The 72,089-nt window shown below is 46.8% G+C and overlaps 1 protein-coding gene across 1 annotated transcript; it reads right to left on the reverse strand.

Annotated features, from left to right (window-relative positions):
• Window positions 1–15,327: 15,327 nt before the first annotated feature.
• Window positions 15,328–40,290, reverse strand: IRS2 (insulin receptor substrate 2). Its single transcript, XM_078658258.1, has 2 exons — window positions 37,061–40,290; window positions 15,328–17,631 (listed from the first exon to the last, which is right to left on the reverse strand). The coding sequence occupies exons 1-2, from the start codon at window positions 40,069–40,071 to the stop codon at window positions 17,580–17,582; spliced, it is 3,063 nt and encodes a 1,020-aa protein (XP_078514384.1). The 5' UTR covers window positions 40,072–40,290; the 3' UTR covers window positions 15,328–17,579.
• Window positions 40,291–72,089: the final 31,799 nt, after the last annotated feature.

Below are 72,089 nucleotides of genomic sequence, written 5' to 3' on the forward strand. Positions count from 1 at the left end.
AAAAATGTGTGAGAAGGTATGGAGTGCCTCACGGAAGTAACACCATGGGAGTCTACTGGTAGGTTCTCACCAGTGGGCTCAGGTTCTCACCATTAGCACAGCCATATCAGAACAAAACAAACAAAGAAAGGTAATGTGCAGGTATAGTGAAAAGGTAGTGTACTCAGTGGTGAATATACTGGTAATGTGAGTGCTAGGATGTGTCTCCCTAGTGCTTGTAAAACCTGACCCCAAAAAAGGTGGAACCTGAGACTTTGAGACCACGTTATTTAAAATTAAAAACGAGCTAAACCTACACTAACTATTCCCCTTTTATTCTGTGCCGTGGGTTTGCTCACATTAAAAGGCACTCTGTTGCCTTCCATCTTCGTGGATGGACAACATGTTTCAGGTTTAGCTAGTTTTTAATTTTAAATAACGTGATCCCAAAGTCTCAGGTTCCACCTTATTTGGGGTCAGATTTTACAAGCACTAGGTAGACACATCCTAGCGCTCACATCACCAGTATCTTCACCACTGGTTTCACTACCTTTTCACTATGCCTTCCCTTACACAGAGGACAAGTACTATCTGTCGGCCCCTGAACAGATACATCAGGCACAGGGCCAAAGAGGTGGTCGTCACCAAGGGAGAAGGGCCCCACAACTGGACCTTCGAAAATACAAGCAGTGAAGAGGACGATTATAACAAACAGCCTTCCACTTCTTACCAGAGTAGGGTGAGATTTAACCCACAAGAAAGATCTAACGAAGACCTGGGAGCTCCGTTTCGTTCTTTTTTAGGGCAGCAACAAACGGACCAGAGAAGAGGTGTGGCGCCGCGGCCAGGGCGACTGACGCTGGAATCTGGGGATCAGGGTTCGATCCCCAGCTCTGGCGGCAGGTTAGCCCAGCACCATGCGACTCTGGGCAATAGCTTGCTTAATCTTCCCGACGGCCCCCAGCGCCTAGAGACCCTAACGGGTGATTGTGCGCTATAAAAATGTGGATTATTAGAGAGGGGGTGGGCGCAGAGGAAGGAACGGGCACATCACAACGCAAATCCAACATGGCAAGCTTTTTCCCCCAGAATTACTTGCAGTCGGGGCAGAATCCCATTATAACCACGAACAACATAGTGGTCAACCTGTCAGACCATCAATTGACAGAGGAGGAACTAGGGGTCTTAAACAAGGGTTTGGGCTTTGTTCCCACTCCCAGACATGACAGCTTCAAGTGCCGCAATGAGCTTAATGGACTCATGCGTAAAATCAAGCTTAAAACTTTTTTTGAGGGGAAAGAACAAGATGCCCCATCTATTTTTCCACCAACCTTCATCGCCCTTCCCAATTTTGCCCAACCAATAATATGGTGTGCCCCGAAGTCCAGGTATTTGAACAAAAAGTCTTGGAGGACATCATGAACCTGGAACATTCACACATGGGTCATATACATACCAACATGAGTAAGAGAGACTGGGAGGCTATTAAAAGTTTCCAAAACAATGTGCCAATAACCATCAAACCCGCTGATAAGGGTGGAGCTGTGGTGGTTATGAACACTGTGGATTACGAAGCAGAAATATCCAAACTCTTGGGGGTCCGTCAGAATTATCACCCTTTGGCACGTGACCCCACAGGTGAATTAAAAAAGCTTATCAACAAAATGGTGGCCGAAGCAAAAGAGAAGAAATGGTTGACCAGTAATCAAGCTGAGTTCCTAGTGAACACCACAACATGGGTACCAGCGTTTTATGTGGTGCCCAAAATCCATAAACAACGGCCTCCCCTGGGACGCACGATAGTTTCGGGCATCCAAATCGCTTTTAGAGCCGTTATCAGATTTTTTTCCTGAGGGAATGTGTTATTTCACAACCCTCTTACATACAAGATACCACCGATGTCTTAAACATCTTGGACACCATGGACTTTGACCCGGAACAGCAATTTCTGGTCACCATTGATGTCGAGTCCCTGTACACCAGCATTCCCCAGGAAGCCACATTGGGGGAAGCAGAGCGGGCCCTGGGGAATTGCGATGGTTCTAGGATGACCCTCAATTGTTTGTCCTACAATGTATGGAAATAGCCCTCACAAGGAACTTTTTTGCATTAAAGGGCCAACTGTACCTACAGGTGTCGGGCACTTCGATGGGGGCAACTTTTGCCCCCAGTCTGGCCTGCATCTATGTGGGCCAGTTTGAGACTAATTATGTCTATCATTCTATGAAACCCTTCCAGACCAACATTGGTCTCTGGAAGAGGTTCATAGATGATATTCTATGTATTTGGAATGGCATAAGACCTTATAAAGTTCCTGAATTGGTTGAATCATTTGGACCCCAGTCTTATATTTACTTGGACCTACAGCAAGAAATCAGCGGTCTATCTGGATCTGGACATCTATACAGAGAAAAAAAAAACTCATGATGAATGTTCATCAGAAACCCACGGACAAGAAATCTTTATTACATTACAGGTCATATCATCCTCGCGCACTCCGCGACAATTTGCTGGTGGGTCAATTCCTGCGGTATCGCAGGAACTGCTCTCAGGTAGAGATATTTGCAGAACAATCAGAAGAACTGGCAACTAAATTGGAACAGAGGGCGTATCCTTCCAAGGTGATCAGACAGGCCAAGAAAAGGGCGATTAAGACCCCAAGAGCAGCCCTCCTAGAAAGGAACAGGCCAGACAAAGGTGAATGTATACCGGTGGTCACAACTTTCGACCGACTTTCAACCAAAATTCGTGGGATCATAAGGAAACACTGGCATATACAGAACACAGCCAATATGAAAATGCCACCCCGAGGTTCTCTTTTTAAGCGCTCCTCTAATTTACGAGACAAGTTGGTCCATACCCGCACCATTACAAACACCAGGGAAACGGGAATACCTACAATCAATCAATCAATCAATCATGGACATTTATATAGCGCACTACTTACCCGGAGGGTCTCAAGGCGCTTTGGGGGGGGGGGTGCTGCTACTGCTCGAACAGCCAGGTCTTGAGCTTCTTCCTGAAGGAAAGGTGGTCTTGGGTCAGGCGCAGGTCGGTTGGGAGGGAGTTCCAGGTCTTGGCGGCCAGGTGGGAGAAGGACCTTCCTCCTGTTGTCGATCTTCGGATGCGGGGTACGGCGGCGAGGGCGTGACTGGCTGATCGGAGGTGGCGTTTGGGAGCGTAGAAGTTGATGCGGTTGTTGAGGTAGCTCGGGCCTTGGTCGTGTAGGGCTTTGTGTGCGTGGGTGAGGAGACGGAAGGTGATTCTTTTGTTGACGGGGAGCCAGTGCAGGTCTCTCAGATGTCCGGAGATGTGGCTGCGTCGGGGGATGTCGAGGATGAGTCTGGCTGAGGCGTTCTGGATCCGCTGGAGTCTCTTCTGGAGCTTGGCGGTGGTTCCGGCGTAGAGGGCGTTGCCGTAGTCCAGTCGGCTGGTGACGAGGGCCTGGGTGACCGTCTTCCTGGTCTCGGTGGGGATCCACCGGAAGATCTTTCGTAGCATGCGCAGGATGTGGAAGCATGACGAGGAGACGGCGTTGACTTGCCTGGTCATGGAGAGGGAGGAGTCCAGGATGAAGCCCAGGTTGCGTGCGTGGTCTGTCGGTGTGGGTGCGGAGCCCAGGGCGGGGGGCCACCAGGAGTCGTCCCAGGCGGAGGGCGAGGAGCCCAGGATGAGGACTTCCGTCTTGTCTGAGTTCAGTTTCAGGCGGCTGGTCGTCATCCATTCGGCTACAGCTTTCATCCCTTCGTGAAGGTTGGCTCTGGAAGCGGCGGGGTCGTTGGTCAGTGAGAGGATCAGCTGGGTGTCGTCGGCGTAGGAGATGATGTTCAGGTTGTGTTGGCGATGGGCGCGAGGGGGCTCATGTAGACGTTGAAGAGGGTGGGGCTCAGCGAGGATCCTTGAGGGACGCCGCAGATGACTTCGGTGGCCTCTGACTTGTACGGTGGTAGACAGACTCTCTGTGTTCTTCCGTCGAGGAAGGAGACGATCCATTCCAGTGCCTTCTCTTGAATTCCGACGTTGCTGAGGCGTTGCACTAGGGTGCGGTGGCAGACCGTGTCGAATGCGGCGGAGAGGTCTAGGAGGATGAGGGCCGCTGTTTCTCCGTTGTCCATCAGGGCTCGGATGTCATCGGTGGCAGCGATGAGGGCGGTCTCGGTGCTGTGGTTGGCTCGGAAGCCAGACTGTGAAGGGTCGAGGGATCCGTTCGTCTCGAGGAAGGCGGCCAGCTGTTTGTTGACGGTCTTCTCGATGACTTTGGCTGGAAACGGGAGGAGCGAGATGGGGCGGTAGTTCTTGAGTTCGGTGGGGTCCGCTGTTGGTTTCTTTAGTAGAGCGCTGAGTTCGGCGTGCTTCCAGCTCTCCGGGAAGGTGGCGGTGTCGAAGGAGGTGTTGATGATGTCCCGCAGGTGGGGTGCGATGACAGTGTCGGCCTTGTTGAAGACGTGGTGAGGGCAGGGGTCGGTCGGAGATCCGGAGTGGATGGAGTTCATCATGCGGACGATGTCATCGGTGCTGATCGGAGTCCAGGCGCGGAGGTTGGTGGTGGGTGGCGTTGCTGCGGTCGTTGTGTGCGATGGTTGACTGCTGAAGCTGTTGTGTATGTCCGCGATCTTGTTGTGGAAGTAGGAGGCGAGGGAGTTGCAGAGGTCTTGCGATGGGGTGATGTCGTTGTTTCATGCGTTGGGGTTGGAGAGCTCTTTCACGATGTTGAAGAGTTCCTTGCAGTTGTGTGCGTTGTTGTCCAGTCGGTCCTTGAATGCAGTTTTCTTGGTGGCGCGGATCAGTTGGTGGTGCTTCCGGGTGGCCAGCTTGAGGGTGGTCATGTTGTCCGGTGTTGGTTCCCTTCTCCAGGCCTTTTCGAGGGCTCGGCAGTTCTTCTTGGAGCTCTTGAGTTCGTCGGTGAACCATGGGGCTCTCTTGCTGCCGGGTCTGCTGGGCGGGGTCCTCAGAGGGGCGAGTTCGTCCGCGCAGTTGCTGATGTATTGCGACTTATATAGCGCACGTATCACCCGAAGGTATCAAGGCGCTTGCTTAGGGAACCCGTCCTGGTATTCCCCTGTGAGATACCCCGGCAGGGTATCCACAAGGTGAAAGCCAGGCATCCCGCCGCGAGGGGCCGTAGTGGAGATTAAGCAAGCTATTGCCCAGAGTCGCAGAGTGTGACCCCGTGAGTCGAGTAGGCACCGGAGCGAGAATTGTGGAGTCCGTGGAATTTTTAGCCCGAGACCCGCCGAGGCGGGGAATCGAACCCTGGTCCACGGCCGATCTCAGCTTCCGGGTCTGCCGCCTCTAACCACTGAGCCACCCTTCTCCAATCCACTTCGTGAGGTTGTCGGCGGCCTGGCTGGGGTTCGCTGAGCTGGCGGGAGGGTGCTGACTCAGGGAAGCGGCGAGCTGGTCGGCTGTAATCTTGTTCCAGCTTCTTCGGGCAACCTGTTGCTGGTGGTGGTGGGTCGTCGTTCTTCTGAAGGTGAAGTGGACGCAGCTGTGGTCCGTCCAGTGGAGTCCTGTGGCGTGGCTGAAGGCGATGTCTTTGCTTGATGAGAAGACGGCGTCGAGTGTGTGTCCGGCGAGGTGGGTGGGGGTGGTCACCAGTTGCTTGAGTCCCAGGTTTGCGAGGTTTTCCAGCACGGTGGTGGTGTTGCGGTCGTCGTTGTTCTCCAGGTGGAAGTTGAGGTCCCCGAGGAGGACGTAGTCGGCTGAGTGGAGGGCGAGCGGGCTGATGAAGTCGGCGATGTCCTCGCTGAATTGTGTGCGTGGTCCCGGGGGTCTGTAGATGAGGGTGCCTCTGAGGGTGGTCTTGGGGTTGACGTGGATCTGGAAGTGCAGGTGTTCAGCGGGTGCGATGGTGTCGTCGGTGTTGGTCGTGATGCGGATGGTGTTCCTGTGGATGATGGCGATGCCTCCTCCTGTGTTGTTGACGCGGTCTCTCCGGATGATCTTGTAGCCGTCCGGGATGGCGATGGCGATGTCGGGTGCTGAGGAGGCGTTCATCCAGGTTTCCGTGAGGAAGGCGACGTCTGGGTCTGTGGTGTCGAGCAGGTTCCAGAGCTCGACGGCGTGTCTGTGGACGGAGCGGGTGTTGAGCAGGATGCACTTCAGGTGGCTGCTGCTGGAGTTCGGCTTGGTGGGTGCTGGTGCAGTGCAGGTCCGGGTGCAGGAGAACTTGCAGGACTGGCAGATGAAGGGTCCGTGGGTGCGTCTCGGGGTGGCTCGGTAGCATCCAGGGGTTCGGCCGGCGTTGAGGGTGGCGGCGTCGTATGTCCGTCGGGTCGTCTTCTGTCGGTGGGGGCCAGGGGTCCTGGCACTGGGCGCGGTCCAGGCGCGGACGGGCGCAGACGGGCTTACCTTTGGCGCGCCTTCGGCGCTCAATCGGTGCTCCCGCTGCGCGCGTCCGCTGCGCGGTCGCTGAGGGGGCGTCATAAGAGGGGAGCAGGGAGGGCGGGTCCGCCGGGAGGCGGGAAGGGGTTAACCAATCGTGTGGCGGGGGGGCGGGGGCCGCAGGCAGGAGGCGCGGGAACGGGTCCGGCAGAGCGGGCGGCCCAGCGGCGGCTGGGGCGCTGCTGGCGGCGTCGGCGAAGGCTCTCGGCAGGTAAGCAGGGCAGCAGTGGCAGGCGTAGAGGAGCAGGGGGGCGACCAGGCCAGAGGCGCAGTGGTCGCTCCCTAGAGGCAGGCGAGGTCCCCTTAAGAGGGGAGCAGGGAGGGCGGGTCCGCCGGGAGGCGGGAAGGGGTTAACCAATCGTGTGGCGGGGGGGCGGGGGCCGCAGGCAGGAGGCGCGGGAACGGGTCCGGCAGAGCGGGCGGCCCAGCGGCGGCTGGGGCGCTGCTGGCGGCGTCGGTGAAGGCTCTCGGCAGGTAAGCAGGGCAGCAGTGGCAGGCGTAGAGGAGCAGGGGGGCGACCAGGCCAGAGGCGCAGTGGTCGCTCCCTAGAGGCAGGCGAGGTCCCCTTAAGAGGGGAGCAGGGAGGGCGGGTCCGCCGGGAGGCGGGAAGGGGTTACCCAATCGTGTGGCGGGGGGGGCGGGGGCCGCAGGCAGGAGGCGCGGGAACGGGTCCGGCAGAGCGGGCGGCCCAGCGGCGGCTGGGGCGCTGCTGGCGGCGTCGGCGAAGGCTCTCGGCAGGTAAGCAGGGCAGCAGTGGCAGGCGTAGAGGAGCAGGGGGGCGACCAGGCCAGAGGCGCAGTGGACATTACATTACAGGACATTACCCATGCGGGGGATGCTTAGTATGCGAGCTAACAGAACCCTCCAAGAATGTGACACTGACTAACGGGAAGATCTGGCATTTAAACAGATTTAGTAAGTGCAACACAGTCAATGTCATATATAGGCTGACATGTCCATGTGGACTTCAATATATCGGTCTCACCACACGGAAGGTGAAAGTAAGAATACAGGAACATTTGAGCACCCTGAAAGCAGGGAAATTGTCAACCAAGTTAGTGCAACACTTCTCTGAACAGAAACACCATTACAAGAGCATTGAGTGGGTGGTCCTGGAAAAAGTGGTAGGAGACAGATACAATATGGAGTTAAGACTAGCCACCAAAGAGGCACGTTGTATCTGTCAAGAGGGGGTGGACCATCGAGGCCTGAACGATGTTATTGAGTGGAACCGCATTGGTACATAAATCTATACATCCCCATAGTTGAGAAGTAATAGCAATGACATAGTCAGAATGAATACACCCCTTGACATGATGTTATGTGAGCTGTTTGACAGGATCTTTGGTGTCTCTGATGGTGATCATGCTTAAATACATATAGGACAGATTACACATAGTAGACATCTGTCAATATGAACATTCTTGTCCACACTCATAAGGTACACTTTGATAGCCTTTTCATCCTCCACTACATGTGTAATGGTGATTAACATTTTAACTGCAGTTTTCAGCCGGGGGGGGGGGGGGGGGGGGGACTACACTGTGCCCACAATAAACCAATATGGTTGAAATGGATAGTATACACTAGTCCGTATTAGGCATCATTATACACAGCGGTTACATACATTCAGGCGCTGTTAGGATGTCTATGAGAAAACTAATTAAGATGGCAGTGTATACATAGCTCGAAAAAGTTCTAACCAGAATAACATTAGTAGGTAATACACATTAATGAAAACTGTGCATAGTAGATCAATGAAAACTATGCAAAGAACGAGACACAATAACGACAACGCCAGCACGTCTCTCATTTTCCGAATGTCTCTCTCTGAACTGGCAACGGAAACTGCGTAAATCTCGACATTATGGGTTGAAAACCTCAAAATAATGGGGACTAATCCACCAGGTGGATATTATTACCATGTGGACAAGGAATAGGGCATATCTTGGCAATGCTTTTACTTCCTCTGCAGGCTGACAGAAAGCAGTACTGGGATTGGACCGCTAGAGTGATAAAGAAGGGAGTCACCAGTATGCCAAAGTGGGGCATTAAAGCGGTAAACATGCAAAGGCTGTTCGTGTGGCCAATGGGCAAGGGAATAGGTTTCAATATCCCAATATGTTGTACTGACGATGTGTTGTCTGTGTTTTTAAACATGTTCCCTGGGTAACTACTCACATATGAAATGAATGCAGTGTGGTGAAAACTGACCCTCACCCTGAAGAAATTGCCTAAATAAAACCCATGGCAATGAAACATGTTGGCCCTCTACGGAGATAGATGGCAACAGTGTCTTTTAATGCGAGCAAACCCAAGGCACAGAATAAAAGGGGAATAGCTAGTGTAGGCTTAGCTAGTTTTTAATTTCAAATAACGTACCAAAGTCTCAGGTTCCACCTTATTTGGGGTCAGATTTTACAAGCACTAGGAAGACACATCCTTGCGCTCACATTACCAGTATCTTCACCACTGGTTTCACTACCTTTTCACTATACCTGCACATTATCTTTGTTTTGTTCTGGTATGGCTGTGCTAATGATGAGAACCTGAGCCCACTGGTGAGATCCTACCAGTTGACTCCCATGGTGTTATTTCCGTGAGGCACTCCATACCTTCTCACGCATTTTTTCATTATTTTTTATCTATTAACATTTGTGTTGCACTACACTTTGGGTGGCACATGGAGGGAACAGAACAATAAACTGAACAGGGATTCATGGTGGTAGACAGTATATGAATAACTGCCAACATAGCAAACAAAATTGTGGGAGCTAAAGAAACGTAGAAATCCAAGTGAATCTGTTCTTGAAGTAGGGTCAGGTCATATTGTGTTCTGAATAGGGCTGTGCCTGCCTTCCACAATGCTGGTTCAACCGCCTGTGGTGTATCTGATGACCCTGGCCCACCCTGCCAAAGGAAAGCAGGGGTCATTTAAAGAAAGTGCTCCAGGACTGCACAGAACTGGTTTGGACTGGGTACAGGACCATCTGCAGTCAGAGGACAAAGGATATGGTAGTATAAATATGGGGACCCAGATCCCAAGACTTTAGATCACTTCTTGAATAATAAGGTGAACCTCTGCCAAGAAGAAGAACCAAGGAAGCTGTAGGAGTGGTACAGCCCCCCTACCAGTATGCTGTGTTGCTGGGTTGGCCTACAGTGGTGTCTTCAGTGCCAAGGAGAGGAGAAGTAACTTTTAAAGAACTTTCATCATCTTGCATAATATTAGTCCAAGGGCTTGAACTTGTGCTTGCCTCCTGCTGAAGTCTCAGGGACAAAAGACTTCACCACCAGCTCCCCTCTGAATTTGGGATTTCTGTCTGCAGAAGCCTGCGTATCGCTGGGAGCTGGAAGCGCGACTCAACGAGAAGAAACGTGTTGCAGCTGTTGCCATAGTATCGCCGGAGAAGTGTGTCGCCACCATAGTGGTCGCCGCCGCATCACCAGAGAAGCATGCCTTCCTCAAAGCTGTTACCCGACGCATCACCGGAGAAGCGTGTCGCAGCCCCAGAGGTCGCCGTCGCATCACCGGAGAAGCGTGTCGCAGGGCCTGTCGCAGCTCCAAAGTTACAGAGTTCACTGCAAGGCCGCCTGGCATGCACGCATCATCTTCAAGTCATCGCATCAAGGGTGCCATCTTAACGCATCGCACCGGATTGTCACATTGCATCGAGGTGCCATATTGCTGCATCGTAACCGGGCCACAGTACCAGAATCTACGCATCACCTCCTCTCCGGTAAGGACCAAGACGCATCCCCTACTCTGCAAAAGCATTGAGGCACAACGTATCGTCTCCCCCGAAGAAAGGAACCGACGCATCTCCAACTCTGCAAGCCTTTTTGTTTGTTTTGCGTTAAGCATCCAGGTACTTTTGTGACAACTGTCTCGCATTTATCATCAACTTGAACTAAGTGACTTCTACCATCTTTAAGTCTATTTTAAGTACAGTATTATGGATTTTTGTCGTTTGTGGTCTTGTGTAAAGTCTAAATAAAGACTATTTTTATAAAACCTGTGTTGTGTCCATCTGTAGTGTTTTCACTGTATTACTGTGTGTGTTCACAAATGCCTAACACACTGCCTCCGAGATAAGCCTGTCTGCTCGTGCCAAGCTACCAAGGGGGTGAGCAGGGGTTATCCAGTAGTGTAATCCCCTTTCCCTGACTTAGAAGCAAGGGTCCCTATTTGATCAAATGAGTATACCAATGCCAACTAGTAACCCCCAGTTTTAACAGTAAGTTACAGGTTGAACTGATAATTTAAAATCAGCTTGAGCTCCAATAGTCACAGGTCCAAGCAAGGGGTGGCATCAATCCAGAAAAGCAATTATAATAGTTTATTTCTGATCACCGACAGAGTCAATAAAAATAAGTTTCAATGTAGTGTAATTAGATGCTGCAGATGATTTGATTTTAATTAATAAAGCAAGACGTATGCCCGAAGGAGTCTTGGTGCTGTATATCTGTCATGGATCCTCTACACCAGGCCTAGTCAGAAATTAAAATGACAGTAAAACGCCTGGCTTTCAACTGTTTCTGAAATGTCTGCAGATTGGATCATAATCTCAGGTTTGAATTCCAGAGCTTCGAGGTATGATACACAAAACCTCTGCTGCCCCAAGAGGCTCTATAAATCCTTGGTACCACTACTTTCTTTGACCCGCAGATTGCACAGATAAGATTTATGGGCTGTGAGCTTTACAGTCTACCCTTTTCTTAAAAGGGAGCCAGTGAAGTTCAGCCACAGTGTGCTGAGACGGAATCAAACTTCTTAATACTATAGAGCAACCAAGCTGCTGCATTCTGAATCCTTTGCAGTTTTGTAACAGTCCTTGCTGCATGCCCAAATAAAAGACATTAAAGTAGTCCAGTCTTGAAAAAAACTAGAGTAAGAACAGTCTTCCTGAGAATGCATAGTATGAAGGGAATAACCTTCTTTAAGATTTTTAACCCAAAGAAGCATGACATAAGCTGGTTGGTCTGCTCTACAAAGGTAAGTTTGGAATCAAACATAATTCCCATATTTCATACTGATGGAACAAGAGTGGGCAAAACACCCAGGTCTTGAGGCCACCAGGTGTTGTCCCAAAAGGAGATCTTTACCAAAGATTAGCACGTCTGTCATATTGGAATTAAACTTAGGACAGTAGGTGATCATCCAATTCATTACAGCTCTCATGTAGCAGTGAAATCATGTCATTGGTGATAGATACCACTATTTGGGTATCATCAGCATGGGATATAGTAGAGAAGCCAAAAGTTCTTATCGATTTAGCTAAAGGAATCTTGCACTTTATACAAATGTTTTCTAGTGTCAGATTGCCGTCTGTCTTTTATGGCCAAAAATTGGCCGAATAAATATTAATTGATGAGGATGATGATGATGATGATGAGCTTGGGAAAATCAAGCATGTGTCCTGCAGTATGTGGCCGAGTGGTATTCAGTAGTTTCAGGTCAAAACCCTTCATGTAATCAATGAGTGTTTTTGCATCTTTATTGAATGTGTCTTCCAAATGAAGACTGAAATCCCTTATTATTGAAAAATTAGAATAATGTGTAATAGTATCAAGAAAATCACTAATCGCTTTCGGTTTAGAACCTGGAGGTCTATAAATCAATAGACTATAAAACCTTGAATGATTATCAAACTTACAATTGAAAATATAGTGCTTCACAATCAGCTAAATTAACCTGTTCACATGGTTTCATAACAATCGGTATAAATTATAGCTAACCCCTCCTCCATGATGATGTGCTTTCAGCTGCCTGACTCTCGAAGGCCTGGCACAGAGAAAGCTAGAAGCTGTACCCCCTTCTTCTTCTATGTCCGTGGTATTTCCAGCATTTTGCACAAATATTAGGCATGATGACAACTAAACGAGTGGTTTGGTAGCAGTAGCAATGGAGGATAGAAGGCCATGAGATATGGCATTGGCTTGGAGGGCCAGGCATAGAAAAATCCCTTGGCTGCAGCCATGAGAATGTACTCTCATGGGTTTGGCACAAATGCAGGGTGTGCAAAAAATAAATAAATAAATAAATAAATAAATAAAAAAAGTTAAACGACACTAGTCAGTAAAATAAAAACACATCAGCTTACCAGTGTTCACACTGAAGAAGACTTTTTTTTAGGTGGATGTGCACAAGCAATAATGTCATCACTCACAGTAAAGAGCAAACGGCTGAAGTAGGTCGACCCTTAGCACCAGATTGCATTTTGACCTCGTTGGGAGCAAAATGTGAATGACAGTTGAACAGATAAAGAGGGATGGCCAGAAACTCTATGTATGTACATAGGTACTTTTTTTTATTACGAGTGTTTCAGAAAACAGGAGGCTGGCAAGATAGCTAAAGGGATCTTCAGGTCTTACCTGAAAAGGCATCGAGACTTTAGGAAAACAAGCATTTGCAATGCAATCGGTCTCGCCTTTGGGACCTTATATGTATTTAGCTATGCAGCACATTAGCCTGGGTACTGAAACATCCACTGTTCTTTAACATGGAGGGAAAGTAAGCACCAAACTGCGTGGTACGCCAGGTATGGGAACACATGGAGAGAAATGTTGCCTTTCAGTGGTAAATGGTACAGTCCAACGCTCTGTTTTTAATATAAAATCAGGGCCTTCGGTGGTACCAGCCGGGAGCGCCACCACCGAGAGGCGCAGCAGGACAGAGCGCCGCTCGGTACAGGCCTAGGAGCCCAACCCACGGCTTGGAGAGCATCACTGCAAGGCATCAGGAAGCATGGACACTCTGGCTCTCGCCACCATAGAGTTTTCCTGCCGCTCTAGCCCAACAACACAGACTGTGTGACTCGCACCGAGACCGAAATGAAGCCCTCCCACCCCCGCTCAGTGTGATGAAGTGGTCTTGACTGAATGGGGCCCTCTGGAGCGTTATATCCCCCCCCCCCTCCTATGCGCAGCTTGAGCTGTTAAATTCCTGGTGCCTTGTTGCACATACCAACAATTACTATGCACTTTTTCACGAAGAACAAGATTTATACGTTTTCATGCAACCATACTAACTTTGACTGTACATATTGTGTTCGTATATATTATTTACATGCTGTATCTTTTTAATCTTATCTTTTAAAATCTCGTATTATTAACTCTAAATAAAGTGAGTTTCAATTGCAGTCTTGTGCTCAGAATGTGATTCCGACAGTCGCATACTTCCTGGATCTCGGTCTATCCGGACAACATTTTAAAATATCCTACCTAAAGCCAGGGACTGCAGAGGCCTTGGAATAGATTAAGGAGAACCAGTTAGGGGTGGGTGTGAACTCATTCAGCAATGTTTAAAAAAAAAAAAAAGTTTTATATAGCGCTAGCATAACCCGTAGGTATCAACGCGCTTTACATACACACCGTTTTACCTCATCAGTAGCTGCAATACTCGGATAGTACCAGCTTTACATGCTAAATTTACTCAGTGAAAAAGTGCGGCATTACACACGTCGTAATCCATATTCAGAGCGCAAACTCTCGTTTGCTCAGGGTTCCAAATTGGTTGTAACGAGGCAGATGTCGGACTGTATTCAAAACCCACTGAGATTAAACCCACAAGCAACAAAAAAACGAGCGAGTGCCTTCCTCGCGGCATATTTAAATTAGGGAGGGAGCCCACCCCTCGTGTGCCTTTAATTCACCACCGCAGCCCAGGAGTTTGTTCAAGTCCCCGCCGGGCTGCCTGCGACGACCCGGAAGCGGTTGGGCAGCCGGCCAATCCCATCGCGGCCCCAACCGGAAGTCCTGCCCCATCGCGGCGAGAGAGGGAGAGAGAAACTACTGCCCGAGGAGCCACGAAGGCTCCTGATTGAGTCCCGGTCCAGAGATGGGGGACCGGGTGAAGAGCGGCCGGGCGAATGGGGAAGGCGGAGATGGGGGACCGAAGGAAGAGCGGCCGGGCGCATGGGGAAGGCGGGGCTCTCATGTGGTGAGAGAGCCCCGCAAAGCGCTACCGCCGCCCGAGAGGCAGAACCGCCACCGAGCACCGCCAGAACCAGTGAGTGTGTTGAGGGAGAGGAGAGGTGTGTGTCTGTTTGAGTGTGTGTGTGTGCGCGTGTGTCTGTTTAAGGGGGGGTGCGTGTGTGTATGCAGTGTGTGTACGGCTGTGTATGTGCGCATGCGTGAGTGAGCCTTTGTTTGCGAATGGGAATATGAGGCACGGCGACGTGCGCGCTCCCGAGGTTAAATCTCGGCCAGGAGAAGCGCGTGGAACTCTGCTGTCCACATTCCCCCAAAAGTAACTACATAAGTTGTCTCGCCATAGACAGCAAAGCTTCGCTTTGCTTTCGTCTAGGCGAGACCTAAAAATGTGTGCTATTAACCAAAGGGCATATTAAAGTAGGAAACTACTGTGCGCTGGAAGGAGGAGGGGGGAGCGGGACCTCAGGGGGGTCAAACATCAGTTGTCGAGGGGCACCCCATAACGAGGGAGAAAAAGATCAACTAATTTGTTCTGTGGTAGAAGACCTACAGAGTTAATTGGGGGATGAGGAGAATAAACAGAGGTGGGCCAAAGTGCCACAATATGCAGCAGTTAAGCAAAATGTTTACTGTCTGGAAGCAAGCATGATGGGCTTCTTTTAACTTATTTTGTGTGGGAGAGATGGATTGTTCTCCACTGTGGGCTGGCATGAACATTCATAGAGGAAAATGGAAGAGAGACAGGATGAACTAGGCATACTATGCAAAGAAATTAGCCAATCACTCCAAAAAATGGAAACTACAAAATCCAAAAGGTAGAACGTTTGTGTATGTCACCAGTAAAGGGAGATTGAAGTCCAAACCATGGGATGAGCAATATCACTCCTTTGAGGTTTTTCGAATGTTGGCGAAAAAAAATGTGGAGTAATTTGTAAAATAAGCATTTGTGAAAAGGGCAAGATTTTCGTTGTTAAAAATCACAAGCAACCCCATCCCACTTATCTATCACAATAATAAGCAATCAAGACATTTTCTTTCATAAATAATTTAGTTTATTGTATTGCATATGGCTATTAAGAGAGCATCCATGATCAATAAAGACTAAATACAATGCACTGCTCTAATTTCATTTATTTTTGTCAGCAGCATCACATGTCTCTATATACAACATGTACATTGGAAGACACAGCAAGATAAGTTAAGTCTCTTGTCATCACAATAGCCAGAAATATATTTAACTTCTTGATACCCAGAAACAATATATACCTAAAAAAGTATTTTACATTTTTTTAAGTTAAGTCAGGCAAAAATGTATAAAGTCCAAATATACATGAAGAATTTTAGCAAACATAATTTATACATTTTGGTTCCATTCTGTAAACTAGATTATGTAAATATTGCATATGCCTTTTAATGAAATGTAGAGGAGAGTATATAATTTAGCAAGGTGTCAAGTTATTTTCAAAGAATGCAGGAACAATATAAATCTACTTTGTTATAGTGGCATGATCAAGTTGGTAGTAATTTCAAAATACAAACCAATAGGTGGTAATTGGAAGGGATCAGCATTCATTTTTGTTGATGTCGCAGATCATAGCGCTAACCAACATACGAAGAAATGTACATACAAAGTTGCACAACTTTCAGGTATTTACAGAACGCTATACATTGATATTGACCTCAGAGCAAATATTCCATGATACATGCATTGGGTTGGTATGTCAAAATATCGAAGTCAATAATATCGACCGATCTGTATTTAAACGTAGAATACCGACTATCAACCCATCAGCAACATAAACACAGATAAGAATAGTAAATCTACTACCATGAGCGATATGAAGTAGATTTCGTGGAGTTGATGTAAGTGCATGTTGATATGAAAATCTAGATATTCTGGTGGTACACTCATGCATTTCTGCACAATGAGGCACACCTAGTTCAAGGGATATGGTGGGGTGAGAGAGGACAGAAAAGTGTAGAAAAGCGCAGTCACACTATACATTCATCTGTGTCTTATTATACAATCCCCGGTTCTAAAAGATCAGTTTGTCAGAAGGAAGACTGCAAGGACATTAAATAACTACATTTCTAAGACCTTGAAACTCCCGTCCTCCAAAAAAATAAGATACTCTCCATAAAATTAACAGTATTTGTACAAACTTGACAGAAAACTCATATGGTGCGTATAACATTAATTTGCCAGAACAGGCACGGGTGAGGTACCAATACAAAATATATACGATTATTAAAATCAAATATATAAGCAGTCGAAAAACATTCTGCTGTTCCGGTGCAATGCTTTCCTCACTGTGAGGTCAGTCAGGGCACAAGTGTTTTGCTTTAGTGTTTTTTTTAAATACTGAAAAATATCTACTTGTCCTGACTATAAATAAATAAGAGGCTGACTGCAAAGCCTTTTTAAAATAATGCCTTCTATACAGTGTGCCAGAATTGGTCAGTTTCACTATGTACAACAGTGTACCTCTTGTTTGCCAACAGCTTTGAATTTCCTTTGCCTGCTTATTCAATGCCTCCAAGGGGAACTGGCAGAAGAAACTCTTACTTGGAACAAGAGGCCTTCCCGCAAATAAGATTAAAAAATACATACAAAATGTAAGACATTCAAGTTCTTTTTTGGAACTCTTGCTTTTTCAGCAATATTGTGTAAGCATTGTGGATCCTTCATTAATGCCCAGCCAACAATACTTCATGCAGATTTCAGTGTCCTGAATTGGCTCCAGTCCGATAAGTAAACACTGTTCTTAGATCCACGCAGCAGCTGATTACAGTAAGGCTGACACCGGTCCTTGAGGAACATTCAGCATAAAAATAAAGGCAGTCTCCTTTCGTATGAACAATACAAACATCTGGGTTACTCTGAACCGAGGTAGGGCGGTGGTAGTCTTAAAAAGGGGTATGTCAGCAAATACCAGATTTTACTGCGTTCCAACGGGTTAGAAAAATCTCCCAGCCTGCTGAAGAATAAATAGGGTTCATCTTTGCAAAAGGGAATCAAAGGCATTGATAAAAGGCTAGTCAGAAAGGAAATGTGATTGTCTATGTAAAAAGAAATCTTCAACTGGGCTATTTTCATGACAGCAGCTCAGCGGTAAGACAGAAGTCTGTCACAGAAAACCAAACGAGGCAGGTTGCCCATCTTCTTGTTGATCTACTGCACTGTAGCAGATAAAAACTGCCGAAAACACAGAAATTGCACAGAACAGAAAGGTAAACTTGGAGCAGCTTCAGTTGCACACAGATGGCAGGTAACCGTGGCTTCATGTTGTACTCTGTGGGGCAAGGTCATGAGATAAAATCAGGTCCTTCCCTCTGAAAAACAAACAAAAGGAGAATTACTAAATAGTGTCAGGTAAAAATTCGTCAATAAATACGTATACACACGCTTTTTACCATGTTACCAGGTTTAGACTACGTGATCTTATGTTGGATTTCTTGCTACTTTTTGTTTCAGCAGAATGGGAGAAAAACTAAATACAAAACTGACAACTATAAACTACCCCATTGACATTTATGTATTTGGAGAGCTACACCCCTCATTAACATCATGTGCAAACATGCCTATTTGTTACTTCAAAGAAAAAAACCTGCATTAAAGACATTTTCAAAAAGAACATTTCGTAATCCAAGTTTGTTGAAAATGACAACAACCATTCAGTACCACAAAGAACTTGAAAGTCTGCACACCGTAAAGATGCAGGTCTTGTGTGTGTGAACCAAAGGACAAGACAAGGGCGAATCTACAGGCTTAGTACTCCCCTGGTCAACAAAGACCCAAGGAAAAGAGCCGTTTCTGTGAGCCCCCACACCTCTTTATGGTCTTTTCCTTTTTATAATCGACTCGAGCGAGCTGTTGTAGGCAAGTCCTGCTGCTACCAATTATTTAAAATAAACAATCTGGGATTTGACTCCGCCCCCGCCAATATCACTCTCACCTTATGCTATTCCACCTCCTACCTATGAAGTGCTTGCTTGCAATGCATGAGGCACTATCTTTATTTACTATATGTACCACACATGTAGAGTTAATAGAAACCAATCGTTTGGCGTTTCGTTTTTTCACTGCACTAGTCTTTTTAAAAAAAAAAAAAAAAAAACAATAAAAGACTAAAAATGCATACTAGACCTACTGACTGCCAATAATTGTTTAAAGGGTTTCAAATATATTAGCAAAGACTTTTCTCTGTATTACTTTTTCTAATAAGTAGATAAAAAACCAATTCAACAACCATAATTTACCCGATCTACACGGACACATACCCCCCCCCCCCCTATGCATTTGCACAATAAGAGGCTGAAGACTACAGTGCTCCATCCACAAGCATTCTCGGCTGGCTGCTTGGGTGGACGTCCCAAGACTTCAAAAGCAAGTATCCTCGACACTCCACAACGAGGTAAAACACACTTGTGGGTCACTTCAGAAGTGGGCAGCACAAAGCCTACATGATTTTAAAAGGCACGATTTCAAATTACCCCTGGAGTGTGACCCTAGGAGTGGGTAAGGCTGACTCACCCTACCAACTTTTTAACCTGGTTAAAAGGAGTACACAGACTTTGGTAATAAAAAGCCTATTAGCTAAGAATGACTGAACAACTGTTTAGGGTGTGCACTGTCAACTTTTCCATGATTGAACTGGGTGGTGCATTAGGCACTCCAGAAGACGTAGATTGTAACTGGTATTTACCTGCACATGAAAACAAGGTAAGGCACGCTAGAAAACGTCCAATAAAGACACCATTAAAAGTTTCTGGATTGTAATTTCTAAAATTTAAAGTATCATGTCTCCACTTTCAAAGAGAACCAAAGCTACTGAAATATTTCAAAGAATCCCAGGAAACAGATGGTTAACTTTAAGTGCATGAACAATACTCAATTCCAAGTAACAACGTGGTCAGTACCCAAGTACAAACTGGCTAGTGTTATCTAAGAAAATTTGACAAATGTACACAGATGAATGGTATAGATCCATATCACCAACATAAATGGACTACTCCAGAAAGCAATTTAAAGAAAATACTAGGAATTTTAAAACAACCCAGACAGGTTGTCAACAGGCCAAGAACCCACGAAGCTTCTCTAAATCGAAAAAAACACAAGCTCCTGCTCATAATCAAATGAAAGTCAAAGTCTCATCACGTGAACTACATCACCCACTGTGAAGTTTACATCCAAAGTTCTTGATAGTGAAGGGGGAGTCTGTAGTTATAATACGTGAGATTCCGGATATAAATAAATATAACAAACGCTGCTTAAAAATATTAGTTTCAGATAATGAAACTATATGCAAATGACTACTCCCCTTTGTCACCCTAGTAAGCAAGGTGCCATTCTGGTGTCATTGTCTGCAAAAAAACGTACAGGCTGCATCTTGACCTGAGCTGTTCTGCTCGTTTTATTGCTGCTGGGTTCTCCTCTTGCTTGAAAGGTTTATCAAGTAATGGGAGGCTAAAATGGCATCACTATCAAGCTGGAGTGACAAAGCCTCATTTCCCATCAAATACACCATCGTGCGGAAGTCGCTGTGCCCACTGGGGCAGGCTTTAATTGACAGCCAGAGCCTGGCATTTATTTTCAACTGCAGATAAGTGGAAACTATTGAGGGTGACTAATGGGACCCTATACACACATTTCTACCGTTGTGGTTATGAACTGGAGTGCCGCCTCCTCGGTGGTCTCTACCAGAACGGCTACATAGTAATCTTCAACAAATACAATAACTGTCCATTCTGGTAGAAATTGGTATTCTGAGGAAGGGCGAAATGTGCTTGCTTGGAGAGTACCTTAAAACAGAGTGGCATTTACAATAAGGCATGGCCAGTGGCTTCATAAGGAGGAACTTCACACAACCAAGCCAGTAACTGAGGGATGCAAGTGTGTTTGTAGGGGCTGTATAAATGGATGTTGGAAAGCAGAAGGTCAAATACTGGTGAACACAGGAGGTTATGCCTATTTAATGACTTCCCGTCGAATGAGAGCCAGAGATAGTGCCAAGGAGTGTTTTGTGCACTAATATCTAGGCCACGTGGGGAGGAGAGAGTGCCATGTTTATGTGTGTGTGGGGGGGGGGAGGGGAATGTGTGTCCAGAAGATACCAAAGCAGTACTTTACAATCGTCCCAAATAAAAATAATAAAAACGACGGGACTGGATTTTCCTTCACACAGAATAATTCACTTCAAATTGAAAGGGAGACATGCCAGAGAAGGGGTGTGTTGGAATAACCGTGTCCCTAAACGAGATGGACTCTCGAGTGCCTTGGCTACAAATCGCTTGGTTCAGATTCTTCCGTGCGGATCCCTTGATGTCACTGGTTCTTATAGAAGGCATCTTTGGAACTGGAGTCCCTTTGTGAAAATAGTAGGAACCCCAGTTCTCTCAGAAACAATGTCACAAGAATAATCAAAGCCAATAGGTCTGGATTGCATTTGGATTTAAGTATTAAAAAAATTAAAAGCCAGCAACACAAAAAAAAAAAAAAACCAATACATGATTGTTCTCTGTATAGACTGCATCTATGAGATAAAGAAATGAATGTGGGATGAAAATGGACAGAACTCCTTCGGCGATGATTCCCAAAACTACCAACAGCAAGAAGTGAGAGAAAGAATGTAGGTGGAGACAAAGCCCATTCACAACATTAATATTTAAGAACATTAGTAATAGGTCCGCAACCATCTGTGCTGTCACGCCAGACCTCGAAAACTCTGAGCACAACACTGCATCAGTCCATCATCATGTGATGCAAGGGCACACAACCATGTTGGACAGGCACTGTGATCAGTCAATGTACAGTGAAGTGTACTTGCAGTAGAAAGCACAAGCCCGCTAGCGCTGCACACGAGACTTAAGCCGGATATTAAAACAGGACTAAGTAGATTTCTTGTGGTACCATAAAATGTATGTATTGTAATGACAAAAATTACTGTAGAGGGGAGTTAAACTGCAGAACACACCCCATCCCCCAACGGCACTGAACTCTTTTTCATGCTTTCCGTGCTACAGAACAGTGCTGCCAACAGGAATATCCAGACAGATGGCAATACTACAAGACCGATTCGTAACGAGAAAGGGGAAAAAAAAAAAAAAAAAAAAAAAAAAAAAATCTGTGAGGCTTCTAAAATGATGCCTGGTGAAAGAAGAAAGAGGGCCGATTCCACTAGAACAAAGACAACGGGATTACCAACTGTACGATACACAACTAGCAATGTGTACATTTAGGCAAGTTTACAATAAGCTCATTTCAAATTAAATCATCCCCATAACTGAGCCATGGGCTCAACTTTTAGCTTCATTTTCACAGGAAAGTGTGAGGGAAATTCGATCATCATTACTGTTGCCACTTAAATAGCCTTTCGCTAGCCATCAAAAGGCAAAGGCTGGGTTAGCTGTAAAGGCTGCCAAATCCTACATGGCTCTTTAACCAACAGAGGGCATCTTATAAAACCAAGTGATCCAAGTAAACAACCAACACACACACTACATGGAAACACCCTTCCTGCGACTAGGAAACTAAGTGGAGCATTCTGAATAAATCAGAACTATAATCTATTCCTCTACTACCGGATATTTAACTGGGTGCATAAAGCGGGGTGGAGGGTCAAAGGACGTATATAGAAACTAAGGCAGGCAGTAACCATTCATAGTCACCAACTAGACACAGCCCACTTTCTTTAACAAATTACATCAGCATTTGTACAAATGTTTACACACTTAAATACATCCACATAGTTGCTTAAAGATGTAAAGCACTGGGTACCACAGCGAGCCAGGGGCACAAAAAAAAAAACAAAAAAAAAAACAAAAAGGACTTCTGGGCGATTGCGGCCTTAATACATTAACATTGTTCAAGGAGATCAACTGAATAGTAACATAGGTCAGGGATGGGAACAGAGAGGAAAGCTAGAAATGTAAACAAGATATGCATCCCACTCCATTTAGTTGTCAGTCTGGTATAACATCCCATGATTGATGGCTTCAACTGATGGAAACATCACTGGGTGGTCATGCTAGAGTCCTACTTAACTTCAACCCAGAGAACAAGCTCCTGGTACATTCGATGGTACTCTTCAAAGCTTGAGGTGCCGTTGACCTGTGTATCACCAATGCATAGCTGTCATTGAATTGTTTAGAGGTTGCAGAACGCTTGGTTAGATCTGCCCTTCTCACACTGCTCACGCGCAAACCACACTAAAGGAAGGGAGCATGAAGACACCCCTTATCTGAAATTCAAAACTAATACAAATGCAAAAATTGATTCGTGTGTTCGTGTAGTCCTCTAAATCAACCATAAGATGATACAATGGGAAAAAGTACCGAAAGGGGTGAGGAGAGAGAGGAAAGTAGAAAACTCGTCGTCTGGGCAGCCCAAACATTGCTTTCGCACACTTTATTTTTAAGAAATTAACTAAACCAGAAAGTTAAGAGTGAAGATATTTTTTTTAAAACTCAAGTGCAAACTTCCAGTGTGAGGGAGTAATAAGTTCTGTGGTCATCTATGCTATTTTAGTCAATGATTACCTGAGATTTTAATTGAGCTTTTAATTGCAGAAGGCATATTTAATAAGTAAGCACTTCATTTGAAGTCACATGCCTGAAAAACAGAAACGTGCACATCTGCTTAGGTTTAAGTGTGTCAGATCTTCCACTCGCAAATAAAAACAAAACAAGTGCTCAAATTTCCAAAAATGGTTGAGCACAATTAAAGGCATAAACATCATAGGGGATGTGCAAAGGTGTTCTAATTAATATTTATGAAACCTTTGCTAAGTTATAGGGAAACGTTTGCAACTGTGTGGAAGTTGCAGAGTTTTTTTCACTTTCCATGTATGTGTGAAAGTATTGACTTCGGCATCAATTTAGGTTGCGCAAATCCTTAACACTAAGAAGAAATAGTGGTGCATAACATATACTTTGCAGAAATCGTTTTTTTTACCCGTGTAAAGCCCCCGTGTATAACAATTGTGCAAAATGTAAATATTCTGCATACATTCGCCAGCTTGGCTCGATTTGAGTTAAAGTTCTCTTTACAGTGAAAAGTGCTTTTGCAATGTGGAAATAAAATACCGAGAAGGTAAACTGAGAACATTCCAGCATTCAAGAAAGGACGAAAAGGCAACACTTTATAAACCACTTTGAAGATTTCTCTTCAAATCAATGCATTTACAAGAGGTAAAGTGTTCAGGCACGACAATCTTATCAACTGAAGAACTCAAAAGATCATCGAAGAACCTTGACAGAAGCCATTTTAGACATTAACTAGAGAGGGAAGCCATTCAAATGAAGAAATTAAGACAAAAATCTTCCAGCAAAAACCTATAACTAGGTCTCAAAGTTTAACATCTGGGGAAGGACATGAGAAAATATTTGCTTAATGAGCTATAAAGCTAGTGAGTAAAACTTGGATAATTACAATTTTTATAAAGCTTCACCTTAGTCTCCCGTAAAAGTGTACAATGCATGGCATTGATAAATTTCAAGATCAGGAGTTCTAAATCTCAAAACGTATGTACTATTTCATTTGTATCAAAACAAAGCAAGTCTACTTGGCAGACCATTAAGGAAGCATGCAGCTTGTTTAGTACACATGATGATATTACAGTTTGAGTAATTGGTGACCCGATAAGCATCTCTGAGTAGCTGTGCGGACCACAGAAAGAGAGTGTACAAAACAGTGAACGAGAACAATTTATATATTGCAAAAGAAATCTATGCACCATCACCCCTTAAATCAATTATTGAAATGGAAAACTACAAATGAGCGCAGATGGTTAATTGCAACCAGATCACAGCAAAAAAGAAATCCCTATGAATGGTTTATTGAAGTAGTAAGAAACTGATTGAAAGCGGAGACCGGCAACCCTAATGCAGCTCTATTGGCATTCAGGGAGTTCATGGCAGAGCCAAAGTTCATGGGTATTTATTTAGTTAGCACTCTCACGTCCTGATGAAGGCCTACTAAATTCACCAATGCTCAAAAATTGTTCTCCCCGGTTCGGTTAAGTGCAGGTTGAAAACAGTGAATTCCTTTAGGCTTGCGCTTTAGAGCACAGTGGGCTGAAGACTACAGAATAAGCAAGCAGGTTGGCTGGGTAACTAGACATTCTTAATGTAGAAATGACACCCAAAGTTTTTAAGTGGTTTAGGTAATATTAATAAAAACAAGCATTAGCAAAGCCAGCGAGTCTGGCTCGCATTTAGAGTCTTGAATAAAACATTTGAAAGAAGACTACTGCTGCGAAAAACAAAAATATGATTTTCTTACACAATGCATTTATGAGATAAAGAGTTTAATATGTGACGATCTAAAGTGCTTTTGACATGTTTGTCACCATAGAGGCAAATAATTGTGTCGGTTGTTAAACAGCATTATGAACCGGTCTCAACTGTCGCCTACAGATTCATTACAAACTTCCTCGACTATGTAGAAGATTGACTTAGCTGATCATTAAACCCTGCTCGAACACATCAACAAATTCTATGGGGTTTAGTCACAGTCTTTTGGGTGGTGCACATCATTACCAACGAAGAGAGAGTCAAACAAGACACGCTGGTATGAGGAGCCAAAATAGTCATCTGAAGAGCAAATTAGGATTCCCAAACATCTTGTCATTCTTAGTCCCCCCTCATGACAATAACATCCCCTTTAGCTTCAATCATCTCTCACAGTTCCACAAAACCAAACCAAAAAACAATAACCGTGGGGGTGGACTACATGTAGACTGGTATTCAATGCTCACACACTGGTGAGGCCAGGTACAAAAGTGCATCCAAGGTTGAATGGACAGAAGAACTGTCAGACATCAGCACAGCTTCCTCAACCTCCTCTCTTTTAGCCATGGCAAACAAGCCTATAAATAAAAAAAGCTATCTTCCACAGTATTGACAATGGTGTCTCATAAGATTTGTTTTAAACACTTCATCTGTAGCTAACAATTTGTATGTACTCCTAGTCTTTATACCCGTGCTCCACACCCGATGTTAACCCGTTAACTGCACTGAACATTCCGCGCTAGTGCGGAACGTTCTATTGCGTGGGCGGGGCCACGATGTCCAACGGACGTGCGCAGCACTACCAAGGTAGTGCACGCGGCGTCCGTTGGATGTCGCCAGCAGCAATGGGGTTAAAGAAAGCAATGGCTCCCAGTGAGAGCCATGATCAGGTGCAAAGCCTTTACCATAGATGGACAAGTCTCGTGTGCACCACCATCACGGGTCTGCAGTAAACGTTTGACTGCATCCTCCGAGTGGACCCGAGCTCTACCCACAGTGTGCCACACTTCAGCGCCACTAGGACTAGAGCAGGAAGAAAGACTGCCCTGCCGCCTACCATTTCCAACGGCCCACTGCAACAACAAGGGTATCTGCACAACATTTGTAAACAAAAAATCTCCTGGAAGGGAGCAGGTCCAAAGGATTTGCGAGATGGTCACCATTGACTGCTTGGAATAACCAAACACGTCTATTGAAATAATCACAGTACATCGAAGACTACCTGGCTTTTAATTTCGGTATTGGTTGGAGCAAATCTCTGCATGCATCAGACAGCTTTATACATTTCAATAAAAAGAAAAACATTCTACGGGGGGGGGGCAGCGTAAATGGCGACAGAGGAAAAAGGACTCTAGAGGGAAGGGGAGATGGGAAACAATGGTTCAGTTTGAGGAAGAGTTTGAACAGATGTACAATAGGGCCCAGGGAAAAGTCGACAAAATCCGATCAGTCATAGCCTGCCCCCCAGTCTGCGCTCATAGAACAGACGTCATAAAATGTGATTAAGATTTTTAGCTGTAGTATCATCATGCCACAGCTTCCAAGTTACCACAGACACTTTAGCAATTTTTACCCATATGAGCTATGCATTATGAGTGTTTTTAAATGAAATTCAAGTGCAGCACGCTCACAGATGTTGGAGGTACTACACATGCAGCCACTTGGGAGTGTGCTGTAACTCTTGTTTGCAGGCAACAAGAGTTGGAGAAAGCATAAACACCATCTGTACGCGGCATATTTAAAACCAATACATTGAATGTACAATCTCACTCACACATACAACAAAACAACCTCCTTTCACAAACACAGAAATAAGCAAGATGCCAGACAGAAAACAAACCACTAGTTTAGGGCTGACACTGGAAAATGAGGCATTCAAGAGCAGACCATCCGAATCCACACACACCCTACCCTATCAGCTGCCTGCCTCAGTACTGACAAACTCTACCGTGATGTTGTACAAAAGGAACAGAGCTATGTATGACCTTGTAAAAGTTTCACAAGCACAGATACAATGGTGGGGATAGCCAGTTCAAGGCAAACACTATTGATTGTTAGTCGTTCATTTATGTCACGTCCACCTAGGAGGGAGTGCCACTTCTACAAAAACAGCGCATAGTTTTCAGTGCTGTTAGACCTTCAGTGGTAAGGCTGCCCAAGGAAGTAACCTGTAGGGTACATAACTTCCTGAATTAAGTGTGCTCCTTCACCTTTACTCACTTGGTTTTGATCTCATTTACCTTCGAATCAAAAGGAGGAAAAAAGTTTCTTCTTTTTTTTTTTAGGGCATTTTGTTCCCATACAGCTAATTATGCAGAAATGTCCGAGAGGGTTTTAAGTGCCCCTTAAGAAAAGCGGGAGCGCCCAAGGCAAAGCCATTTAACTTGTCAAAGTATTGATAAACAGGAAACTCAAACAAAAAGGTTACATTCCAGGCAAGAGGTCATTCTTGCTAGTATGGAATGTTAAGATTGCTCAAACTGGATATGGCTTTCATGTCATCTGGGCAATGTTCTATTCTGTGGTTGATCACACGATGCTTCCTACAATTCAATGAACTCTACAGAGTTTTTTTTTTTTTTTTTAAAGATTTGATGTATGCTTCAGCTATATTTCTAACAAGGAAACCTTACTAGAATTGCATGAACCTCCTGAAAAAAGAAGTACTCTGAATAACGAAAAAGTATCATTTCCAGGCACTACATATAGGTGACTCTGCAATAGCGTTTAGCGCCAATTGAGTTCCTACATTGCCACATGAAAAAAGTGCACATTTAGAGCAGCCACCTTGGTGATGTAATGCAGATTATTAAAGAATCCAGCAAATTGATAACGATTATCCAAACAAGCATGGGACAAGTCACTAAACTGTCCCGTAACTAACTAAGTCGCATAACAAGGCCACTCCCAGAACGGGGGCTACTGTTGGATTCACCAGGCAATGCAGCTTGCATGGGGGACAGGCACAGATGCCATAAAACACAAGAAAGGCTATAGTCACTCACTGTGGGCCACAAGGAATGGATCCTTGGAAAAGCAAAAACTGGACACTACCTTGGAGCACCATTGACCAAGGCAACTGAATAGAATTCGAACATTTCTCAAAGGATTAACCGACTTAACTTCCTGCAGTGGGTCTTGTTCCATGGCTTGAGTTAGCAAAAAAGCAGGACTGGCTCAAAGTGCTTATGTCGCAGATGATGCACCCAAAAGGAGTTGGCTGGTATGTAAATCCCAAGTGTGCCATTTCTTACCACAACTCTTTGCAGTGGAGAAACTGTATTTGGGGTATATAATGGGGTAAAAGCAGGATGCACTCTGCACTGTTCTGCTTGTGCAAATTCCTTCCAGTAATACTTGGGAGCGAACTGCTATACAAAACCCCCAAATATAGAGACACTCATTTTGAAAGATACCATGGCACTCATAATGAGGCAGAGTAATGCTATGTGTGTTGCACACAGCGTTATGCAAGTATTAAACTAAAAAATACGTTTGAAAATAAAATGTATCAAAAAAAGTCTATTCAAACTAAATGATAGAAAAATAAAAGTGTTAAGTGAATTGCTTTAATTAATCCCAGCCACAGGAAATTACTGGGGCTCCTAAGGCAACCTGCAATACGCAAACCAGGCTTGATTCTGCTCCAATAAGAAGAATCCAACCAGAACTGTTAGCCAGAAGCCCGCACTTTACACGTGACTATTACAACTGAGCAAGTTTTAAATTATATATGTGGCACCCAAAAAAATCCAGTTTCTCTTTATATAGCGCTCTAACACACCGACACATTTATAGTTTAAATGAAAAAAAAGACATAATTTGCAGAAACCTATAAATGAGCGCCATTCATAAACTACTGTTGCTTTCCAGCAGTAAATACTTATCAAACTTGCTTTCACATACTGTTAGAGTGCTAAAGAAATGAGTCACTTTGAACATCAAAGCCGCACACCAAACAGTACAACAAAACCGGTCTTGCAGGCTGCACTGCAATTTTAAGTCTGTACCAACTAAAAAATGTCGGGTTGTGTGGTCTAGTTCCATCTCACATTTTCTGGTGGGAACAAGTTCCAAAGTACTGTAAAGCTAACCTACCGGCGGCCCATCTTTGTCCACTAGAAACAAACGAGGTAAAAAGGTCGAAGCTTTGTAAGTCACACCCGCTTACAGCGGCGCCAGACGAGTGACGTAAAAAGGAGCTTCCTTGCTCAATCCTGGAAGGGAGGGGTTCAAATAAATGCAGGGGGGGCGAACTCTGGCCAGCCAAATATATTTCCCAATGAGCTTTAGCGCAGAACGTGTCACTGGCATCAGGCATGTATTTTATGATAACGGGTACCCATGGGAAATTACATAAACACACCCACACCAGGATACCAGTTGCGGTTGGTAATGTTTACATTACTGCATATTTGCTTTACGTGTAAGGTGTACACCGGTTTCTTACGTAGACCGCAGCACCCAGCTTCTGTGACGGCACAGGCACAGACCGTTCCTGTTTCAAAAGAAGTGCTGCAATTGTGAAGCACAAACACTGCAACACTACTCTTCACGGGTTGGTAGCACCTTAAAATAGATATTTTAAAAGTTTTTTTTTTATTACAATAATATTTTACTGCACACACATTTTCACCAAATGGTATAAGGAAATTGCATACTGCTCAGAATTAAAAAAACAATATATAGCCTTAAGTTAGAGAAGAAAATCTATAAATGACGTCACATGCAGCGTCAAAACATCTACATATCTTGAGAGTTGTGGAGCATACAGGGCGGAGTAAAGAAGGGAATTTTTTTCAGCTAATTCCCACTGAATAAATACGTTGTATTCGCTGCGCGGCCCATTAAATTCCACTTGCGACCTGTCTCCTTCTAGTAGATGACCAACGTTTCAGCCCAATATTTAGAATGGCTTCATCAGGAGGCTGTGGAATGCAGAATGGGCTTAGCACATGCTCGTTTGCTTGTTCTATAGTCCCCACAGGCGATAGTAATCACTGCGCATTCCGCGCAAAGCCCGGGCATCTTTTGAAGGTCTCCGGCGCCTTATGCCTCCGCATTATCCGTGGCGGGCCCTGCCACTCCCAGCTGAGGGACGGCTTCTCCCCACTTTGTTTAGGCGGGGGCAGATGGTCTGCAATCATTAGCCTATTGTCGGCGGTGATGCGGGCCTAGATTACGGGTGTGCGCTCCGAGGGAAAAGGCAGGTGCACGGCCCTGGGGCCGCCATCTGCCAGGAAGGAAGTGTTCTCTTTGAGGCGCTTGAAAAGACAATGACGGATGCCGCCAGGCCCCGCCCCCATACCACGGCGCTGCATTACTGCCACAAAGAGGCACTGCGGCTGGACCTGCGGTGGACGGTCCGGCAATACTTCTTTCAACAACAAAAAGGCCAGCTCGCCGCAGCTCACCTACGAGCTTAACACCAGCGATGAAGGGAAGCCTGGCCTCACAGATAAGGCTGGGCCTGCTCTGTGCGAAACGAGTAATGCGGTGCTCTTCATGCAAACTTACCAGTCCGCGAGGACAGAGAGAAACCACATGTGTATGCACATTGGAGCTCACTTTTCACACTTAACAGTGCACTTCTACCGCCTTAGCAAGACATTTAAAATTAACCCATTCAGTCCTGCAAAAGCTCCTAGGAGTTAGTAGCCACGTGGCTATAATTGCGCAATTCATTCAATGAAACTGAAGAAACAAAACAGCCACGGCCTACCCATCACATGCTAAGAGTATCACCCAACGCCAACTATACATGCCTACTATTTGGATATCAATAAGTGCACACAACAACCCTCAAATACAACACGCAGAACAGCCAACAGCACACAGAAAAAATAAAGCACACACACCGAACAAACATGCATTTTGTGGACCTCAAAAGCCCACAGCTGTCCACCACCTTCCAACAGCACACACTGAAAGAGAGCTCTGAACATACACACAACTCAAACCGAAAATGAATTTAAAAAAAACCAACAGCACTTACTATGACCAGCTTCTTATCACTGGTACCTCTGCTGATCAATGGCATACCTGTCAACTATGAAATGCTAAAAGCCTCGGGGCTCAACCAACAAGCACACAATTCATCAACACCTACATAACCGCACAGCTATACAAACAGTGCGCCACATATGGAAAGTTGTAACCTGGGACACTGAACGGCGTTGCGATGCCGTACTGATGGCAGGCTGTGGGCTATGCAAATATTATCAAACACCATCATCTACATAAAAGCGAACCCTCATTGCAATACCGGATTTAAACACTGATATTTATTCATTTTATTGCAAAAATCTATTCGTCAGGTTTTACTTCTGCACACTCAATCTTCTCCTCTTGATATTGGGCTATAGAAGAAGGGAACCTGTTCTGGGCGCTTTACTGTATCAAATATTAAACAGACACCCTAAATTACGTTGCGAAATCCACGTAAAGGCAATGGCGGTCCTACCTGTATAACTGAGTGACAGAAGAGCACTTCGGACCACCTTGGTAGCCCAGCACCTGTAAAAATTAAATCTAAGCAGCCCTCACTACATGTAATGATGTGAAAATGGAATGTTACAAGTCCAGCATTTAAAAGTGTGCTCAGCTCAAAATACTTTTCTCTTTGCACGCCTGAGAAACGTACCAATGCACACGTTTCATGCACAGATCGCGTTTCAGCCTCTGAAAAAGTCCACATCACAAGATCAATCACAACTATAGCTTCCTTGACAACGCAAACAGGCAGGCTTTCCCGCCGACGAGATGCTGTAAACGTTCACTAACAAATGACCTATCGGCGTTCACTAAGTTGGATACATAAAGTGCTGGAAAGATAGCATCAGCGCAGGCATTTCCGTGCCCGGAGCGGCGGCTGCTGGCCCACCTGGAAACAAGCCCTCGAGACAAGAGCTACAGACACAATCCGCCTTGAAGAACGACCACAGCCGAGGCACAGCCAGTCGTGACGACGCTTTGAAGCTGCCTCCAGTTCAACAAGAGCTGGCTGTTCTCTTCCCTTCAGAGTTTAACTATTACAGGGTCTGTTCTGAATACAACTAGAGAAAATAGTAAAACACATCAATAAAAGATAAGAGCAAAAGCTAAACCTTCTCTGAATTTCGTATTTTAGAAGCGAAATTTAGACTACAGAATAGATTTTTATGTTGAATTAAAGTAATTTGCTTGAAATAGGTGCCTGTGTAATAGTAAGCCCGTGTGACAACTTTTTCTTTTAACAGATAGGTTCAGACACAATGTAACAGGAAATTGCTAGGGGGAATAATAAGGCTAGGTTTTGCCACCTGTACGGCCAGATTGAACGTCTGGTCCTAGTTTCCTACGAGGAAAATGCAGCAGAGGAGTTTGACAGAGGGGCCTCGGGGGAAAAAACCCACCGAAATGGTGTGGAATAGTTAAGACCATGAACACATCAATGGCTGCACTTTAGTAATCATGCCTGCATTCTATAGTCACTGAGATGTCGTTTCCGGCTCTGCTTTTAGGTCTGGCATGAAAGTCCATTTGTCTGCAAACCTATTGCTGCCATTTATTTAAAAATATACAGAACGGACTTTGGTTCCAGGCAGAGGAACATTCTCTTAACCGGTCTCTCGGTTTTATGGGGTATCATAGACTCCTATGGACTTCTTGTCTTGCAATGCTCAAGGTACCATTTCGCATGTACAAGTACACTGAATCATCATATAATGGATTAGTTATCCCATAAATCCACTACATACAGAAAGCAGTAAAAGATAGACTTGTGGACATTTCCTAGAGTGTTGCACCTCTCTACCTTTGTGTTCCCCAATATAAGGAGCGGTGTTGTAATCTCAGAGTAGTTTAGCTGTCTCCCAGTTGGTACAGTCCACCTCCCCTCCCCTGCTTACTAGGTACATCCAGAGAGTGTTAGCGATAGAATGTTGAGAACCCAGTGGTGAGGAAAGTAGATTATCAGAATAAAGGGTCTTGCCTTAACTGTTCTGGAGTCTGCTATTATTTCAAAGACTACAACAAGTTTGTTTTGTTTTCACTGCAACGGGCCTTTAGAATATTTTGGTCAGCACTCAAAATACAAGGCAGATTTGCTTTGCCAATGCTAGTTTCCATTATCTAACCTGTGTGTCATTGGTGAACACTGTAAATTGGTGTAGTTAATAACCTACCAGAATTTTAAATTCATTCATTGTTTTCAAAGAAAGGGTTCAATGTCTTATACTCAGTTTCCCTATGTTAGCCCATGTTCACCCTTTCTTAAAAACGGAACACCAAAAATCGCATCCAGTTTGAGCAAAAAGAAAAACGCAAGCACCTTGAGGAGAGAGGCGACCTGCTCTGACAGGAGTGTGCTGGCTAAACCAGAGTAGTCAGGTTCTCGGGGACGCGGGCTCTGTACTCTGTGTTCAATTACTTTTGAAAGTCCGGCGCACGTGAGAAGGCGCCACCAGAGCGGTTCCATCGGGTTATTTTAAGAACAGCTAATTCCTTGACGACAACCCCCACACGGGCACAGTCGGAAGCGGGCTGCGAGCCGCCTTTAGACTGACAAAGAGACCATACTGGAAAGATACGGTTTTAACAACCTCGAATCCAGCGAGAACAGGCCCCGGTTAATGTTTCTAAGAAGTCCCGAGCTGAACTCTCCAATACTCATGTGACCGTGCCTCGCTGACCCGGGCTTCGGGGCCCCCTCCTCCCAGGAGCCTTTTGAGCCACTAAAAACACGCGCTGCTTGTGGCTGTGTAAAGATGTCCAGGGCCGGCTCAAAGTGTGCGTTCCCATGTCCTAAAGAGATGCGAGTCCGTATAACCCTTAATCCAGAACCAAAGCTACCCATGGGGGTATCAACACGCATCCCTTAAATGTGATTTTAAAAACGTGTGCGACTTCAAGTAAAAATAAAATAAAAAAGAAAGAATGAGGATGGCTTAAATAAAAGCTTTTCAGCGTTGCGTGTTTTATCACATTTTTAATTTCGTCTTCTATTATACTCGCAAGTTCCTTCATGACGACGTGTCGACGTCGCTGCACAAATACAATTTCATTCAGAAACAACGTACGACGACTTTGTGAATGAAGTCTGAAGGAACGCGCAATCTGATGAACGAAACGTCCCCCAAACCTCCTGCTTCTCTTAGCACCTTAAACCTAGAAGAGGTGACGATGCCCTACCTCTCCATCCCCATCACACCCATGGCTTTACACACACACCACTACATTGTCAGGGTTTGCATAACCTCCAGTGCGCATGCGCGGAAAAACCAAAACAAGAAAGGCTGTGGGCGTGTGGCACCTCCGGGGACAGAAACAGCAGGGGCTGTGGGTGAAGCGTGGAGACGGGCATACGGTCACCATGGCAACCAGCTTTTATTACAATAACGAAGATGTAGGGAGGAGAAGGGGAGGATTGGGAGGGGCTTCTCGTGTGGTGTGGCAGTAATGGAACGGGGGGGTCGTGCGAGTGATCTTCAATAACAAATCCGGAGGATTACAAACACTTTCCACATTCACTCTCAAATCCACTACACTTGGGTTCCTAACATTTTCAATATTACTAAATTAATTCGCTGAACCCTCAATGTCAAACAGACATGACCTCCCTGCGAAGCATTTTGATCCACAAATCATAACACAAGGCTTCGACGCCTCAAGAGGGTAGGAGGCTCGATAGCGATGCATTTACATCTGACCTTCAGCCCATCCGCTTGAGGGTAAAGATGAATCCGGTCTATTCGAAGAACAATTGCCATTCAGGGTAAAAACTGTACATGCAGTTTACAGTGCTGCGGGTCATGGGTACTTACAACAAAGAACCCTTTATCCCCCAAAATACGACGTTCCACCTTGTAAACAAAGCAGGTTCCTTCCAAACTCACACACAAACAGGTGACCGCCACAGAGACAAACCCCATATACAAACATTCAGCCAGAAGAAGTGTTGTAGCCTTCGACCAGAGGAGCTCACCCTATCTGGGTATAGAGAACAAGCTGGGGTACTGTAAGGAGAGACAAAAAACCATCTCAAAGGGGCTCTTTTAAGACTTACTCTGAGCACCAGCAAATGGCATTTCCTTTCATTTTAATTGTATTTATATAGCGCTTATTACTTCGGACAAGGCGTTGAAGAGCTTTTTGGCAGGTAGCATCTACTCTAGAACCCAAAGGATTAGTGGTGGATTAGTGTGCGTCTTAATTTGATTGGGACAAAAGAGGGATAGAGGAGGGAAGAGTCTGGATAGTTTTATTTGGGATATCATATTAGCTAGATGAGGTTTGGGCGAGTCAAGGAGTATCATACCTAACCAGAAAAAAAAGCACAACTAATCCAGAACTGCGCCACGTGGACCACTTTACAATATTCTACCTGAAAGGCACACAACTTTAAACTGTAGGAGGCATTTAGCCACTTGATGACTGTGTGGTCTAATACCATTGGATTTATTTGGGTATGCAAGGTTAATGCACCCGGTGCGATAAGAAATTCAGCAAACTGGCCATATGCAAACCCAGGAAACTGACACACACATACACACTTTCAAATTGTGACATTTTATAATCGTTTTAAAATATATGGAAAACATTGACTGACATTAAAGATTCCTTTCAAAAAGGATATTCAGCCCCAAAACCATAGACTGCGAAGGCATACGTTAATGTAAACGCCTATCATCTAGTAGACGCTTCCTATAGCACTTTGGGGGGGGAGGGGGGGAGATTCTCCTCTATTTTAAGGCTACGGAATCCTCTTCCGGGAAACCCCGCAAAGGTGCTTGGAGTGTTTCCTGTACAGCGGGAGTCACTAATGAATGGCTTCCTGTCGGACTCGGCGCCTCGAACAACTACACCAAACAGTGACGGGCGCGATGTGGCCAAAACGAGCAGGCCCGGCAGGTAAACAAACAACACCCGCGCCTCAGATTCAACATTTCCACATGTTCACTGTGCAGGCATATTTCACACTCACGCATGCATGCAGTTCATGACTGACTCAAAACCTAATCTGACTGTACCACACGAAGAGGACCGTGCTGATGGGACACTAAATTAACATTTCGTGTGGAGAAAAATACCACACTCTGGCGCCGCAAAGAACAATGTTGCCCCTACCTAATCAGCGATACTCAGAGGAAATATAACGTCTAATGCTGTTTTTTGTACATTATCTGTAAAATTAGTAGATCAAACGCCTAAAGGTAGCTATGGTACCAACTGGTACAGCACAAACGTGACTGCGAGTGACAAATGCCCTCAACAGCCATTTGCCTCAGGCATATACCAAAAGTACACACAAATGCTTCGCCCCCAGATATTCCCCTAAATAACACTGAATCTAGTACCAAAAAAAGCCAGTCTCATACAGGACGCGCTGGCAAAAGGCGTGAGGATGGAAAAGCTCTCTTTCTCCCACACTCCAGTTAATGCGACGTTTACACTTCATCTGTATCACTAAAACATATGAATGATCACTTCGGGGGCTGGTAGGGACTGAGGAGCGCTATACAAACAATATTGAAAACACACATGGGCTAAGGATCTTCATTTGCTTGAGCACAACACACTTTTTAACCCATGAACTGTGCCTCCTAATGAGTGGGTCACAGCAAAACGAGGTGCAGACCAAGTCCTCATGCAAGGGGACCCTTTTCAACATTAATTAGGCTTGCGGTCTACGCTGCTTCCGGTGCTCTTCTATTGGGTGGTCACGTGACATCAATCGCCCCATAAAACGCCTCCGTTTACTTTCAAAATGTAAGCACCCTTCACTTCGTTTGCATAACAAGCACCTTGTATTGCGGTGCAATGACACTCCTACCCAGCACAGAAATGCCCTTGACTCGGGTCGGGGAGTCGAACAGAGGTTACGTCCTTTACAACAGTCTGTGGAAGGCACAAGGAGAAAGTGCAAAAGGTTCAATTCAGGTGCTGGCCCACGGACTCCCAGAATACCCAATTCAGCAGGTCCCGCCTAGAGGCAGTGCTCACGGCATAGGCCAATGGCTGGCACACTGGAGGCTCACATGAGCAAATCAAGGCCTTGCTGACAGGTGCACGATCTACTTACAATGAGGTGGGAAAACATGGCCCTAATGGTGCACCCCTCACCGTAAACCATCTGGATGCTGGCGAAGGCCTCCTCAGACACCATGCTCGGAGTACACACCAGTTACACAAAGCCAGAAATCACGTGCCAACATTATTTTGGCTAACACAACTGAACCTGCCAGATCATTTGGGGGCACCAATGCTGCCCAGGCAACCAGTTCCCATCACACATTCCGAGCCACCGACACTGTCGGTGCTTTTTAAATGACACGTACCCCTAAAGGGAGAGCAGTCATTCTCCCCCACTGAAGTGTTTTACAATTTAAAGCACCACAGAAAGAGATTGCAACACACCATACACCTTCCCACAAAGCGCCCCCGTGCCCTGCTCAACTTTGATTAGTGGTGGCAAGCGGAGGGCAGGTCTCACCTTTTGCCACTGGCAACCGCCTCTCTGAAGGTGTGCGTCAGGAAGAAGTCCATGCTGGCATAGGCCGCGCCGTCACCCGCGGCCAGCAGAGGGCGCGCCTTGCTACTGGGATCAGTCCACTCTGCCGTGATGTGTATGTGGTTGAGGCCATTTTGGAAGCCAGCTGATGTTTCCCGGCACATAGGGCTGCCTCCACCGGGATCAGTGGGGACAGTGGTTTCGGGTGAGCTCTCCCCACCGGGCCCCCTCCTCGGCACTGACACGTTCTCCACCGAGGCCGAGCTGTGGCGCTTTGGGTTGTGCGCAAAGGAGGGCGACACTGGGGTCACTGTGGTGGTGGACGAGAAGGTCTCGGAGCTGTGCCGCCGCCGGCCGCCTTGCGGGTCCGCACGGATCACTTTAGCGCCACGATCGGGGTCCAGGGGCAGGGGTGGCGGGAAGGTGACCGCCGGGTCCAACAGGCTGAGACGCTGGACGCCGGCGGTGGGGCTGGACAACAGAACAGCGGCCTCCGGCTTCGGGCAGATGGGCTGCGGGGGTGTGGGGAAGCTCATCTCTGTGTAGTCATCGTCTTCCTGCTGCCTTCGCACGGGAGAGGTAGGACCGGAGCCCCGGCTTCGAGGGGACGCGGCCTCCGACTCCAGTGACACCGGGCCGGAGCGGGGAGAGCGGCCACTATAGTCCAGATTCATGTAGTCCGAGCCGGGCGAGGTGCCCCCAGCTGGCGAACAGCGCTCCCCAAAGTCAATATTGATGTACTCGCCCCCGGGGCTGTGGGGCTCGGGCCCCGTAGGGTGCTCGGTCATACTCGGGAGGGTCCGCACACTGTCCAGCGCCAGCCGCGTGGGGCGCACTGCCCGGCAGCGGTGGTGAAGGATGCTCTCTGGACTGGGCCGGCTCGGGGACCGGGCGTGCGCTGGCTCCTCCGGCTGCAGGCGACCCGGGGAGTGCATCAGCACGTACTGGTCGCTGTCACCGTTGACCTGCGGGTGGAAGAAGCAGTCCGGAGGGGTGGCCGAGGCCTGACTGCCAGGGGACATGTTCAAGTAATCGCTGGCGCCGTTGAGCCGACTCTCGGGGCCACACAGCATCCTCATGTAGCCACTGTCCTCGGGTGAGCTCTCGCCAGTCTTGTAGCCGTTCAGCTGTGGGGGGCTGTCATTGCGAGGCCGCAGGATCTCCTTGGGAGCGGACACAGGGCAGCTGCTCATAGGCATGTAGTCTTTAGTTACAAGCACCGCTCCGGGCACCATGGGCATGTAGCCATCGTCGCCAAGGTGTCCAGTAGAGCCAATCTCCACATCTCCATAGTCCTCGGGGTAGGGGTGGTGGGGCATCTTCGGAGAGGCGGTGCGGGAGCGGTGGCCACGACAGGCGGCTCGCAGCAGGGTGGCCTCGTCCAGGGAGGCGGAGGAGACCTGCGGGGTGCTCCGCTGGCGGGCCGGGGTGGTCAGCGAGTAGGTACGTTTCCTGTGTGCCGGATCGAGCAACTCCTCTCTGGAAAGGCGGCAGTGGTGGAGGGGGCCGAGGCTGGCCCCGCTGGGTGGTCGCTCCATGCACATGTAGCCGTTCATCTCCCGGCCGGGGGTGGGTGGCGTCTCAGCCACAGACTCCTGGGTGCTGCTGCGGTGGTGGTGGTGCAGGACCCCAGCGCGCAGACAAGGTCGCCCGGCGTCCACAGGGCTTGAGCTGTACTCGTCCAAGGACATGAATCCGGCGTCGCTGGGCGAACAGGAGGTGGAGGCGCCGCAGCTGGATGGTCGTGGTGCGGCGCTGCTCTCTGAGCCGTGCCCGCTGCTGCTGGAGCACAGGCTGATCGGGCTGGCAGCCGAGGGTGGCGAGCGGGGAACTGGCATGGACATGGAGCGGCTGTGCTGCAGGGCTCCGGGGGGCGGCAGACGGGACTGTGGGTAGAAGAGCGGGCGAGGTCCTGCCATGGTGTTGGAGCGGCTCAGATGTGTCTTCAGGGCCCCAGGACTCAGTATGACCACCCGGTCCCCCTCGCTGGCCGTGCGCACCCGTGCGCAGGGAGCGCTGGCGGGCGGCGTGGCGGAGGACGAAGAGTCGGTGCGTGTCCGGCGGGCCGGCAGCCCAGTCTGGCTGGGCGGCGGGTGGCTGTGGGTGTGCCGCCGGGGAGCCGGCACGCTGATGGGGGTCGACTGGCTCTGGCTGCGCGGGCGCAACTCGGCCAGCTCCCGCATGGCTCGCATGGCCTCCAGGATGGTTTCGTGGATGCTCTGCGCCACCACCGCGTCGTCCGCCTGCATCCAGAGCTCGCCGGGCCCGGTGGCCGCGGAGCGCCCCAGCTCCATGAAGAAGAAGCTGTCCGAGTGGCCGCAGCGCCGGATGTTCATCAGCTGCAGGCGGGCGGCCGGGGCCTCGGTGTTGGGGCGCACGAAGGCCACGGAGCGGGCGGAGAGGCAGAGGCGGTGCAGCCCGCTCAGCTGGCGGCTCTGGCCCAGTCCCTTGGGCTTGACGGTCACCTGCCACACCTCGCGGTACACCTGGCTGGCCGGCGTCATCAGTCCGTAGTCGGGGTCCTCGGTGGCGGCTCCGCAGCTGCTGCAGGGCCCGCCGGCCTCCGGGCTGCCGGCCTCCCTGCAGGCGGGGCAGCCCCCGGCCCTGCCCTGGCTCAGCAGCTCGCTCAGCGCCTGGTACCAGCCCTCCTGCTCGGCCTCGCTCTCCGCGGCCATGGCCAGGTACTCGTCGCGGGTGTAGAGCGCTACGAGGTAGCGGTGCTTGGCGTCTGCGCGCTTGTTGACGCTCAGGCAGGAGGAGTCGAGCACAACGCTGCGCTTGGGCGGCTTGCTGCGCCACTTCTTTTCGCTCTCGTAGTACTCCAGCCGGGCGGGCTCCCCGGGCGCAGCTCCCGGCCCCAGCAGCACGAAGAACCGCTTGTGGCCGTGCTTCTGCTTGCGCAGGTAGCCGCTCTTGCGCACGCTCTGCCGGCTGCTGCTTCCCTGCGACTGGGCGGGCGACTCCGGGGAGCCCGTCAGCGGCGAGCTGGCCATCCTCGCCGGCCCCCGGGCTACCCCACTGCCGGGGTCTTTAATGGTGCACGCGCGTGTGTGCCCCCGAGGGTCGGGAGCCGGCTCTGCGGGGCTGGGTGCAGGTGCGGTGCGGAGCCGGGTCCCGGCAGGCTCTGGCGCGGAGCTGGTGTCGGTAACAGTTTGACAGTAAATAACACGCCGTACGGAGGGAGTGAGCTAAAGAGCAAAACAACATGTGACGTGGGAAGCCTCCGGGGGTGGGTGAGGGAGGGGGCGCGAGCAGAGTGCACGCGGGCGGGGCCAGAGCTGGGTGGGCGAGGCCGTCAGTTCCGGATACCTTTGCGCGCTCATTGATCCGCGCCGGAGACTGACGGCCCCGGGAGCCACTGGAAAGGCAGCCCGGCTATTGCGCATCTCGCTGGCCTTGCCTCCTACCTTTTGGAAATGATCCAGCCCCTCTCTGACAAGCTCTTGCTTCTGACCAAAACAAGGTTAGGTAAAAAGAACGGAGGGGCGGGCGGGGGCTTCCATCATGGGGATTGATTTTGTTTTGTTTAACCTTCTCGTTTTCTATATTCCATTTGCTATAAACGCATACCTCTATAGTGATTGTCAAGTGTAGGGGGCACTAGTGATACTAAATAGTGACCTACTCGTTATCTATTTCCACTGCCTGGAAAATGGATCTACTTGAAAGTGCATACACGCCAACAGACCCGAATGAGGAGGGAGACTCCCTAATTTTAAGCTATGGCTTTATTTTACGTGTCTCCCGCCTAAAATCTCTGCATCGATATGTCAACAGTGACCATCCAAACCGATTTTTATTTTAAAAAAAACATCCCATACCAGGTTCTAAATATTGGCATGTATTAAAGTGTTTCATGTGCCAATTGAGGTTTTTCGGGGGGTTCTTAGCTCAAACATTTTAGGTCTTGAATATTTTTCTCCTGGGCAGGCAGGAGTCTGCACAGGAACAGAGCGGCGGGCTGCACTCCCTCTCTCTCGCCTCCGCGACTGCGCACCGGAACGGCCCTAACATCAAACACTAATTATTATGGCTGTAAATGGGGGGCTTCCCTTGCCGAGGTGTCGCGGCACCCCGGCAGTCACCGGGTCTGAGGGGGAATGCGTAGTAGGCTCCGGACCCGCCCCCTGTTCTCGTGCTTCTCCCGATTTGGAAATCCGCAGTGTTTACCCTGCGCGTCAGATCGGCTCCCTCCCATCTGATGACGTCTGTGCTGGGCTGTGTTTTTTTTCTTTCCGTAGCTACCAGGACGCCGCGCGCTCTGCAAAGCAGAGAGGCGCCTGGAGTTTGCCTTTCCAGTCTTAAATTCGCAAAAGAAAATAGGTCCTGGCCGTTCTGACCGCTGCCGGTAATGGACGAGCAGGCCTGCCCGGAACCCTAGCTCTCCCTCCGCGGTCTCCCTGCCTTCACGGAAGCGCAGGTGCTGACGGCAGCCGGAGCCGGGCACACGCAGTCACTGTTACCTACGGCGCTGAGTCAAGGGCCCCGCTGGGAAAGTGCGTAGCACAAACACGGCCAAGGAAAAGTACACAAGCCAGTACCGGGCCCTGCACTATAAATAGTACCTGTGACGCGCGTTCTTGTTCCCAGTCTATTGTGCCCGGAGCGTGATTTTAAAAAGGGAAACGGTTGGTGCAGGTCTGCTGTCAGCTGTCCAAAGCGCTTGTGCGGTCTGGCATCTCACCAAGCGCTATTCTGACACCTGGTCCCGCGTACACGTTTTTGGTGAAAGCGCAAAAGATGGAACTAGGTGCATTTATTTCTTTGAGGTGTGGTGGAATGTGTTCTTCACCAGCTACTTTGTGCTGTAAGCCAATTGTCATTAACGGCCAGTGGTCGAGCGCCTCGTTTGCTAGGGATGGATCTTTGAATGCATAGCACACATGGGATACTTTCTGACTTTTGTAGTTGATAACAACCAGCATTTTTGCGGTGGAAAGCAGATCCGCAGAATAGGATTTGTACATTTTGCTCCGGCCAGGCAAATACAGCCAATGAGTATACATATTACATACTCGTTTTTGTTGTTCGAATTAAAGTTTTGTCAGCATTAGCTCAGCAGGCCGTGTAAAGATCTGCTGAAAAGGTGCATGTATACACGTTTGAGTTACCGAGACGGAAGACTGCTATATTTACGTTTTTAATTACAATTGTTATGGAGAGCGGTTGTGATGCAAAATACTCTGTCCGCATATTTCACTGTATTGAAGGAAAGCGCATGCGGTTCATATATGCGAACTGTTCGCATATAAGCGCTATGATGTAAAAAAAATCGAACCCCCAGGAGCAGATCTCTCGCAGTGGTGTTGATCAGCGGTACAAGGAGGTACTAATAGGGTGAATAGTGGCGCCAACGTCAGTGCAGCCGCTACTAGCGACATCAGCTTATTTTTTTTCTGTTCGATTGAGAAAAGAACGCACTGTTCAAAGAACAACTGCGTACAGACAGAATATTGTTTCCATGGGAAGTGCTGAGGGGCACTGCCCCTCCTTCCAGTAGCCCCCGCTACAAGAAGGCGGGCACATAATCATTCGCCGCCTCTTGCAATTCAAAACACAAGCTCTGAAACGCAGCTGGAGGAATGCGTTTGGAGGCCGCCCCGAAGGATCTCGGTCGGAGCTGCATTACCCCCCCCCCCCCCCCCCCCCCACACGCACACGCGCACACGTTCTTCAAACGATGCAAGTGCAATGTTTTCTCGCCAGTGGCATCGATGATGCCAAGGAGTTCCACGTTTCATGGTGTCCGGTGGGCGGTGAAGTGCCAGGCCCTTGGAGTTGGCATCTGCAGTACATTGAGCTCTGATGCGTTCACCCCTCCCCCAAATAACACGAGGAATTCCCAGAAGCACAACGGCAGCTGGGAGAGGGGTGCCACTGACAGCTGTCCGTCTAATATGGCCAAAAAGGTGACCTTTGGAGTACTTTTATCGGCTGGGATGGTTTCCAATTTTTAACCCACAACATGACCCCGGGGACTCGATCCCCCATCTTTTTGGTTGGCACACACATTTCTTTAGTCCTGTCAAATGTGTATCGCGTTTTTTTTTATAGCAGTGGCGTATAGAGGATGACACGGCCCCTGGTTCAGGCTAGAAAACGGTCCTCCCCCAGCCCTCCACAGACTGGATAGCACAAAAAACCAGCTATAGTTTGGCTACAGTGGACCCCCAATGCCCTTGGGCCCTTTGCCACAATTTCTACTGCATCATTGATAGCCACGCCGACCCCCCTCTGTCTTCCCACTAAAGTTCAATGTATATATATGTTTCAGTAACAGAGACATTTATTTGCCAAACGGCCATAACCTGGCCTTCAAAAAGCTCTGGGAACAAGTATCTTCAGACAGTAGATCACATATGGAGGCTCAGAAAGAAAGACGTCAGCTAGAGCAGGTGTTTTTGAGTTGTTTACGCACGAAGTCGCACCAGGCCGCTATGCCCAGTGCCCACCCCTCCCCCTATAAGCCCATGCACCGAGGAGGCGGAGACCCGGCACGCTGCGCAGTGTTTTCCTTTTGGAACCCTCCCAGCTTTGCTTTAGATGTGCGCACACAGCTGCTTGGAAGGGGGTGGGGCACTCCTGTCTGTCGGCCGCACGCCTTCAGTGCCAGCCCAAGGATCCTGGATAAATAATGCAGCAGCCCGATGATGCGTGGTGCTTACGCAGCGGAATAAACGTGCCTTGTCGTTTGGCTTCCAGTCATGCACTCCGGCCGGAATATGTGACACTAGGCTTCACTGCTGGAAAACTGACAGGACAGCGACTCCCGGTGACAGCAACGCGTCAGTGCCACACCGACATTCCTTTAACACATTTTAATCTTAATTTATGCTTCCTGTCAGATAACTCCAAACACGTTTACTCGTGTTAACTAGTCTGTTCTAAAATAACAATTGAAACAGCCGCAGTCGTTTATCAACATAACATGGTCAGATAGAAAGGTATGTCGTTGTTTTTGCCATACAATGTTCTCAGATATATCACGGCTCCCTGCTCTTTTTCTTATCACGATGGTCACTACTGTTTGAGAGCTCTTTTTTAAGTGTAGTGGACGAAAAAATCGACTCTTGATTGTTTAACAGTCATGGACTCGTACTTATTATATGTACTATGTTAAATAGCGCCTCGCAGTAAACTATCATCCCATGGGCACTGTATGCAACCCGGACCCTAGTATTCTCAGTGCTACAAAAATAAAACAGCGGTTACAGGCGCTATGCTATGTGTCAGAACTGAAAGGCCAGGCTTAACGGCTTTCATAATGAACTTTTCACTTGTCATTTCCTAATACTGTGTGTGCGGCAGCGCTTTCCCTGTCGGAAGTGGTGTCTACTCTTTCTTTAACAGGATGACGGGGCTGTTTGTTTCCCATTCAAGGTGGTGCTGACTCGCTGTTCCCAACACGGCTAATGACGAGTGTTTTTCAGTACTTGTTTTCGTAAATTGATTGAAAGCTTTGGTCTGTTATCTGCACTGGGAAAGCCGGCGCCCGCTGGCGATGTTTACACAGATTCTCTGAGCGTCTGTGTCTTTTTTTTCTTTCTCCAGATAGCTTCTCTGTCCTGTCTCCAAACGCTCGCTCCTGGCGCATTGTCCAGACACACGACAAGAGGCAGAACAGGACATGGCATGCACGTGCCCAGTGCTCTGTGTTTTTTTTTCTTTTTAGTTTTGCCAAGTGTCCAATCTCGATGACAAGAGTGCGGCAAGACAACTCAGCGGAGACAGACACTGCAACGCCCGAAAGGGCCCAATAAAGAGACGTTTCAGAAAGGAGGTGGGGGTACGGTTCGTCTGTAGCCTGACACTTGCAGTGCACAACACTTTAATTCCTGCGAAGCATAGCGGTGATACCTCCGAGGCTGACGCCCAACAACATCACAATAAAGGAGACCTCCATTTTTTTGTAACAGTAAAGGCAGCAGTTTATTGGGTATTTTCACTTACAGGCAGACGTTTCACATTCACTTTGCTATCCTCTTTGAAATAGAAGATTAGTGTGTAGTATTTCCTTACTGCGAGATAGGGTTGTTGTATTTCCTTCATATAAACTTCTATGCTTGGCATCCTTTCTCTACTGGCTGGCCATTTTACCTGTGCCACCCAATGCTTCATCCAATCAGGCATACCAGGTAGGGGTGGGGTTGTGTGACCCTATATTGGCTATGCTTATTAATTTATGACAAACCAAGCAGTAGCTATGATCACAGAGAAAAATGTAATATGCCTTAACCCCATCGCTGCTAGGCCCCCTCCCTCCCCGCCCCTGTGCTAAGTCTTTTTTGGGCTATTTGGTGTAGTTCGCGCTTCGGGCCCTGTAACTTTTGACCAGAGAAGGAATCCACGCCAAAGTTGCGTCCCTTTCTTCCAATATCATGGGGATTTTAAAGGTACCCCGGGTTTGTTGAGTTCCTCTAGAGGGGACCCAACATTTGTTTTGGGGGGGGGTGAGTGGGAAAAACGGGCTAAAGATGAAAGCGTCTGTTTTTTTCACTGCAAATGGTATCAACAAAGGGGTTGTGGTGCTGAGATCACCATCTTCCCAACTTTCAGGGACACACAGACTTTTGTCAGAAAACCAACATTTTTTACACAGTCATGTTGAAATTGACATTATATATATACATAAGCGGCGTTCATTTGTGTTCACTGTACCCCTTGTTGTAAGCAGAACGAATATCGCTAAAACACTGACTGTGTTATCCCGCTAGCATAGACCCATGCACACACGTACACACAGCCATTTTTAGGTATCATGGTCTCCCAGTTTGCGATCGATCACCAGCGCCCCTTCCCTGACCCTGCAAGCTTCCCCCATGCACCCTGACCGCCCCCGCTATCACATGCACAAGTCACGAGCCCTCCCCTCCCGTATGACTCTGTCTCTGAGAATCGCACCCCGCGCCTGACCAACACCTCCTGTCCCTCCATGAATACCCCTCCTTTGATGACCTCTTCCTCTGAACCTAATTGTTTGCGCGGACCGCTGGTCATCCCTTAGCCCGAGGATGCAGTTTATTGCCCACTACTGTATGCACTCGCCTCTCTTGAAAGGAGCCACTATTGATCATGACCACCCCACCCCCTGAGATTCGATCAGGAGCACACATTCCAACGGAATCAACAGCACACTCAGCTGCATGACAGCCCCCTCCTATTGTATGGAGGATAAGGGCCCCTACTGTAGCCACGTGTTGGAATATCTTTGTACTTTACAATGTCCTGATTGTAATGGAGGATGTGTGTGTGTCATAAACCTGTGTATAAAAGACGAAGCCTCAGAGAAACTTGTTAGAGCACCTCCCGAAGACACTATGCGAGCGTCCCAAATGACATGCTCTCCTCTGGAGTAATAAACTCTGTTCTTGTTTTCCTGCCTCCAGCGCCCGTCTCTTTATTTGGTAATTATTCAAGATGGAAACGAAGAGTCGCCCTGCACCAGCAGCCTGGGCATCGGGTGCGATATGGGCTGACTTTTCCACAATTGGCGTCCCAACGCGGGGCCCATCAGCGACATAAGGTCCGGTAACAGAGGTCCAGACGATGGGGTGAACATCTAAATGATTGGAGTATACCTGCCTTGAGAGGGCCCTCGTCCGGCTGCCGATTGAATGAACTTCACCAATTCCGAACGGACCTCTCTCAAGTGACCTATTGTCCTGACTGGAAGCCCACAGGAATGCTGTGGTAAAAACATGGAGAAAGAGAACGATCGGGCGCTGGAAAAAGGAAGGCGAAGAACTGTCCACATGGCCCGGTCCGGGTAAGGTCGTGACACACGACGAGTTGCGAAATTGATTGATTGATTGTTTGAAAATACTAGTATTACTTATTGATTGCTTCTGAGAGATTCTCTATTTGCAAACAAGCACAGAGTCGTCATACTCTGTTTAGTCTTTGCAGATAGTGAAGGATAGGTAATGCAGACTTTTGTCCCCATTGTAATCCGTCATACCTATTTTTCTCCCCATTGATTGATTGATTGAATCGAGCATTGAATTGTTCGAAGTTGGTTCTCTTAAGGATCTTCTCTGCCTGCAAACGGGGAAGAATAGGAATATTCTCTCTCCCTTTGCCGATAGTGAAGGGTAGGTAACGCAAACCTTTAACACGTCGTACCTATTTCATTCCTCATTGATTGATTGATTGTCCGAACATTGACTGTTTGGAATTGGTTCTTTTTGGAGGTGTTCTCTATTTGCAAACAAGCACAGAGTCGCCATGCTCTGTCTAGTCTTTGCAAATAGTGAAGGGTAGGTAATGCGGACCTTTGTCCCCTGTTGTAATCTGTCATGCCTATCTACTCCCCACTGATTGATACGCCAGTCTCACCCGGACCATTTACTAGAGGAAGGTCATCTGGCCCGACCAGAGAGCACCCCTAGTGAAAAGGACATATATAAAATAATAACGAAGTGATCACTATACCCTGTTAACAGAAACTTTAGCATGAAACAACCTGGAAAGAAAGGAATAGGAAAACGAAAATCAGTAGGCCACTGATGAACTTTTTATTAAATAACGAACAAAGGAAACAATAACAATACTTAATGATAAAACCTATGACTGTCCTAGAAACAAGAAACGTTAGAAAAAGTCCGTAATAAGAAACCTGAAAACAGTAAGAGAAACCAAGCGTGACATTGCAACGGTCACAAGGCAACGAGGCTTCACTGCCCCTCACTGCCCCAAACATGTCTGTCCCACCGCCTGCCACGCCCAAATAACGGCAAAACTGGGAAAGATACAAGTCAGCAGACATCCGCCCCACTCTGGAAACTTCCAAAGTGCAACAGGGTTGCGGCTACGCCCAGCCGGAAACAACACATATAGGGCGGGTCCTGCTGCCAACCGTCGAAAGGAGATCATCACGTAGGGTGTAGCCGGAGGAGAGGCAGAGGCCGAGGCCAACGGGACCCGGCCAGGGGGATTGCTACGACCACCCTGGAGAGTTGCAGGGGAGGGAATGTCCGTGTCCTCGACCCTCCCCTCCCCCTCCCTGTCCGGCCACCATCAACCAGAGGCCGAGGCCGACGGGATCCGGCCGCGGTGGCGGTAACACTGGAGAGTTGCAGGTTGTCCCTCTCTCTCTCCCAGTCATGGCAAGGAGCGTCTGGCCGCCATTAACCAGAGGCCCGGCCCAAAGACGGACGGGACATTTCTCTTCTCTTCCGTAATGGCCGCAACAACACTGGGGGGGGGGTGTCTTGCACATGCCTCCGACCCCCCCCTCGTCCTCATCGCCTGGTCCGGCCATAACAAATGTCAAGCGAGACGTCGTGGGGTGCACTGGGAGGGAGAGGCGGTGCGTACAAGCCTCTCCCGCCTCCTCAGGTGGAGGCTTCCCAGCTGCACCCTCAGCGCTCCAGGCGCCCGGAAAAGGGTTCTTCCACTGTGGCGATGCTGCAACGCCTCGCCCGGCAGGGTGGAGCCCGTCCGCTCATTTGACCCCGCGATCGCCGGTAGCTGCCGAACTTTCAAAATGGCGATCGACCTGGCAAGAGCGGGCCCAGCATGAAGGAATGGCCCGGTCACTTGTTGACTCCACCACCATAGTTCTCCGCAACCTTGAAGATTCTAGTGGAGCCGCGGGAGTCCCCGACCCCCGCAGATACCCCCGATGGGGAATGACTGCCATGATTGCCCACGAAACAATGGAAATGTAGCCACAGGACGTCGACGCTTCCATGCTGTCGCCAGCCTCAGTTTGAATGACTAGAATCCTGCAGACCACAGTTCGGATCAGTTCCGGTGAAAAGCACAGTATGACCCGGTAGGAACATTGTTGCCTCCCTCCCCTTTTGATTGATGGTTCAGACCACCGATCCCTTCTTTTACCCTTTAACGGAACTTTTGGACTGCCAAAAGAAGCTCCGGACCAACCACGAGTTAGTAGACATTTAGACTATGCCTGGTTCTGCCTGACTGCACCCAAAATGGCGCCGATGCAAATGAAACTTTCAACTCCTTGTTGTACCCCGATTGTTCAGCCCTGGTGTCATGAGATATGTATGGAGGTTTTCTTAACCACATGAATTGATATAGGATGTGTACTGATTACGTGTTCGGACAATTAATGGATTCAGGATGTGTACTGTCAGTTCGGGAAATGAATTGATATGGGATGGGTACTGGTTATAGGTTCGGACAATGAATTGATATTGGATGGGTACTGATTATGTGTTCAGACGGTAAATTGACATCAGATGGGTATTGATTGAACATTCGGACAATGAATTGTTGTTTAAGTTTCGCACATCATGATTATTGAAAGTTGGAAGCCCAACACTTATGACACTCGCTCACACTGAAGTCTCGACATGATTTATTGCGCTTTTCGCACTTTTATTATGAAATAAACGACCACTGACTACTAATAAAGTATCCCCGCATCTACAGTTCCAGCCTGCTCCGTGGCCGGCCCACGGGGTTGTAGGCCCATATTTATGCACCGACATTCTTATTAAAGATTTTTGGTAAAAGCAAACATAGTTGTTACGTGTGAATTGGTAATTTTCGAATAAATGACCACTGTTTAAAGGATTACAAAAAATATAGTACGGAGAAATATTGCAAAAATGAAGGGTCCAAGTTTTCGTTGTGTGCGTTTTTCCTTTTTGTACAGCCAAAAAGCAACCACTAAAGATCCTGGTGTTTAGCCTATACTTTATGTGCTACCTGTATAAAAAGAGTCACACTAACGTTCCACCCGGGCTTGAACGCCCAGTTGGCAGGGACTGCATCCCGTGGAGATAGGCCGAGTATGCAGTAAGTAAAAGCCTTTCTGGGTTTATGCACGCTAAATGTGTCTATCAATGTAGCCCCTGCCCCTTCTTTTTCCCTCTCTCTGCAGGTCGCATCGGAATATCGACCAGTGTATGAAAACGGTGATCTAACGGACGAAGAGACGGGAAAAAGGGTTTGATTATGGTACCTAACCGCAACTAGCAAACCATGACTATTTTCTCTCCCTGAACTTAGCGCCTGGGAGGGCAGCCTGAAGGGAAAACCACAAAATATAACTTCGCTTGGCACCCCGAATAGTACAACTAAAATGACATGCGCTAATGAATAAGCACCCCACAATTAATTGAATGGGGAAGGTTAAGGAATATTTTGAGGTGAGGTACATTTAAAATCTACTGCATCCTTCTTCGCACCCTCCTAGACATGTAACTTCAAGCTGCCCCATTGTTCTCCAACTGACACCAACCGTTGTCTCAGCCTGGAAACGCATTTGCTAAAAATGACTCGAATAAACCACCGTGAGCATTAGCCCGACCAGGTTAGTTCATGACCAATTGCCCAAGGCGTAAGTGTGTACAATCAAAGCCACCAGTAAGGGCAACCGACGGTTAAAAGAGAAGAAAAAGGTAAAAAGAGCTTAGGATGCTAAAAACGCGCAGCATGCAGAAAGGGATAATTTTGGCCAATATCTTTTATGTTTTGTCTTGGATTTTTGTATATAATACATGTATTGTCTCCCCGTCTGAGTTTGTGTGTACGTGATGCATGAATCCTACGTCATCCCTCTGCCTGTGTTTCCGTGTTACTTAACCCCTGTTGTTCTGTGTTGTGCGCGCACTGAACGGTCCATTATTATACCCGTCTCTCTCTCTCTCTCTCTCTCACCCTCTCTCTTCCTCTCCCCATGTCATACGTGTACCGAATGGACCATTTAGGGTGCGGTCTCTCTCTCTCTCTCTCTCTCTCTCTCTCTCTCTCTCTCTCTCTTTCTCTTTCCAAAAGCCCCGTTTCCTCTTTTCGTGTATAATGACGTTGTGCCTCTCCGGCACAAAAACATTATTGGATTTTCCTCGAACGCAAAGGTGTTCAGCAAAATTGACCAAAACCAAAACAATTGTGACTTGCCATATTACTACCTCTCCTTTCTGCAAAACGATAAAACCCGAGTTGGTAATAAAGGAAAGGACAGGTATGACGACGGATGTCCCCTAATCTGGTTTTTCTAAGGGAACTATAACGTCAATGGCCTTCTGTTTCTCAAGCTCGGTAGGAATACGATCCCCAATGCCCCGATTGTCCCACCCCCCTGCACTTAAATGTGGATGTCCAGAATACCCCACTTCTCCCGATCGACCCCGGCTCCCTGTCCAAATCGTCCCCTTTCCCCCGATTAACCCCAGCTTCATGTCATCTACCCTCGAAAGCGAAATTGATGACTTTGATTAACGTTCACTACCCAAAAAGAGCATGTTTTACGTCCACCCCCTTCCCCTTCTTCATGACGATAACGCCCCACTTACAAGGGTTAGCCGACCCCGAAGGGAAATGTAAGAGTGTCGATACTTGGGTTAAAGGGAAGGGCGAGTCTCTACATAAGGACTCGATTTTGAGATTGATATAATACACTGTGTATAAAGGTCCAATTTCTCTCCAAGTACGTCACGAATGAGCACCGAACGTTTATGAATTCCATAGCAATGCACTCCTACCGACTCCATAATGACAACTTCTGACTGTGACCGATGAACTTATTCCCCACCTACATAGGATTGGGGACGGAATTGAGATGTATAAATGTCTTCTCCTGCCAGTTTTTCTAAAACTTGTTTTCTACCCATTCAAAGATCCAATTACCGGAGGAGAGGAGCTGGACGTGACGCACAGCCTGGCCACAGATCATGGAACACGTGTGACCACAACCAAAGGTGGAGCCGCAGAGCAATGAGACGCGGGACGAGGCATAACGTTCAAACTCAGCAGATGGAGGAATGAAGGGCTGCCTTGAAGCCCTCGACTCGCTGACCCACTCGTGCCTGAAGTCCCCCGTCCCCTTTTTGAGTCCGACTGTTGGGCTCGCCTGCTCGTCGTCTTTTGCTCCCTTGGTCCCTTGGTATGTTCAAAGATCTGGCCCCACTCCGCCCTCTCTTCCCTCGATTATTCAACAAACTCTTTCATATAAACTTTGACTATGGACTGGGATTTTGCCACGGAAAAAGAAAGACACGCAGGTGCCCAGCATGAGGCACCCCTAAGAAAATGAGTTAGGAAACAGGACTGTGATCTAACAGCAGAGGACTGATCGCACCCTGCAACGCGTAAGGATGATTCCGAGCTGGACTTATAGCTCCACCGCCGGTGCTCAAAAGCGCCAGCGAAAAGAAAAACGGACTAACAGAGTCTACCAGTAGTGGTTCGTCGTTGAAAAATACATTTTCACTAAGACCCCCTTCCTGAACTTTCTCTCTCAATTCTTGTTGCTTTCAAAATGTTTTTGGTCACTTAAGTCCAAAGGTCTCATATAGCACTTTTTACTATATGTTGATGTCATTGAAAAGAAAGTCAGAACCTGAGTCTACAATATGTCGGAACGTTTTTTCTGATTGCCCTCGACTACGTGTTATACCGATCTATGAATAACGCAGCGAATGTAAATTCATATGTACCGTATTTCGCCAATTGTATCGACTGCATATGGCTACACGCAATTTGCTAGCATTCAACGAACGTTATTTCATTGGCCCCACATGACTATATGTACACTCCATCAGTTGGGGTAAACACAAATGTACTAGCTATGTTTAAAAGCGGCGACTGTTGAAATTGACATTATATATATACATAAGCGGCGTTCATTTGTGTTCACTGTACCCCTTGTTGTAAGCAGAACGAATATCGCTAAAACACTGACTGTGTTATCCCGCTAGCATAGACCCATGCACACACGTACATACAGCCATTTTTAGGTATCATGGTCTCCCAGTTTGCGATCGATCACCAGCGCCCCTTCCCTGACCCTGCAAGCTTCCCCCATGCACCCTGACCGCCCCCGCTATCACATGCACAAGTCACGAGCCCTCCCCTCCCGTATGACTCTGTCTCTGAGAATCGCACCCCGCGCCTGACCAACACCTCCTGTCCCTCCATGAATACCCCTCCTTTGATGACCTCTTCCTCTGAACCTAATTGTTTGCACGGACCGCTGGTCATCCCTTAGCCCGAGGATGCAGTTTATTGCCCACTACTGTATGCACTCGCCTCTCTTGAAAGGAGCCACTATTGATCATGACCACCCCACCCCCTGAGATTCGATCAGGAGCACACATTCCAACGGAATCAACAGCACACTCAGCTGCATGACAGCCCCCTCCTATTGTACGGAGGATAAGGGCCCCTACTGTAGCCACGTGTTGGAATATCTTTGTACTTTACAATGTCCTGATTGTAATGGAGGATGTGTGTGTGTCATAAACCTGTGTATAAAAGACGAAGCCTCAGAGAAACTTGTTAGAGCACCTCCCGAAGACACTATGCGAGCGTCCCAAATGACATGCTCTCCTCTGGAGTAATAAACTCTGTTCTTGTTTTCCTGCCTCCAGCGCCCGTCTCTTTATTTGGTAATTATTCAAGATGGAAACGAAGAGTCGCCCTGCACCAGCAGCCTGGGCATCGGGTGCGATATGGGCTGACTTTTCCACAGTCATGCCATTTTTCTGGGACACAGCCTATTTTTGCGTGCTTTCAACCTCCTTCCAGTTAATGGTAAAAATGAGTATGAAAGCAATGATGGATCCTGGAAAGCTATACATTTCTTAAATGTAGACACAATTTTGAATTCAGCAAGGGGTCAATTGTGTAGATCATTCAAGGTTTTTGTATAGAAACTAACCGTTGAAAATAGAAAAAAATTGAAAATGAGTTAAAAAAAAAGCCCAGCCATTTGTGCCAACGTTTTCACCTGTAACTTCTACGAAGTATGACAGATGTTTGAAAGCAATATACCTTTACATCCGCTGGACCCTTTTGGTTGTGGGGATATATAGGACTTGTAGGTTCACCAAGATCCTGAGGAACCCAGAGCCAATAACTGAGCAGAATCTTGCAATTTTTTTTATTGTGTACCGGTTATATAGCAATTCATTTGGGAAAATATAAACAGGGAAACATTGGTGTGAAAGTCACCTATGTATTTCTGAAATGGGAACAAAATATAGAGTTTAGAAACAATAGCTATTTGCACATGTCTGAAATTGTGGGTAACCATACCTGCATGTGAATTATAGGTAATTTTTCAAAGTGACTTCTATTTTACACATTGTCTTACATTTGGAAGGCAGAAATGCATTGAAAGTCAATAGGTAATAACAGTTGCTCTACAATTTTGTGTTCCCCTAAGTCTCCCAATAAAAATGGTACCTCACTTGTGTGGGTAGGTGTAGTGCCTGTGACAGAAAAGGGCACAAAATGCAACGTGGACACACCACATTTTCACTGTGAAAACGGACCCTTTTTTTGCAATGTGTCTAGCTGTAGATTTCGAACTCTAGCTCTGCTGACACCTAGGAAAACCTAGCAAACCTATACATTTTTGAAAACTAAACACCCAGGGGAATCCAGGATGGGGTGCCTCGTCTGGCTCTCACCAGGTTCTGTTACACAGAATCCCTTGCAAACCTCAAAATTTGTCCAAAAAACACATTTTCCTCACATTTTTGTGGTGGAAAGTTCTGGAATCAATTTTCCTCAAATTTCTCTGTGGGAAATTTGCAGGATCACCGGACTGACAAAAATGTCATACCACCTAGTGTTCCCCAAGGTCTCCCGATAAAAATGGTACCTCACTTGTGTGGGTAGGCATAGTGGCTGCAACAGGAAATGTCCCAAATCTTACTGTGGAGACTTCAAAATTATCTATCACAAAACTACCTGGTTTTGTGAGGGGGGCACCTGTTTTTTTGGCCCGGGCTATCGGCCATCTAGGGAAAATTCAACAACAAAAGAGGGTCCCTGAGAGATATATAATTTACCGGGAGAGGAAAGCAGGGAAAAAAACCAAGAATAAATAACGGACCTCTCACCGGTATCTACTTTAGTATTCAATTAGTTTTATCTAATGTATAAATCATCATTGTCCCAATCCAAAGAATTATTTAGAAAAACATATTCTCATTTATTTATAATTTCTTCATGACATTAATCATAGAACACATAAACAAATTCGTATTAAATACATTGACTTACATAGGCCCCAGAAGAAGACATATTCAAAACCCCAAAAGGGCATACACTCATCTAATCATGTATAGAAACAACAATGCTTCCACTCAACCTATCAAACACCACTCCACTCTCACACACAAAGTAATTCATCAAAAGAAACCTAAAAACAGATATACACTATTATGTACAATATATACAAAAGGAACAGGAAGCACCGACGCGCGTTTCGGAAAAGGACCAAATGTCCACAGATCCTTTGTCAGGGCGCAGAGGGAATCAATTTTGGTATAACATAAATTCTTCAAATATGTAGAAAATTTCTTATTTTTCTTCTTCAAGGCCATCTAGGGAAACCTACCAAACCCACAAATTTCTGAAAACCAGACACCCTGGGGAGTCAAGTGAGGTATGGCTTGCGTGGATACCCCAACTTTTCGCCACCCAGAATCTCTTGCAAACCTCAAATGTAGCTAAAAAAATCACTTTCTCCATACATTTTTGCATGGGCTCACCGTGCCGGCACACATGTCCTACCTCCCAGCATGTGCCTTGTTCTCCCGGGTAAAATGATACCTCACTTGTGTGGGTGGGCTAACGGCCTGTGAGTGGGAAGAGCCAAAAACATAGGAATTAAGTGTGTAGCATAGAGAATTCTAAGCGCTACATTAAAAAAATATATGTTTTTAACCAATTCTGCATTGGACACCCACACACGTGAGGTATCATTTAACTCGAGAGACTGAGGTGAATGCTGTGGGGTAGGACACTTGTGCCGGCATGGTGATTCCACATAAATATATGTGGAAAATGTGTTTTTTTAGCAAAATTTGAGGTTTGCAGGGCATTTTGGGTAGGAAAACGGGGGATCCACGCAAACCATACCTCGCTGGACTCCCGAGGTGTCTAGTTTTCAGAAATGTGTGGGTTTGGTAGTTTACCATGGTGGCCGCCGAGGCCAAAACCTCAGGTGACCCCCCTTGCAAAACTAGGTTGTTTGGTGATAGGTAATTTGGATGTCTCCTCAATACATTTTGGGCCCTTGCCTGTTGCGAGTGCTTGATCCACCCATGCGAGTGAGGTTCCATTTTATTATTGGGAGACCTGGGGGAACGCTGGGTGGTAGGGAATTTGTGAATCCAAGCAGATTCCAGAACTTTCCATCACAGAAATGTGAGGAAAATGTTTTTTTTTGTTTTTTACAAAGTTTGAGGTTTGCAAGGGATTGTGGGGTACAGAACCTGGCGAAAGCCAGAAAAGTCACCCCATCCTGCATTCCCCTCGGTGTCTAGTTTTGACAAATATATAGGTGTCCTAGGTTTCGCTTGGTGCAGGCAGAGCTAGAGTTCAAAATCTACATCTAGGCACTTTGCAAAAAAAGGGTAATTTTTCACTGTGAAAATGTGGTGTGTCCACATTGCGTTTTCGGCCGTTTCCTGTTGCGGGCACTAGGCCTACCCAAACAAGTGAGGTACCATTTTTCTTGGAAGACTTTGGGAAATGGGTGGGTGGAATTTTGTGGATCCACACTGATTCCAGAACTTTTCACCACAGAAATGTGAGGAAAATGTTTTTTTTACAAAGTTTGAGGTTTGCAAGGGATTCTGGATAACAGAACCTGATTAGAGCCAGACAAGTCACACCATCCTGGGTGTCTAGTTTAAAAAAATGTATAGATTTGCTAGGTTTCCCTTGGTGCCGTTAGGGCTTGGGTTCAAAATCTACAGCTAGGCACTTTGCAAAAAAGGGGCAGTTGTCACTGTGAAAATGTGGTGTGACAACTTTGCATTTTGGGCCGATTCCTGTTGTGGGCACTAGGCCTACCCACACAAGTGAGGTACCATTTTTATCGGAAGACTTTGGGGAATGCGGGGTAGGTGGAATTTTGTGGATCCACGCAGATTTCAGAACTTTCCATCACAGAAATGTGAGGATTTTTTTTTTTTACAAACATTGAGGTTTGCTAGGGATTCTGGGTAACAGAACCTAGTGGGAGGTACACAAGTCACCCCATCGTGGATTACCCTTGGTGTCCAGTTTTTAAAAAAGTACAGGTTTGCTAGGTTTCCCTAGGTGCCGGCTGCGCTAGGGCCCAAAATCCAGAGGTAGGCACTTTGCTAATTACAAGTCCGTGCCTAGTGGGCTTTCTGCCACCCTGGAGGGGTAATCGGTGTGGCGTGGGGGGGGTTGCCCCGAAAAGCCCCCAAGGGGATCAGAAAGACTGTGGCTATTTGTTTGGGGGTGGGGGCATTGGTATGTCCATTCTGGGCAGCCCCCACACATAAAAAAAAGCCAGCATAATCGCTGGCGCCTAGTGGGCTCTCTGATGCCCCCTGGGGGGCTCATCAGGCGCTACTGCCCCATCTATCTTCTGAGGGGGCAGAAATACTGGCAATTTTTAGGCATGTTGTGGGCATTGGCATGCCCATTCTGGGCAGCACACACCCCTGAATTAAAAAAATAAATATTCCCTGATGCCTATTGGGATTTTGGCCCCCCTGGGAGGCAGATGAGGGGCTTTTGCCCCTATCTGCCTCTGGGTGGGCAGAAGACTGGCAATGTTTTTTGGGGTGCGGCATTGGCATGCCCATTCCGGGCAGTCCCCCCCCCCTATGTATATATAAAAAATCCCTGGTGCCTTGTGGGCTTTCTGCCCCGCCGGGGGGGAGGGGCAGATCAGGGACTACTTCCCCCAGCTGCTTCCTGGGGGGTCAAAAATACAGTGGCATTTGTTTTGTGGGGCATTGACCTGCCCATTCTGGGAAGCCCCCACCCTACGTATTGAAAAAATAATCTGGTGCCTAGTGGGCTTTTTGCCCCCCCCCCCCCCGGAGGGGCAGATCAGGGACTATTGCCCCCTCTGCCTCTTGGGGGGGCAGAAAGTCATTTTTTTGGGGGGGAGGGGGGCCATTGGGATGACCATTCTGGGCAGATCACCCGGAACTTTGGAAAAAGAAAAATCCCTGGTGCCTGGTGGGCTTTCTGCCCCCCGGGGGCAGATTAGGGGCTATTGCCCCATCGGCATCCCGGGGGGCAGAAAGACTGTACTATATTTTTTGGGTGGGGCCATTGGCATGCCCATTCTGTCCAGCCCCTACCCCTACGTATAAAAATAAATAAAAAATCCCTGGTGCCTTTTGGGTTTTCTGCCCCTGAGGGCAGATCAGGAGCTATTGCCCCCGTCTGCCTCCTGGGGAGGGGCTGAAAGTCTTTTGTCTTCTTTGCGGGTGTGGGGTGGCCAATAAAAAAAGAATCCCTGGCGTCTAGGGTGCTTTCTTCCCCCCGGGGGAAGAATGGGGGCTACTGCCCCATCTGCTCTCCGGGGGGGGGGGGGGGCAGAAAGACTCTCTCTGGCAAAAGTCTATGGGGGAGCAAAGGCCCTTGCCCAAGGGCCCGCTCCATCGTCCCTGGTGCTAGTGGGTGAATATCTGCTTGGGGATTGCCCTTCTGGGGTGATGCCCAAGCAGGGATCCACTGGGGAAGGGTACCATTGGAAAGGGGAGAATCCCCCTTTCCAACGATACCTCTACTATGTGTTTCGGAGCTTGGAGGCTTAGATAGCCCCACAAGTACCGAAACTGTGGAACTGAAACTAAGTATCAATTTCGTTTTCATTGTAATGACGACAGCGCGCCATGTGCGAGATCATCATTGCAATAAAAACCCCTTAAAGGCCTCCGGAGGTTGGGGAAGCTCTTCCCCACCTCCCAAGGCAAAAAAAGGGAAATCCCTCTGCTGCTGCAGCAGAGGGGTTTTCCTTGCCTGTACTCATGACGGAATGGTTCCGTCAAGAGCACACTTTAACTTGTGCTCATGACAGAACTATTCCATCATGAGCGTGGAACATGGAAGGGGTTAAGGTAATCAGGCATGCCGGGTGGCCTTCCACTTCCGGAAGACGTACATCATTCATTCAGCCACACTGATGGGGTGACCCTTTACGTCCATAGCTGTGCTTCATTTGTCACAACTGTGCACCAGACATGCTCAATAACTTCAGTCTATCAGGCTTTCCAGGTGACTGTCAGCTTCCGGTAGCCATACCTCAGACAAGTCCATCAGTGAGCCTTTACTTCTGGTGGTCGTGCTTCAACAGGCACCCTCAAGCATGCTCCCTGTTTCTTTTGCTTTCAGATAAACAGGCATGAAGGGTGGCTGCTCACGTCCGGTGGCCATGCTTCACTCACCTTCACTTCAAACAAGGCTACCCTGTGGCAATACCGCTCCCTATGCACGCCTGCCCTTATAGCTGAACGTTCACTGTCAACATTATATCCTGTGCCATATCATTTCTGTCACTCTCCCCTTGGCTGTGTCATTGTGACTCATTGAATGGCTGGGATTCATTAGTGCCGCTGTTCGGCCTAAGATGACAGCTGAGATTGCGGCTGCAGTGAATCGGCTTGAAAGTTGTATGTAGGAGCAGCTGCGACAAAAAAATTGTTGCTTTATGTCCTAATATTATTGGTGCTCTGCACATTGTCCTCTCTGCACCTGCTATGGTAGGGACGAGTGGCATTTGCATCAGTTTTCTGGGTTCCAACTGTGAAATCTAGCAAGGTGATGAAGGCTTCCATCTACATCCTGCCAGGAGTGTGGCAACTGGCCTTTGAAGTGGCCAGACATCGTTGGAATTGGTATCAATCCTTCCTAAGCCTATAACAAAACTGCCTGGTGCTGGAGAGTGTCTTAAGTGTAACACGTCCCACTGTATGCCTGGCCTCCCCCTCATGCTACTTCTGTTCAAATGAAATCTTATTTTTCGTGGCTATTTATACTCGAGTATGGCGATATGTTCTGGATGCAAACAAATGTCCCATCACCCGTACCCTCTTGGCGACTGCAAGCAAAGAAACTAAATTGGCATAAATAAAGTGCAACTAAGTCCCTGTTTTTTTTTATTTGTTTGTTTCTACTTGATTTAGTATTACAAATTTAACCCACAGTGAAGATTAACATTGGGGTACTGTCCATTTTGGAGCTTTGTAAGTCAAATAAAGTGTCCCCTTTGGGTAAACTTTACAAATCAAACACTCTAATTACAAACTCAAAAGTGCATACATAATTCACTAGATTCATACAGTCCAGCAAGAGCAAAAATGATGTAGGTAGTTAAAATTAAAAATGTTGTACAATTTATTTCAGCCACCATTAAAAAACACAAATACAGTACATTAATTATGTGTATCTACCATTACAATAAAATAATCACATTGAAAATTTAAACATAGTGGGAACAAATATAGAAAAATGTTTCTAATTAAAAGAGAAAAGGACACAATAGTAAGACATAATTGAAAACAAACTTCAAATTGTACAGATATCTTAGATAGAGAAGTTGTTTGGTCCAAAAAGCTTTATGTGTCACAATTCTAACATAGCATCGACGCGTTTCGGTTTTGGCAACTTCATTAAAAGCCAGCACCTTCCTCAGGATTAAAATATAATTTCCCACAAATTATGAAAAATCTGCAAATAAAAACACATGATATAAGATACATATACAGATAACTAAAACAACATCTACATCATGTTACAGTACAATACTCCTGCCGGCTGCATGCTACTATAGGCTATACAATTAAACATTCTACAAGTTGACCTTTCATACATTGTATTTATTCGTTTTATAATTCAGGCAACTAGCCTTGACCAAGTGGCTATTTATACTCGAGTATGGCGAGATGTTCTGGATACAAACAAATGTCCCATCACCCGTACCCTCTTGGCGACTGCAAGCAAAGAAACTAAATTGGCATAAATAGAGTGCAACTAAGTCCCTGTTTTTTTTTATTTGTTTGTTTCTACTTGATTTAGTATTACAAATTTAACCCACAGTGAAGATTAACATTGGGGTACTGTCCATTTTGGAGCTTTAACAATTGAATACACAACATTGTACATCTGCGTACAATTACGTTATAAACCTACTAAAGTCAAATTTCAGTTTAATTAACACACATGCATGTTATGCTTCCAGACAAAACCTTAGATACGCTTATTTCATGCAGTTTGCCCCTACGTACGATAATAACATTTAAAGCGGTTGTATTCCCGCCTTCCAGTTTTTCTAATGTTATACCCTGACCATCCTTTTTTGTAGTGCCCTGGTGCTACCCAGATCCTAAAGGAACCGGTTTTGAAGCGCCCTGAACCAGTAACCTCAGCCATTGTCACTACCATGTCTGGTATCCTCATGACCTGGTATACAGTCAACAGAAACTCGTCCATGTGAAAAAGCATGTAGCCATTTCCATTTAACTGCATCTTCAGGTAAAAAGTTAACATTGTTACAGGGCAAATCCGGTCATCAGACCCTCACCTGTTTAGTGTCTCAACCCTACCCATGCTGATTATTTTTTGAAGGTCATACTAGTAAATTGATACACAAATTATACATTTTAATGTCATTGATACCTAAAGCCATGGGCCATGCTTATACTCTGGCCTTTTGATCTCCCTCGTGGGGACGGGCCTAGAGCAGATGTTTGTTTGTTTCAATAAGGGTAATGCCATGCAATATTATACAACACCCCACTAAATACAAATGTTTCTAGGGACCCTTACTTTAAAATAGAGAAAAACACCTAAATGTTAAAACAAATTACACAAGTTTTGAAAGCAGCCTCTACTGTTGATAAGGCACACTTCACCACTACACTTTGGAATGCTGTCCACCAGGAAACCACACCAACCTCCTGCACAAAAAATATAACCTCTAGAAACCATACAAAGTACATCTGTTGGAATATATGATACTGAAATCCATTAAGTTAAAAGAGCACCATGAAGATATCCATTTATTTCAAAACACACCCAGTGTATACTCAGCTCTTCCTTGCTATTGAGGCCTTGTGGCATCTTAGTTTCTAGTCCAATATTGAGCTTCGATTATAACCTCCGGAAGAACATTTCTGTCTCCTCTCTTCATGGGGGGGGGGGAGGGGGGAGGGCTTGCCAATAGCCAAAAAGATGAGGAGATTTCTGTCACTGTTATGTTGTGATGAAATGGACTTCGCTACTGGACCGTGGTAGTCTGTATTATCTAGGTTTAAAATTGGGGCGAGGTTCAACAAATAAGGAACAGAAAATGTACCTAAAAGCAAAAACGCAATCATTAATCTTTGCATATAGAGTACTGTATAAAAAAAATGGGCTGCCCGAACCATGTCCATCTTTTAAAAGTGATGGCAGCACAAATTCTCCCCACATTGACATATGCTCTCGTAGTCTGGCGCAGTAAAGAGGTAGAACCAGTAAATGAACTCCAGACGAAGATATATAAAGCTGTATTCAACCTACCAAAGTCAGCCTCCCCAGCTCAGGTTCGGCTGGAATTCGGCCTTCAGAATCAAAAGTTCTGAAGCATGAGCAGCTTCTTGAAGTTATGCCAGAAATTTCGTACATCTGAGCCGGGGTGATTGAACAGTCTATGCTGGAAGAACTCAAAACCCAGATGGATCAAGACATCCCAAATTCATGGGGAACCCATCTGAGAAAATCATTGGCGGAACTGGATATACAAACGATATGGGACAGCATGGTAGACCGGGCAGTATTTGGTAAAGCGGTAAATAACATAGCAAAGAGGAAGTCCTTCGTAGAAGACAAAATAACAACATCAAAACGCCGGCATGGGTGGACAGTGATAAATTCTTACATGTCAACAAAGCCACAGGCTTACTTAGTAACCAATTTCAGCGCTGAGATAAAAAAGAACTTTATTGATTACCGGCTGGGTATGCATGATTCGAAAGACCTACAGCCTTCCTGGAAAAACAACCAACATGCAGCACACTGTCGCCTATGCGGTTTTCGTAATGAAACGCTAACTCACCTGCTGTGCGTTTGCCCGGCAGTTAAGGATCTAAGGAACCGGCTTTTAAAGCCCATTTTTAACTAATTAAACATTTGCACATGCAGGCAAACGGTGATATGTTGGTTGGAAGGATCCTCCATAATCTTGGCTTTATCGGGGTGTAAAATATCTGGTAAAAGTAAGGAAACTTTTAAGGCAAGCCGATTTAGTAGAAGACAAAAAAGCATGAATAAGGTCGACATGGGCTTTGTCCTAGCACAGGCAATAAGCGGACTCAACAGATAAAAGTAGTTGATCTCATTTTATTGTAAAGTGCAGCATCTTTTATAGGCACATTTTAGCTTGACAGAACCGGGTTAATTCATCTTTGAACAAAGCAGTTACCCGAGCACCTGGAAAAATCGGAATAACATGAACTTTTGAAATTCTGTTTAAACTGTTAGTAACATCTTATGTGCATTATTAACAAGGTTCAGATTTTAAAAAATTTGGCAGTTTTCTAATGTCGAAATATTTTATATTGTAAATTGTAACAATTTTAAGTAATCATATACAATAAACTAGTGACTTGACTTGCATTGCCCTCATGTGCTCCAACACTCTTTTTGAAAATCAGAGACTTCCTTCGAAAGCACAGGGTCAGTTTGTGAGTGGACCAATGTTTTCTAAAAATCCTCCTAATATCACCTACTTTAGTATGATAATAGGCTGTGATAAAGCTTATCAGCCCAATCTCCACATCCTCCCTTCTTGTGGCAGTCAATACCTTATCCCTGTCAAACTCCTTCATATGAGATACTCCCTTTTCCAAAACAGAGTTAGAGTAACCCCTCTCTTTGAATCTTGTTAGCTTAATCTCTTGTTCCAAGAAGAAACCTTCGTCCTTATAACAGTTCATCTTGGCTGTCAAGAGTTCACCATATGGGATACTCTGTATCAGACTTTGGACGTGACTGCTATTGGCATTCAAGAGACTGCTTCCTAATGTGGGTTTCCTGTAGAAGTAGGTCTTAAGTCTATCCCTACTCACTTTCAATGTAATGCCTAGAAAGTCAACACTCTTATTACTTATGTTCCCTATGAATTGCAAATTCCAATCTTTCCACACATCTTTCAGCTTCACACATTGAACCTTTTCAAATGACAAAAATACAGTCAATAAGTATGATTCCCATCATGACAAGTTCTGCAAACATATTAACTGTACCAATGACCCGCTCCTCACATCAGCCCATAAACAAGTTAGGTTAGCTGGGGTGATGCAGGTCCCTATGACAGTGGCTTGTAGTTTGTATAATTGATCATCAAAAAAGGGAATGTTGATAAAACAGAAATATAACATTTTAAGCAACATCTCATTATGAAGGAGATAGGACAATGACCTCTCACTTAAAAAATGCCTACAGGTCCTCAGCGCCAACTCATTTTTAATGCTTGTATACAAGCTGCTCAAATCTAACGTGATAAAAAAGTCAGATATGAGGGAAAGAGACAGCAAATGGACATAGAAAAAAGTTCAAATAGCAGGATGTATTTTCTAGGAGACTACCCATAGCCAAGACTATAGGTCTGTGTTAGACCTGTCAGTCTTAGGATGGACTTCCCCCAACTTTTTGCCTCACTCTTTCATTTTGGCTGATCTAGTTTTTGTTGTCCACATAATTCTGCACTTTACCGCCGTTGCTTACCAGTGCTAAAGTACATGTGCTCAATCCTGTAAACATTATGAAATTGGCTTACACCCAATTAGCACATTTAGTTTATTTGTAAGTCCCTAGTGAAGTAGTAAATCATGTACCCAGGGCCTGTAAAGTAAATGCTACTAGGGGGGCTGGAGCACTGATTGTGCCACCCACTTATGTATCCCTTTTAAACGTGTCTCAGACCTGCCATTGCAGCCTGTGGATAGTCTTAAACTGACATTTCAACATAGCAAAATAAATCTTTTGGCAGGCACAAACTTTCTTTTTTCATACATATAAGTCACCCTTAGGGTAGGCCCTACACTTCCCAGAGGGCAGGGTGCAGTGTATATAAAAAGTTAGATATGTACTTTCACCTTTTGCATGCCCTGGTGTCATATAGTTACTGCTTACCTATATTCCGTGTTAACTTAGCATGAGCTTATTAAATGTTTAAACGCCATTTTTCCTTTTTGCTGCTTCTGCACACGGCACATAATTGTTGTTTTAGCATTCAGCCTAGAAGAGCGTTGTGATTTACATGAGAATAATGTGTTATTGCTCTGATATTAGCTTTGCTTGGTAAACTATGTCTGTACAGTGAGTGATGAAGCTTCAAGGATAACTCGACACAGTATTGTTGTGAGGTCTGATCTTCGCACCTTCATAGACATAACATAAATGCAGCTTCTGCCAAATTCTGGCTTTAGGCGGGTTTTATATTGCTTTGCTTAGAGCACACATACACGCTTGATGCGGTTCACATGCAGAGAGCTGGTGGAAGCTGATGCGATCCCTTCACATTAGGATCTTGAGGTATGGGGCCGCCCTGCTAAAACCCAAAGAGATCTTCTTAGATATTAATATAATATGCTAGTTAGGGAAGGTGAGAATTAGGTGTTGTTAAACCTTATTCAATACAGCATTTTAGCATGCTATCACCTTTTGCTTTCTATGGACTAGTAACTATGCTGATAACTTTGCTTCTGATAATATGTTTCCTTGTATTATCTAAGATACTGCGTTTGAGAAAACGGCATTAGTAAATAAATATTTCAAATATGCACGTGTCCTCATTTACTCCACGTTCTGGTTTGAAATGATTGTGTAACGAAAGAGTGCTCATGTGTTCCACGTGACCTGAGGTATTGTAAGTTCATGTTCTGGTTTGTCTAAACATTGGGAGTTTGTTATGACCAATGAGACACTGTAGCTAGCTCGGTAAGGGGATTTTGGGTACTGAGGTGAGTTTTGGGCCACCCTAATTCACTGAGGTTCCAAATCTCTATGCACAGTTCTGTAGGAGAACGGAATCCCTGCTACATGGCGCCCATACGTTGGTGGTCTTATATCATGACACTCGAGTAGTACATCATTCAATCCTTAACCCCTTCACTGTTGTTTCCGGAAAACGGTGGTGTCGGACAAAACCTGCCTATTTTTGAAATAGGTCTTTTCAAGCTTGAATCTTTCTAAAATGGTTTCCTTGAATTACTACCCAGTTGTGCTACAAAGTTTACTTTGTTTTTCTACATTCCTGTGCTGTCATGGCCCAGCCGGTGGACATTCCGCAGCATAGTCGCATTGCGGTGCGCAATCATTTGCTGAATTACAATGTACCCGTTGAGGGCTTGGCTGTGATAATGGTGGTGAGTGCGGAAGCAGCTTACCCGTACGAACTCTTTTATTCGTGGGTGACGTTTCCGGGTGTGGACGCTAATTCAGGTGTGTTCCACACTTACACTCCCTCACCTGTACCGAATGAATATACTCCGTACAGGGCACAGGAAGTACCTATTGATACTTGGCAGCATCGCGTTTGGTTTGGTCGCGCCCTACCCCATTCTTTAACTGCTCCCAGGTTAGGTCCTTTGTCCATTCCAGGCACAAATTGGCCTGTTTTGGCTGGATTTACTCCTCACCCTCTACACGGCAATTGTACCCTAGCTGAGATTCATAGACTACATGTAGTCTCTATTGCCGTGATTCGAGCCTTAGTGCAATACATAGCCCGCAATCTTCCGGGTGGGCCCCCGGGGGTGCGGTGCTTCCGGCCGGACAGGGCGGTATGAAGCTCAGTCCCGTAATGGTCAATGCTGTAATGGGCAAGCGCCCCCAGGATAAGGATGAATTTCCTTTCTGACTTACCGACAAATTTGACCAGCTGGAAGCTGTATTTCCTAACACGACTCCTGGTGAAAAACACAGGATTCTGACACTTAGTTTGCCAAAAGATTTGGCCTCTGAAATCGGTGACTGTGAGACCTGGGGTAGAACATTTGCGGCGGTCTATGCGAGGTGTTACGGCACTCCGTCTATGGCTGTCCTGCCTACGGTCCTTAAACGTGTTCAGGATGATCACGGACCACAGGCTGCGGTTGAATTGGGTATGCGCCTGTGTGGCACCTTTGATGTGGTTTTCGATCTCATTCTTGCTAATGTCAAGGGGGATGCAGTGAACTTTCAGGTGGCTAATGCTTTGGCGGCAATTCCCGATGCCGAGAAACCCGACAGTTAGCGAGGATTATTGTGGCGGCTTATAAAACCGTGGGTCGCAATAGTAGGGATCTCAAGCCTTTTTCTGTTAAAGAGAAAAAGCAAGCCCAAGGGCAGACTTTAGAAACGGAAGTTCAGCCCAAGTCCAAAAAACAAAATTGGCCTAAAAAACAAAAACAGGGAAAGCAACAACAACAACAACAAACACAGGAATCTCGTCCTGCGTCTCCGTTACCTGCGCAAACAGAACGTATTTATGACTTGCGCGATCGCGCAAAGATTAAATCACCTGATCGATTTCAGATTTCTGATCAACGCTCTCCTCGTTCCTTTCAGGACTCATCGGCCTCGACGACCGGTGGTGGAGGAGGCGGAAGAGGTCGGGGTGGTCAGCAAGGACGTGACCAGGCCCGCCCGAAGGACGGTGTAGGAAAGCAGGACGGCTCAACACCGAAGAGACCGCAGTTTGCCAAGAAGAAAGTCGCAGCTTTAACAGCGCATCGATATGCCACAGATAGTGAGAACGCGGCTTCGGAATCTGACATGGGCTCTGACCTTGCTGGACAGCGCTGCGGAGATTACCATTGTGGGAGAGGCCCTGTGTCCGCTTCTGAAGGTGACAGCGACTGATATTTATGTTGTGATAGAAACAGCTGACACGAGAGTTGCTCCCCCTGATAGACTTTATGAAATTGTCCTGTTAATCGAAGGTGACATACAACGTACCATAAAAGGGGTATTTTGGGAAAATATTTCGTCTACGTATGACATTTTGCTTTCGGAGGCTGACTGGCCCCCACCTTTTGTGCTCACAGCACCGCGAGGGGAGGAGGTAATCCTCCCCAGCTTCGCGCACACAGGCTCGAAAGAGGATGCGCTGCACTTTGCAGAAGAGTGGGCTAAGACTCTAGCACCGGCTCTGTACCGTAACCAATGTGGAATGGAATGGAATGGAATGGAAATGGATTTGTTAAGCGCGGTTGCTGCCCACGGGCGTCCAAGCGCTGAGTAGAGCAGAGATGTGACGGAAGAGGGAGATTAGGACTAAAGGGGTTTGGCGAACAATAATGTTTTCAGCTTTTTCCGGAATGAGAGCAGGTCAGGGTTGGAGCGAAGAGAGAGGGGGAGAGCATTCCAGAGCTTGGCGGTGTTCAGCGAGAACAGCCTACCCCCGGTCCTGGCTCTTTTCACTCTAGGAACTACTGCAAGGAAAGCATCTGTAGATCGAAGGTTCCTATTTGGGTGGTAGGGGATAACAAGGTTGTTATTTATTGTTGATCCCGTCTTCCAAAAGGCCCGGTGCGCAATACACAGCGCCTTGAATGTCACTCTTAGCCTTACTGGCAGCCAGTGCAGGCTTTTCAGTCCAGGTCTAGCTGACTGGGTTCGCGGAATCTGGAGTAAGGTTCGTGCGGCGCAGTTTTGTACCACTTGCAGCTTCCTAAGGGTCATCTCAGGGGCCCCAACGTATAGAGCATTGTTTGAGTCTAGGCGGGACTGGATGAGGCCTTGTACTGCCACCTTTTTGGCCTCCAGAGGCAGAAGTGGGAGGACCTTCCTCAGGACTCTAAGTAGGCCAAAACAGGTGGCGGATAACTTAGTGGCCTGGGTGGAGAAGGAGAGCTTTTTGTCCAACCATACTCCCAATGTGGTTGGGATAAATTGTCCCCATGTCACGAAATTCCTTTACGGTCTCAGCCGCAGCCTCAACCTCAATATCCCATACGGCGTGAAGCTAAGGCTTCCGTCGCGGAAATCCTTGAGCAATTGGAATATCAAGGAGTTATTGAAACATGTGTGTCACCGATGAATAACCCTCTTTTTACTGTAACCAAGCCTCACGGTTCATATCGTTTGGTGTTGGATTACCGGCATTTAAACTCGCATTGCAGTAACTGTGCAGTACAGAATACTCACGGCTCTGCCCACAGTGGATAGTCTTGTGCGTAAGCATTTTAAGACCACGCTTGACATTTCCAACGGTTTTTATGCCCATCGATTGGATGGTCTAAGTTCCCAATGGACCTTCTTTACTTGCGGCAGTGTCCAAAAACAATTTCGGGGTTTGCCTATGGGCTATAAGAATAGCCCTGGGATTTTTACTGCCCGCATTGTCTCTCTTTTGGAGAGAATCGATTCAGATGCATGCTCGTATGTGGATGACATTTATCTCACAGACGACGAACTTTGGGAGCATCTGTGTCAAGTAAACGGTTTGATTTGTACCTTTGCAGACATGGGTTACAAATTCAACTTTGCAAAATCGCACATTGCAGAGTATACAGTGTTGTTCCGGTGCTACGAGCTCAACAATGAAGGTAGAGGTTTGGCTCCTCACTTCCTGGAGAAATGCGCACAACTGCGCGCTCCGACAACTCTGAAAAAATTACAGTCTTTACTGGGTTTTTTAAATTTCGGGAGAACTTACATTCCGGAATATGCCCAGCGTATCAAGCCTTTGTATGCTTTGATACAACCAACTTTTTCCAAATCATGCTGGCTGCCTGAGCACTCAGCCATCTTGCAATCCTTGCAGGCTGATCTGCTCGCTTCTAAATTCTTACTGACTCGTGACAACCACACTAACCTGGTGATAAGAATCATTCCTGGGACGGTGGGTTTCACGTACCTAACTTGTAATGAAGGAGACACAGTACCTATTGCTTACAAGTCACACTTGTACACTTCGGCTGAAATGCGGTTTTCCACTGTGGAGAAAGTTTTAACGGCTGTACAGATGGTGATTCCTAAGGAACGTGCTCTGTCACAGGGAAAACGCATGTTGGTTGTTACCCCCTGTCCTAATTTGGAGGCAGTTACAAAAGCCAGTGTACCAAATTCTAAAGCTTTGCACCCTCGGTGGATTCAATGGGCTGCTTCCTTGACGTCCACGGATGTCACGTTTATTTTTGACGCCTCATTACGGTCGCAGGAGTACTTGCAGTATGAATTCGTTCATCCTGCTCCTCTGGCTATGCGACCTTTGGAGGACTTCCATTGCATCATATACACTGATGGTTCGGCGCAGGTTGCGCATGGCTCTAAACACGCCTACGTTTCCGCATGCGTCATTGTGGTCGGTGCCATGGTGAACGATGAGTTCAAGTCCAGAGTAGTGCACACGCAGACTCTAGGGGACTGCACCGCACAATTGGCGGAGCTTCGTGCTCTATTACTCGCGTTAGAGTACGCTGATACTAGTGTGACAACTCTAATTGTAAGTAATTCGTTTTACCGTGTCCAGTCTTACAATGAAAACTTGTTCTTTTGGATTCAGAATGATTTTCGTGATTCCAAGGGTAGCACAATAAAACACAAGGGGCCAGATGTAGGTGTCCAAATACCGCTCGTAAACGGCCGAAAGTACCGATTTTCGGCAACGTTTCCGACCGGTATTTGGACATTGGTATGTAGGGGCATGTAAAATTACAGAATCGGTAATTTTACCGATTCTGTAATTTTACCGATTCTGTAAAATACCGAATTGGTAAAATTACCGATTCTGTAGGTTCAGATGTAGGTAGCACTCTTTTCAGTGCTACAAGGGTTTAAGAATTCTTAATTTACCACCAACTAGTAGTTGGTGGTAAATTAAGAAAACCATCTAAAAAGCATTTTTTTTGCTTTTTAAACAGTGCCATGTTGCAGACATACATGTATGTCAGCAAAATGTGCACCCATACACAATTGAGGGGTGCAACAGGGTGTCAAAGTGACACCCTGCCACCCTTCAATATTTCCCCCAAATACCGAATCGGTATTTACTGATTCGGTAATTGACATTGATTCCTATGGGCCTCAAGGCCCATAGGAAACAATGGCAGTTACAGACTCGGTAAATACCGATTCATTAATTACCGATTCATACCGATTCGGTAATTAATTCGGTTAATATACCTACATCCCGATTGCCAGTTCTTAAATACCGAATCGGTATGATTCGGTATTTAAGAATCGGTAATCGGGGATTACCTACATCTGGCCCTAAATGATCTGGGTTCGAGTGGCTGAGCTCAAAGAGCAGTTGCCACTCGTGTTTGTGATTCATACTCTCGGCCTTCAGCGTGTGGGAGTTCACGCTGTCGGTAACTCGCTTGCTGCTGAAGCGGCTAAATCAGCGGTATCTACATACTTAGTTGCAGCAGTTACACGGTCCAAAAGTAAGATTGATGATGACATCTTGGCGGCTGTTGCTGCCACTGAGAAGGGAGGTAAACATCCTACGGGGTTCCCTTCGAAGTACACATACCACTTAAGTCCCGATAAGGTTCCTTTTGTGACAATTCCTGAAGTTGGAGAACGTTTGATTCCCAACTCGGATCGCAGAGCTAGCTTGATTACAGCGGCGCATGAAGGTGTGGCGTCTGCGCATGCAGGCGTCTCGGCCACTGTAGCTCAATTACAACAACGTTTCTGGTGGCGGGGACTGTACAAACAGACGCGGGACTCTGTCCTTCAATGTGACATTTGCCAGCAGATTAAAGCTTCGACTGCTGCGTGTCTGCCACAGACACAGTTGTACATATCTAATAAACCACTAGGTTGTGTTTATTTAGATCACTGCGGTCCTTTTTCCTCTGATACTGCGTATATGTACATCTTAGTAGCAGTTGATTCATGCACACGCTTTGTGTGGGTATGGCCCCATCGCAGCGCTGATTCACGGACTGTCATAAGAGATTTGCGTGTCTTTGTAGGGATTTTTGCCTGTGGTACCTTCCATTCGGATCAGGGTCCGGCTTTCGCCTCTAAGGCGTACAGGGATGCCATGACTTCGATGGGGGTCCAAGTCAAGTTTTCGTCTCCCTTCAGACCTGAGGGTAATAGTGTAGTGGAGCGAATGAACCGTGACTTAAAGCAATCATTAACAGCTCGAGTTATAGGCACTGGCAGAAACTGGCTGGCCCACCTCAATGGCGTGCAGCGTGCTCTTAATAATCTCCCTAGAAGGTCTCTGGGTGGGCGGACCCCATACGAAATGCTCTTTGGCATCAAGATGTACGTCCCTGACCTTGACGGTCTAGACTGCGTGGCTCGCGTCACAACCTTT

The sequence above is a fragment of the Lissotriton helveticus genome, chromosome 8 (assembly GCF_964261635.1).
Source record: "Lissotriton helveticus chromosome 8, aLisHel1.1, whole genome shotgun sequence".
Classification (NCBI taxonomy): Eukaryota; Metazoa; Chordata; class Amphibia; order Caudata; family Salamandridae; genus Lissotriton; species Lissotriton helveticus.

What these genes read in the sequence shown, in the direction of transcription:
- IRS2 (XM_078658258.1), bottom strand. Translation starts at nt 40,071, where the DNA reads ATGGCCAGCTCGCCGCTGACGGGCTCCCCGGAGTCGCCCGCCCAGTCG. An exon ending in GCGGTTGCCAGTGGCAAAAG is followed by an intron (nt 17,632 to 37,060) that starts GTGAGACCTGCC and finishes TTTGTTTTTCAG; the next exon opens with AGGGAAGGACCTGATTTTAT.